We start from the raw sequence: 72,089 nt of genomic DNA, 5'->3' as shown, positions 1-72,089 counted from the left end.
GATATTTAGCGGATTCATCACCTGTATTTCAAAATTTTTTTACGACCTTTTATATTCACCCAAATGTATTGTAAATACGTGTTTTAGATGTAAAATAATGTGAACTTAACGATAAAAATATAAAAAGTATGATTAGTTCAATACAAATGACTTTAAACGATATTTAGCGGAATTATCACCATTTTTTACCAAATTTTTTTTCTATTTTTTGTATTCACCCAAATGTATTGTAAAGACGTGTTTTAGATGTAAAATAATGTGAACTTAACGTTAAAAATATAAAAAGTATGATTAGTTTAATAGAAATGACTTAAGACGATATTTAGCGGATTCATCACCTGTATTTCAAAATTTTTTTACGACCTTTTATATTCATCCAAATGTATTGTAAAGACGTGTTTTAGATGTAAAATTATGTGAACGTAACGATAAAAATATAAAAAGTATGATTAGTTCAATACAAATGACTTTAAACGATATTTAGCGGAATTATCACCATTTTTTACCAAATTTTTTTTTTATTTTTTGTATTCAGACAAATGTATTGTAAAGACGTGTTTTAGATGTAAAATTATGTGAACTTAACGATAAAAATATAAAAAGTATGATTAGTTCAATACAAATGACTTTAAACGATATTTAGCGGAATTATCACCATTTTTTACCAAATTTTTTCCCAAATTTTTTATCTATTTTTTGTATTCACCCAAATGTATTGTAAATACGTGTTTTAGATGTAAAATAATGTGAACTTAACGATAAAAATATAAAAAGTATGATTAGTTCAATACAAATGACTTTAAACGATATTTAGCGGAATTATCACCATTTTTTACACAATTTTTTCCCAAATTTTTTTTCTATTTTTTGTATTCACCCAAATGTATTGTAAACACGTGTTTTAGATGTAAAATAATGTGAACTTAACGTTAAAAATATAAAAAGTATGATTAGTTTAATAGAAATGACTTAAGACGATATTTAGCGGATTCATCACCTGTATTTCAAAATTTTTTTACGACCTTTTATATTCATCCAAATGTATTGTAAAGACGTGTTTTAGATGTTAAATAATGTGAACTTAACGATAAAAATATAAAAAGTATGATTAGTTCAATACAAATGACTTTAAACGATATTTAGCGGAATTATCACAATTTTTTACCCAATTTTTTCCCAAATTTTTTTTCTATTTTTTGTATTCACCCAAATGTATTGTAAACACGTGTTTTAGATGTAAAATAATGTGAACTTAACGTTAAAAATATAAAAAGTATGATTAGTTTAATAGAAATGACTTAAGACGATATTTAGCGGATTCATCACCTGTATTTCAAAATTTTTTTACGACCTTTTATATTCACCCAAATGTATTGTAAAGACGTGTTTTAGATGTAAAATTATGTGAACGTAACGATAAAAATATAAAAAGTATGATTAGTTCAATACAAATGACTTTAAACGATATTTAGCAGAATTATCACCATTTTTTACCAAATTTTTTTTTTATTTTTTGTATTCAGACAAATGTATTGTAAAGACGTGTTTTAGATGTAAAATTATGTGAACTTAACGATAAAAATATAAAAAGTATGATTAGTTCAATACAAATGACTTTAAACGATATTTAGCGGAATTATCACCATTTTTTACCCAATTTTTTCCCAAATTTTTTTTCTATTTTTTGTATTCACCCAAATGTATTGTAAATACGTGTTTTAGATGTAAAATAATGTGAACTTAACGTTAAAAATATAAAAAGTATGATTAGTTTAATAGAAATGACTTAAGACGATATTTAGCGGATTCATCACCTGTATTTCAAAATTTTTTTACGACCTTTTATATTCACCCAAATGTATTGTAAAGACGTGTTTTAGATGTAAAATAATGTGAACTTAACGATAAAAATATAAAAAGTATGATTAGTTCAATACAAATGACTTTAAACGATATTTAGCGGAATTATCACCATTTTTTACCAAATTTTTTCCCAAATTTTTTATCTATTTTTTGTATTCACCCAAATGTATTGTAAATACGTGTTTTAGATGTAAAATAATGTGAACTTAACGATAAAAATATAAAAAGTATGATTAGTTCAATACAAATGACTTTAAACGATATTTAGCGGAATTATCACCATTTTTTACACAATTTTTTCCCAAATTTTTTTTCTATTTTTTGTATTCACCCAAATGTATTGTAAACACGTGTTTTAGATGTAAAATAATGTGAACTTAACGTTAAAAATATAAAAAGTATGATTAGTTTAATAGAAATGACTTAAGACGATATTTAGCGGATTCATCACCTGTATTTCAAAATTTTTTTACGACCTTTTATATTCACCCAAATGTATTGTAAAGACGTGTTTTAGATGTAAAATTATGTGAACGTAACGATAAAAATATAAAAAGTATGATTAGTTCAATACAAATGACTTTAAACGATATTTAGCGGAATTATCACCATTTTTTACCAATTTTTTTTTTTATTTTTTGTATTCAGACAAATGTATTGTAAAGACGTGTTTTAGATGTAAAATTATGTGAACTTAACGATAAAAATATAAAAAGTATGATTAGTTCAATACAAATGACTTTAAACGATATTTAACGAATTATCACCATTTTTTACCAAATTTTTTCCCAAATTTTTTATCTATTTTTTGTATTCACCCAAATGTATTGTAAATACGTGTTTTAGATGTAAAATAATGTGAACTTAACGTTAAAAATATAAAAAGTATGATTAGTTTAATAGAAATGACTTAAGACGATATTTAGCGGATTCATCACCTGTATTTCAAAATTTTTTTACGACCTTTTATATTCACCCAAATGTATTGTAAAGACGTGTTTTAGATGTAAAATAATGTGAACTTAACGATAAAAATATAAAAAGTATGATTAGTTCAATACAAATGACTTTAAACGATATTTAGCGGAATTATCACCATTTTTTACCAAATTTTTTATTAGTTCAATACAAATGACTTTAAACGATATTTAGCGGAATTATCACCATTTTTTACACAATTTTTTCCCAAATTTTTTTTCTATTTTTTGTATTCACCCAAATGTATTGTAAACACGTGTTTTAGATGTAAAATAATGTGAACTTAACGTTAAAAATATAAAAAGTATGATTAGTTTAATAGAAATGACTTAAGACGATATTTAGCGGATTCATCACCTGAATTTCAAAATTTTTTTACGACCTTTTATATTCACCCAAATGTATTGTAAAGACGTGTTTTAGATGTAAAATAATGTGAACTTAACGATAAAAATATAAAAAGTATGATTAGTTCAATACAAATGACTTTAAACGATATTTAGCGGAATTATCACCATTTTTTACCCAATTTTTTCCCAAATTTTTTTTCTATTTTTTGTATTCACCCAAATGTATTGTAAACACGTGTTTTAGATGTAAAATATTGTGAACTTAACGTTAAAAATATAAAAAGTATGATTAGTTTAATAGAAATGACTTAAGACGATATTTAGCGGATTCATCACCTGTATTTCAAAATTTTTTTACGACCATTTATATTCACCCAAATGTATTGTAAAGACGTGTTTTAGATGTTAAATAATGTGAACTTAACGATAAAAATATAAAAAGTATGATTAGTTCAATACAAATGACTTTAAACGATATTTAGCGGAATTATCACCATTTTTTACCAAATTTTTTTTCTATTTTTTGTATTCACCCAAATGTATTGTAAATACGTGTTTTAGATGTAAAATTATGTGAACTTAACGATAAAAATATAAAAAGTATGATTAGTTCAATACAAATGACTTTAAACGATATTTAGCGGAATTATCACCATTTTTTACCCAATTTTTTCCCAAATTTTTTTTCTATTTTTTGTATTCACCCAAATGTATTGTAAATACGTGTTTTAGATGTAAAATAATGTGAACTTAACGTTAAAAATATAAAAAGTATGATTAGTTTAATAGAAATGACTTAAGACGATATTTAGCGGATTCTTCACCTGTATTTCAAAATTTTTTTACGACCTTTTATATTCACCCAAATGTATTGTAAAGACGTGTTTTAGATGTTAAATAATGTGAACTTAACGATAAAAATATAAAAAGTATGATTAGTTCAATACAAATGACTTTAAACGATATTTAGCGGAATTATCACCATTTTTTACCAAATTTTTTCCCAAATTTTTTATCTATTTTTTGTATTCACCCAAATGTATTGTAAATACGTGTTTTAGATGTAAAATAATGTGAACTTAACGATAAAAATATAAAAAGTATGATTAGTTCAATACAAATGACTTTAAACGATATTTAGCGGAATTATCACCATTTTTTACACAATTTTTTCCCAAATTTTTCCCAAATTTTTTTTCTATTTTTTGTATTCACCCAAATGTATTGTAAACACGTGTTTTAGATGTAAAATAATGTGAACTTAACGTTAAAAATATAAAAAGTATGATTAGTTTAATAGAAATGACTTAAGACGATATTTAGCGGATTCATCACCTGTATTTCAAAATTTTTTTACGACCTTTTATATTCACCCAAATTTATTGTAAAGACGTGTTTTAGATGTAAAATTATGTGAACGTAACGATAAAAATATAAAAAGTATGATTAGTTCAATACAAATGACTTTAAACGATATTTAGCGGAATTATCACCATTTTTTACCCAATTTTTTCCCAAATTTTTTTTCTATTTTTTGTATTCACCCAAATGTATTGTAAATACGTGTTTTAGATGTAAAATAATGTGAACTTAACGTTAAAAATATAAAAAGTATGATTAGTTTAATAGAAATGACTTAAGACGATATTTAGCGGATTCATCACCTGTATATCAAAATTTTTTTACGACCTTTTATATTCACCCAAATGTATTGTAAAGACGTGTTTTAGATGTAAAATAATGTGAACTTAACGATAAAAATATAAAAAGTATGATTAGTTCAATACAAATGACTTTAAACGATATTTAGCGGAATTATCACCATTTTTTACCAAATTTTTTATTAGTTCAATACAAATGACTTTAAACGATATTTAGCGGAATTATCACCATTTTTTAACAAATTTTTTCCCAAATTTTTTTTCTATTTTTTGTATTCACCCAAATGTATTGTAAATACGTGTTTTAGATGTAAAATAATGTGAACTTAACGATAAAAATATAAAAAGTATGATTAGTTCAATACAAATGACTTTAAACGATATTTAGCGGAATTATCACCATTTTTTACCAAATTTTTTTTCTATTTTTTGTATTCACCCAAATGTATTGTAAAGACGTGTTTTAGATGTAAAATAATGTGAACTTAACGTTAAAAATATAAAAAGTATGATTAGTTTAATAGAAATGACTTAAGACGATATTTAGCGGATTCATCACCTGTATTTCAAAATTTTTTTACGACCATTTATATTCACCCAAATGTATTGTAAAGACGTGTTTTAGATGTTAAATAATGTGAACTTAACGATAAAAATATAAAAAGTATGATTAGTTCAATACAAATGACTTTAAACGATATTTAGCGGAATTATCACCATTTTTTACCAAATTTTTTTTCTATTTTTTGTATTCACCCAAATGTATTGTAAAGACGTGTTTTAGATGTAAAATTATGTGAACTTAACGATAAAAATATAAAAAGTATGATTAGTTCAATACAAATGACTTTAAACGATATTTAGCGGAATTATCACCATTTTTTACCCAATTTTTTCCCAAATTTTTTTTCTATTTTTTGTATTCACCCAAATGTATTGTAAATACGTGTTTTAGATGTAAAATAATGTGAACTTAACGTTAAAAATATAAAAAGTATGATTAGTTTAATAGAAATGACTTAAGACGATATTTAGCGGATTCATCACCTGTATTTCAAAATTTTTTTACGACCTTTTATATTCACCCAAATGTATTGTAAAGACGTGTTTTAGATGTAAAATAATGTGAACTTAACGATAAAAATATAAAAAGTATGATTAGTTCAATACAAATGAATTTAAACGATATTTAGCGGAATTATCACCATTTTTTACACAATTTTTTCCCAAATTTTTCCCAAATTTTTTTTCTATTTTTTGTATTCACCCAAATGTATTGTAAACACGTGTTTTAGATGTAAAATAATGTGAACTTAACGTTAAAAATATAAAAAGTATGATTAGTTTAATAGAAATGACTTAAGACGATATTTAGCGGATTCATCACCTGTATTTCAAAATTTTTTTACGACCTTTTATATTCACCCAAATTTATTGTAAAGACGTGTTTTAGATGTAAAATTATGTGAACGTAACGATAAAAATATAAAAAGTATGATTAGTTCAATACAAATGACTTTAAACGATATTTAGCGGAATTATCACCATTTTTTACCCAATTTTTTCCCAAATTTTTTTTCTATTTTTTGTATTCACCCAAATGTATTGTAAATACGTGTTTTAGATGTAAAATAATGTGAACTTAACGTTAAAAATATAAAAAGTATGATTAGTTTAATAGAAATGACTTAAGACGATATTTAGCGGATTCATCACCTGTATATCAAAATTTTTTTACGACCTTTTATATTCACCCAAATGTATTGTAAAGACGTGTTTTAGATGTAAAATAATGTGAACTTAACGATAAAAATATAAAAAGTATGATTAGTTCAATACAAATGACTTTAAACGATATTTAGCGGAATTATCACCATTTTTTACCAAATTTTTTATTAGTTCAATACAAATGACTTTAAACGATATTTAGCGGAATTATCACCATTTTTTAACAAATTTTTTCCCAAATTTTTTTTCTATTTTTTGTATTCACCCAAATGTATTGTAAATACGTGTTTTAGATGTAAAATAATGTGAACTTAACGATAAAAATATAAAAAGTATGATTAGTTCAATACAAATGACTTTAAACGATATTTAGCGGAATTATCACCATTTTTTACCAAATTTTTTTTCTATTTTTTGTATTCACCCAAATGTATTGTAAAGACGTGTTTTAGATGTAAAATAATGTGAACTTAACGTTAAAAATATAAAAAGTATGATTAGTTTAATAGAAATGACTTAAGACGATATTTAGCGGATTCATCACCTGTATTTCAAAATTTTTTTACGACCATTTATATTCACCCAAATGTATTGTAAAGACGTGTTTTAGATGTTAAATAATGTGAACTTAACGATAAAAATATAAAAAGTATGATTAGTTCAATACAAATGACTTTAAACGATATTTAGCGGAATTATCACCATTTTTTACCAAATTTTTTTTCTATTTTTTGTATTCACCCAAATGTATTGTAAAGACGTGTTTTAGATGTAAAATTATGTGAACTTAACGATAAAAATATAAAAAGTATGATTGGTTCAATACAAATGACTTTAAACGATATTTAGCGGAATTATCACCATTTTTTACCCAATTTTTTCCCAAATTTTTTTTCTATTTTTTGTATTCACCCAAATGTATTGTAAATACGTGTTTTAGATGTAAAATAATGTGAACTTAACGTTAAAAATATAAAAAGTATGATTAGTTTAATAGAAATGACTTAAGACGATATTTAGCGGATTCATCACCTGTATTTCAAAATTTTTTTACGACCTTTTATATTCACCCAAATGTATTGTAAAGACGTGTTTTAGATGTTAAATAATGTGAACTTAACGATAAAAATATAAAAAGTATGATTAGTTCAATACAAATGACTTTAAACGATATTTAGCGGAATTATCACCATTTTTTACCAAATTTTTTCCCAAATTTTTTATCTATTTTTTGTATTCACCCAAATGTATTGTAAATACGTGTTTTAGATGTAAAATAATGTGAACTTAACGATAAAAATATAAAAAGTATGATTAGTTCAATACAAATGACTTTAAACGATATTTAGCGGAATTATCACCATTTTTTACACAATTTTTTCCCAAATTTTTTTTCTATTTTTTGTATTCACCCAAATGTATTGTAAACACGTGTTTTAGATGTAAAATAATGTGAACTTAACGTTAAAAATATAAAAAGTATGATTAGTTTAATAGAAATGACTTAAGACGATATTTAGCGGATTCATCACCTGTATTTCAAAATTTTTTTACGACCTTTTATATTCACCCAAATTTATTGTAAAGACGTGTTTTAGATGTAAAATTATGTGAACGTAACGATAAAAATATAAAAAGTATGATTAGTTCAATACAAATGACTTTAAACGATATTTAGCGGAATTATCACCATTTTTTACCAAATTTTTTTTTTATTTTTTGTATTCAGACAAATGTATTGTAAAGACGTGTTTTAGATGTAAAAATATGTGAACTTAACGATAAAAATATAAAAAGTATGATTAGTTCAATACAAATGACTTTAAACGATATTTAGCGGAATTATCACCATTTTTTACCCAATTTTTTCCCAAATTTTTTTTCTATTTTTTGTATTCACCCAAATGTATTGTAAATACGTGTTTTAGATGTAAAATAATGTGAACTTAACGTTAAAAATATAAAAAGTATGATTAGTTTAATAGAAATGACTTAAGACGATATTTAGCGGATTCATCACCTGTATTTCAAAATTTTTTTACGACCTTTTATATTCACCCAAATGTATTGTAAAGACGTGTTTTAGATGTTAAATAATGTGAACTTAACGATAAAAATATAAAAAGTATGATTAGTTCAATACAAATGACTTTAAACGATATTTAGCGGAATTATCACCATTTTTTACCAAATTTTTTCCCAAATTTTTTATCTATTTTTTGTATTCACCCAAATGTATTGTAAATACGTGTTTTAGATGTAAAATAATGTGAACTTAACGATAAAAATATAAAAAGTATGATTAGTTCAATACAAATGACTTTAAACGATATTTAGCGGAATTATCACCATTTTTTACACAATTTTTTCCCAAATTTTTCCCAAATTTTTTTTCTATTTTTTGTATTCACCCAAATGTATTGTAAACACGTGTTTTAGATGTAAAATAATGTGAACTTAACGTTAAAAATATAAAAAGTATGATTAGTTTAATAGAAATGACTTAAGACGATATTTAGCGGATTCATCACCTGTATTTCAAAATTTTTTTACGACCTTTTATATTCACCCAAATTTATTGTAAAGACGTGTTTTAGATGTAAAATTATGTGAACGTAACGATAAAAATATAAAAAGTATGATTAGTTCAATACAAATGACTTTAAACGATATTTAGCGGAATTATCACCATTTTTTACCCAATTTTTTCCCAAATTTTTTTTCTATTTTTTGTATTCACCCAAATGTATTGTAAATACGTGTTTTAGATGTAAAATAATGTGAACTTAACGTTAAAAATATAAAAAGTATGATTAGTTTAATAGAAATGACTTAAGACGATATTTAGCGGATTCATCACCTGTATATCAAAATTTTTTTACGACCTTTTATATTCACCCAAATGTATTGTAAAGACGTGTTTTAGATGTAAAATAATGTGAACTTAACGATAAAAATATAAAAAGTATGATTAGTTCAATACAAATGACTTTAAACGATATTTAGCGGAATTATCACCATTTTTTACCAAATTTTTTATTAGTTCAATACAAATGACTTTAAACGATATTTAGCGGAATTATCACCATTTTTTAACAAATTTTTTCCCAAATTTTTTTTCTATTTTTTGTATTCACCCAAATGTATTGTAAATACGTGTTTTAGATGTAAAATAATGTGAACTTAACGATAAAAATATAAAAAGTATGATTAGTTCAATACAAATGACTTTAAACGATATTTAGCGGAATTATCACCATTTTTTACCAAATTTTTTTTCTATTTTTTGTATTCACCCAAATGTATTGTAAAGACGTGTTTTAGATGTAAAATAATGTGAACTTAACGTTAAAAATATAAAAAGTATGATTAGTTTAATAGAAATGACTTAAGACGATATTTAGCGGATTCATCACCTGTATTTCAAAATTTTTTTACGACCATTTATATTCACCCAAATGTATTGTAAAGACGTGTTTTAGATGTTAAATAATGTGAACTTAACGATAAAAATATAAAAAGTATGATTAGTTCAATACAAATGACTTTAAACGATATTTAGCGGAATTATCACCATTTTTTACCAAATTTTTTTTCTATTTTTTGTATTCACCCAAATGTATTGTAAAGACGTGTTTTAGATGTAAAATTATGTGAACTTAACGATAAAAATATAAAAAGTATGATTAGTTCAATACAAATGACTTTAAACGATATTTAGCGGAATTATCACCATTTTTTACCCAATTTTTTCCCAAATTTTTTTTCTATTTTTTGTATTCACCCAAATGTATTGTAAATACGTGTTTTAGATGTAAAATAATGTGAACTTAACGTTAAAAATATAAAAAGTATGATTAGTTTAATAGAAATGACTTAAGACGATATTTAGCGGATTCATCACCTGTATTTCAAAATTTTTTTACGACCTTTTATATTCACCCAAATGTATTGTAAAGACGTGTTTTAGATGTTAAATAATGTGAACTTAACGATAAAAATATAAAAAGTATGATTAGTTCAATACAAATGACTTTAAACGATATTTAGCGGAATTATCACCATTTTTTACCAAATTTTTTCCCAAATTTTTTATCTATTTTTTGTATTCACCCAAATGTATTGTAAATACGTGTTTTAGATGTAAAATAATGTGAACTTAACGATAAAAATATAAAAAGTATGATTAGTTCAATACAAATGACTTTAAACGATATTTAGCGGAATTATCACCATTTTTTACACAATTTTTTCCCAAATTTTTTTTCTATTTTTTGTATTCACCCAAATGTATTGTAAACACGTGTTTTAGATGTAAAATAATGTGAACTTAACGTTAAAAATATAAAAAGTATGATTAGTTTAATAGAAATGACTTAAGACGATATTTAGCGGATTCATCACCTGTATTTCAAAATTTTTTTACGACCTTTTATATTCACCCAAATTTATTGTAAAGACGTGTTTTAGATGTAAAATTATGTGAACGTAACGATAAAAATATAAAAAGTATGATTAGTTCAATACAAATGACTTTAAACGATATTTAGCGGAATTATCACCATTTTTTACCAAATTTTTTTTTTATTTTTTGTATTCAGACAAATGTATTGTAAAGACGTGTTTTAGATGTAAAAATATGTGAACTTAACGATAAAAATATAAAAAGTATGATTAGTTCAATACAAATGACTTTAAACGATATTTAGCGGAATTATCACCATTTTTTACCCAATTTTTTCCCAAATTTTTTTTCTATTTTTTGTATTCACCCAAATGTATTGTAAATACGTGTTTTAGATGTAAAATAATGTGAACTTAACGTTAAAAATATAAAAAGTATGATTAGTTTAATAGAAATGACTTAAGACGATATTTAGCGGATTCATCACCTGTATATCAAAATTTTTTTACGACCTTTTATATTCACCCAAATGTATTGTAAAGACGTGTTTTAGATGTAAAATAATGTGAACTTAACGATAAAAATATAAAAAGTATGATTAGTTCAATACAAATGACTTTAAACGATATTTAGCGGAATTATCACCATTTTTTACCAAATTTTTTATTAGTTCAATACAAATGACTTTAAACGATATTTAGCGGAATTATCACCATTTTTTAACAAATTTTTTCCCAAATTTTTTTTCTATTTTTTGTATTCACCCAAATGTATTGTAAATACGTGTTTTAGATGTAAAATAATGTGAACTTAACGATAAAAATATAAAAAGTATGATTAGTTCAATACAAATGACTTTAAACGATATTTAGCGGAATTATCACCATTTTTTACCAAATTTTTTTTCTATTTTTTGTATTCATCCAAATGTATTGTAAAGACGTGTTTTAGATGTAAAATAATGTGAACTTAACGTTAAAAATATAAAAAGTATGATTAGTTTAATAGAAATGACTTAAGACGATATTTAGCGGATTCATCACCTGTATTTCAAAATTTTTTTACGACCTTTTATATTCACCCAAATGTATTGTAAAGACGTGTTTTAGATGTAAAATTATGTGAACGTAACGATAAAAATATAAAAAGTATGATTAGTTCAATACAAATGACTTTAAACGATATTTAGCGGAATTATCACCATTTTTTACCAAATTTTTTTTTTATTTTTTGTATTCAGACAAATGTATTGTAAAGACGTGTTTTAGATGTAAAATTATGTGAACTTAACGATAAAATTATAAAAAGTATGATTAGTTCAATACAAATGACTTTAAACGATATTTAGCGGAATTATCACCATTTTTTACCAAATTTTTTCCCAAATTTTTTATCTATTTTTTGTATTCACCCAAATGTATTGTAAATACGTGTTTTAGATGTAAAATAATGTGAACTTAACGATAAAAATATAAAAAGTATGATTAGTTCAATACAAATGACTTTAAACGATATTTAGCGGAATTATCACCATTTTTTACACAATTTTTTCCCAAATTTTTTTTCTATTTTTTGTATTCACCCAAATGTATTGTAAACACGTGTTTTAGATGTAAAATAATGTGAACTTAACGTTAAAAATATAAAAAGTATGATTAGTTTAATAGAAATGACTTAAGACGATATTTAGCGGATTCATCACCTGTATTTCAAAATTTTTTTACGACCTTTTATATTCATCCAAATGTATTGTAAAGACGTGTTTTAGATGTTAAATAATGTGAACTTAACGATAAAAATATAAAAAGTATGATTAGTTCAATACAAATGACTTTAAACGATATTTAGCGGAATTATCACCATTTTCTACCAAATTTTTTTTCTATTTTTTGTATTCACCCAAATGTATTGTAAACACGTGTTTTAGATGTAAAATAATGTGAACTTAACGTTAAAAATATAAAAAGTATGATTAGTTTAATAGAAATGACTTAAGACGATATTTAGCGGATTCATCACCTGTATTTCAAAATTTTTTTACGACCTTTTATATTCACCCAAATGTATTGTAAAGACGTGTTTTAGATGTAAAATTATGTGAACGTAACGATAAAAATATAAAAAGTATGATTAGTTCAATACAAATGACTTTAAACGATATTTAGCGGAATTATCACCATTTTTTACCAAATTTTTTTTCTATTTTTTGTATTCACCCAAATGTATTGTAAAGACGTGTTTTAGATGTAAAATTATGTGAACTTAACGATAAAAATATAAAAAGTATGATTAGTTCAATACAAATGACTTTAAACGATATTTAGCGGAATTATCACCATTTTTTACCCAATTTTTTCCCAAATTTTTTTTCTATTTTTTGTATTCACCCAAATGTATTGTAAATACGTGTTTTAGATGTAAAATAATGTGAACTTAACGTTAAAAATATAAAAAGTATGATTAGTTTAATAGAAATGACTTAAGACGATATTTAGCGGATTCATCACCTGTATTTCAAAATTTTTTTACGACCTTTTATATTCACCCAAATGTATTGTAAAGACGTGTTTTAGATGTTAAATAATGTGAACTTAACGATAAAAATATAAAAAGTATGATTAGTTCAATACAAATGACTTTAAACGATATTTAGCGGAATTATCACCATTTTTTACCAAATTTTTTCCCAAATTTTTTATCTATTTTTTGTATTCACCCAAATGTATTGTAAATACGTGTTTTAGATGTAAAATAATGTGAACTTAACGATAAAAATATAAAAAGTATGATTAGTTCAATACAAATGACTTTAAACGATATTTAGCGGAATTATCACCATTTTTTACACAATTTTTTCCCAAATTTTTTTTCTATTTTTTGTATTCACCCAAATGTATTGTAAACACGTGTTTTAGATGTAAAATAATGTGAACTTAACGTTAAAAATATAAAAAGTATGATTAGTTTAATAGAAATGACTTAAGACGATATTTAGCGGATTCATCACCTGTATTTCAAAATTTTTTTACGACCTTTTATATTCACCCAAATTTATTGTAAAGACGTGTTTTAGATGTAAAATTATGTGAACGTAACGATAAAAATATAAAAAGTATGATTAGTTCAATACAAATGACTTTAAACGATATTTAGCGGAATTATCACCATTTTTTACCAAATTTTTTTTTTATTTTTTGTATTCAGACAAATGTATTGTAAAGACGTGTTTTAGATGTAAAAATATGTGAACTTAACGATAAAAATATAAAAAGTATGATTAGTTCAATACAAATGACTTTAAACGATATTTAGCGGAATTATCACCATTTTTTACCCAATTTTTTCCCAAATTTTTTTTCTATTTTTTGTATTCACCCAAATGTATTGTAAATACGTGTTTTAGATGTAAAATAATGTGAACTTAACGTTAAAAATATAAAAAGTATGATTAGTTTAATAGAAATGACTTAAGACGATATTTAGCGGATTCATCACCTGTATATCAAAATTTTTTTACGACCTTTTATATTCACCCAAATGTATTGTAAAGACGTGTTTTAGATGTAAAATAATGTGAACTTAACGATAAAAATATAAAAAGTATGATTAGTTCAATACAAATGACTTTAAACGATATTTAGCGGAATTATCACCATTTTTTACCAAATTTTTTATTAGTTCAATACAAATGACTTTAAACGATATTTAGCGGAATTATCACCATTTTTTAACAAATTTTTTCCCAAATTTTTTTTCTATTTTTTGTATTCACCCAAATGTATTGTAAATACGTGTTTTAGATGTAAAATAATGTGAACTTAACGATAAAAATATAAAAAGTATGATTAGTTCAATACAAATGACTTTAAACGATATTTAGCGGAATTATCACCATTTTTTACCAAATTTTTTTTCTATATTTTGTATTCACCCAAATGTATTGTAAAGACGTGTTTTAGATGTAAAATAATGTGAACTTAACGTTAAAAATATAAAAAGTATGATTAGTTTAATAGAAATGACTTAAGACGATATTTAGCGGATTCATCACCTGTATTTCAAAATTTTTTTACGACCTTTTATATTCACCCAAATGTATTGTAAAGACGTGTTTTAGATGTAAAATTATGTGAACGTAACGATAAAAATATAAAAAGTATGATTAGTTCAATACAAATGACTTTAAACGATATTTAGCGGAATTATCACCATTTTTTACCAAATTTTTTTTTTATTTTTTGTATTCAGACAAATGTATTGTAAAGACGTGTTTTAGATGTAAAATTATGTGAACTTAACGATAAAAATATAAAAAGTATGATTAGTTCAATACAAATGACTTTAAACGATATTTAGCGGAATTATCACCATTTTTTACCAAATTTTTTCCCAAATTTTTTATCTATTTTTTGTATTCACCCAAATGTATTGTAAATACGTGTTTTAGATGTAAAATAATGTGAACTTAACGATAAAAATATAAAAAGTATGATTAGTTCAATACAAATGACTTTAAACGATATTTAGCGGAATTATCACCATTTTTTACACAATTTTTTCCCAAATTTTTTTTCTATTTTTTGTATTCACCCAAATGTATTGTAAACACGTGTTTTAGATGTAAAATAATGTGAACTTAACGTTAAAAATATAAAAAGTATGATTAGTTTAATAGAAATGACTTAAGACGATATTTAGCGGATTCATCACCTGTATTTCAAAATTTTTTTACGACCTTTTATATTCATCCAAATGTATTGTAAAGACGTGTTTTAGATGTTAAATAATGTGAACTTAACGATAAAAATATAAAAAGTATGATTAGTTCAATACAAATGACTTTAAACGATATTTAGCGGAATTATCACCATTTTTTACCAAATTTTTTTTCTATTTTTTGTATTCACCCAAATGTATTGTAAACACGTGTTTTAGATGTAAAATAATGTGAACTTAACGTTAAAAATATAAAAAGTATGATTAGTTTAATAGAAATGACTTAAGACGATATTTAGCGGATTCATCACCTGTATTTCAAAATTTTTTTACGACCTTTTATATTCACCCAAATGTATTGTAAAGACGTGTTTTAGATGTAAAATTATGTGAACGTAACGATAAAAATATAAAAAGTATGATTAGTTCAATACAAATGACTTTAAACGATATTTAGCGGAATTATCACCATTTTTTACCAAATTTTTTTTTTATTTTTTGTATTCAGACAAATGTATTGTAAAGACGTGTTTTAGATGTAAAATAATGTGAACTTAACGATAAAAATATAAAAAGTATGATTAGTTCAATACAAATGACTTTAAACGATATTTAGCGGAATTATCACCATTTTTTACCAAATTTTTTTTCTATTTTTTGTATTCACCCAAATGTATTGTAAATACGTGTTTTAGATGTAAAATAATGTGAACTTAACGATAAAAATATAAAAAGTATGATTAGTTCAATACAAATGACTTTAAACGATATTTAGCGGAATTATCACCATTTTTTACCAAATTTTTTTTCTATTTTTTGTATTCACCCAAATGTATTGTAAACACGTGTTTTAGATGTAAAATAATGTGAACTTAACGTTAAAAATATAAAAAGTATGATTAGTTTAATAGAAATGACTTAAGACGATATTTAGCGAATTCATCACCCGTATTTCAAAATTTTTTTACGACCTATTATATTCACCCAAATGTATTGTAAAGACGTGTTTTAGATGTAAAATTATGTGAACGTAACGATAAAAATATAAAAAGTATGATTAGTTCAATACAAATGACTTTAAACGATATTTAGCGGAATTATCACCATTTTTTACCAAATTTTTTTTCTATTTTTTGTATTCACCCAAATGTATTGTAAACACGTGTTTTAGATGTAAAATAATGTGAACTTAACGTTAAAAATATAAAAAGTATGATTAGTTTAATAGAAATGACTTAAGACGATATTTAGCGGATTCATCACCTGTATTTCAAAATTTTTTTACGACCTTTTATATTCACCAAAATGTATTGTAAAGACGTGTTTTAGATGTAAAATTATGTGAACGTAACGATAAAAATATAAAAAGTATGATTAGTTCAATACAAATGACTTTAAACGATATTTAGCGGAATTATCACCATTTTTTACCAAATTTTTTTTTTATTTTTTGTATTCAGACAAATGTATTGTAAAGACGTGTTTTAGATGTAAAATTATGTGAACTTAACGATAAAAATATAAAAAGTATGATTAGTTCAATACAAATGACTTTAAACGATATTTAGCGGAATTATCACCATTTTTTACCCAATTTTTTCCCAAATTTTTTTTCTATTTTTTGTATTCACCCAAATGTATTGTAAATACGTGTTTTAGATGTAAAATAATGTGAACTTAACGTTAAAAATATAAAAAGTATGATTAGTTTAATAGAAATGACTTAAGACGATATTTAGCGGATTCATCACCTGTATTTCAAAATTTTTTTACGACCTTTTATATTCACCCAAATGTATTGTAAAGACGTGTTTTAGATGTAAAATAATGTGAACTTAACGATAAAAATATAAAAAGTATGATTAGTTCAATACAAATGACTTTAAACGATATTTAGCGGAATTATCACCATTTTTTACCAAATTTTTTCCCAAATTTTTTATCTATTTTTTGTATTCACCCAAATGTATTGTAAATACGTGTTTTAGATGTAAAATAATGTGAACTTAACGATAAAAATATAAAAAGTATGATTAGTTCAATACAAATGACTTTAAACGATATTTAGCGGAATTATCACCATTTTTTACACAATTTTTTCCCAAATTTTTTTTCTATTTTTTGTATTCACCCAAATGTATTGTAAACACGTGTTTTAGATGTAAAATAATGTGAACTTAACGTTAAAAATATAAAAAGTATGATTAGTTTAATAGAAATGACTTAAGACGATATTTAGCGGATTCATCACCTGAATTTCAAAATTTTTTTACGACATTTTATATTCACCCAAATGTATTGTAAAGACGTGTTTTAGATGTAAAATTATGTGAACGTAACGATAAAAATATAAAAAGTATGATTAGTTCAATACAAATGACTTTAAACGATATTTAGCGGAATTTTCACCATTTTTTACCAAATTTTTTCCCAAATTTTTTATCTATTTTTTGTATTCACCCAAATGTATTGTAAATACGTGTTTTAGATGTAAAATAATGTGAACTTAACGTTAAAAATATAAAAAGTATGATTAGTTTAATAGAAATGACTTAAGACGATATTTAGCGGATTCATCACCTGTATTTCAAAATTTTTTTACGACCATTTATATTCACCCAAATGTATTGTAAAGACGTGTTTTAGATGTAAAATAATGTGAACTTAACGATAAAAATATAAAAAGTATGATTAGTTCAATACAAATGACTTTAAACGATATTTAGCGGAATTATCACCATTTTTTACCAAATTTTTTCCAAAATTTTTTATCTATTTTTTGTATTCACCCAAATGTATTGTAAATACGTGTTTTAGATGTAAAATAAAGTGAACTTAACGTTAAAAATATAAAACGTATGATTAGTTTAATAGAAATGACTTAAGACGATATTTAGCGGATTCATCACCTGTATTTCAAAATTTTTTTACGACCATTTATATTCACCCAAATGTATTGTAAAGACGTGTTTTAGATGTAAAATAATGTGAACTTAACGATAAAAATATAAAAAGTATGATTAGTTCAATACAAATGACTTTAAACGATATTTAGCGGAATTATCACCATTTTTTACCAAATTTTTTTTCTATTTTTTGTATTCACCCAAATGTATTGTAAACACGTGTTTTAGATGTAAAATAATGTGAACTTAACGTTAAAAATATAAAAAGTATGATTAGTTTAATAGAAATGACTTAAGACGATATTTAGCGAATTCATCACCCGTATTTCAAAATTTTTTTACGACCTTTTATATTCACCCAAATGTATTGTAAAGACGTGTTTTAGATGTAAAATTATGTGAACGTAACGATAAAAATATAAAAAGTATGATTAGTTCAATACAAATGACTTTAAACGATATTTAGCGGAATTATCACCATTTTTTACCAAATTTTTTTTCTATTTTTTGTATTCACCCAAATGTATTGTAAACACGTGTTTTAGATGTAAAATAATGTGAACTTAACGTTAAAAATATAAAAAGTATGATTAGTTTAATAGAAATGACTTAAGACGATATTTAGCGGATTCATCACCTGTATTTCAAAATTTTTTTACGACCTTTTATATTCACCCAAATGTATTGTAAGACGTGTTTTAGATGTAAAATAATGTGAACTTAACGATAAAAATATAAAAAGTATGATTAATTCAATACAAATGACTTTAAACGATATTTAACGGAATTATCACCATTTTTTAACAAATTTTTTCCCAAATTTTTTTTCTATTTTTTGTATTCACCCAAATGTATTGTAAACACGTGTTTTAGATGTAAAATAATGTGAACTTAACGATAAAAATATAAAAAGTATGATTAGTTCAATACAAATGACTTTAAACGATATTTAGCGGAATTATCACCATTTTTTACCAAATTTTTTTTCTATTTTTTGTATTCACCCAAATGTATTGTAAAGACGTGTTTTAGATGTAAAATAATGTGAACTGAACGTTAAAAATATAAAAAGTATGATTAGTTTAATAGAAATGACTTAAGACGATATTTAGCGGATTCATCACCTGTATTTCAAAATTTTTTTACGACCTTTTATATTCACCCAAATGTATTGTAAGACGTGTTTTAGATGTAAAATAATGTGAACTTAACGATAAAAATATAAAAAGTATGATTAGTTCAATACAAATGACTTTAAACGATATTTAGCGGAATTATCACCATTTTTTAACAAATTTTTTCCCAAATTTTTTTCTATTTTTTGTATTCACCCAAATGTATTGTAAATACGTGTTTTAGATGTAAAATAATGTGAACTTAACGATAAAAATATAAAAAGTATGATTAGTTCAATACAAATGACTTTAAACGATATTTAGCGGAATTATCACCATTTTTTACCAAATTTTTTTTCTATTTTTTGTATTCACCCAAATGTATTGTAAAGACGTGTTTTAGATGTAAAATAATGTGAACTGAACGTTAAAAATATAAAAAGTATGATTAGTTTAATAGAAATGACTTAAGACGATATTTAGCGGATTCATCACCTGTATTTCAAAATTTTTTTACGACCTTTTATATTCACCCAAATGTATTGTAAAGACGTGTTTTAGATGTAAAATTATGTGAACGTAACGATAAAAATATAAAAAGTATGATTAGTTCAATACAAATGACTTTAAACGATATTTAGCGGAATTATCACCATTTTTTACCAAATTTTTTTTTTATTTTTTGTATTCAGACAAATGTATTGTAAAGACGTGTTTTAGATGTAAAATTATGTGAACTTAACAATAAAAATATAAAAAGTATGATTAGTTCAATACAAATGACTTTAAACGATATTTAGCGGAATTATCACCATTTTTTACCCAATTTTTTCCCAAATTTTTTTTCTATTTTTTGTATTCACCCAAATGTATTGTAAATACGTGTTTTAGATGTAAAATAATGTGAACTTAACGTTAAAAATATAAAAAGTATGATTAGTTTAATAGAAATGACTTAAGACGATATTTAGCGGATTCATCACCTGAATTTCAAAATTTTTTTACGACATTTTATATTCACCTAAATGTATTGTAAAGACGTGTTTTAGATGTAAAATTATGTGAACGTAACGATAAAAATATAAAAAGTATGATTAGTTCAATACAAATGACTTTAAACGATATTTAGCGGAATTATCACCATTTTTTACCAAATTTTTTCCCAAATTTTTTATCTATTTTTTGTATTCACCCAAATGTATTGTAAATACGTGTTTTAGATGTAAAATAATGTGAACTTAACGTTAAAAATATAAAAAGTATGATTAGTTTAATAGAAATGACTTAAGACGATATTTAGCGGATTCATCACCTGTATTTCAAAATTTTTTTACGACCATTTATATTCACCCAAATGTATTGTAAAGACGTGTTTTAGATGTTAAATAATGTGAACTTAACGATAAAAATATAAAAAGTATGATTAGTTCAATACAAATGACTTTAAACGATATTTAGCGGAATTATCACCATTTTTTACCCAATTTTTTCCCAAATTTTTTTTCTATTTTTTGTATTCACCCAAATGTATTGTAAATACGTGTTTTAGATGTAAAATAATGTGAACTTAACGTTAAAAATATAAAAAGTATGATTAGTTTAATAGAAATGACTTAAGACGATATTTAGCGGATTCATCACCTGTATTTCAAAATTTTTTTACGACCTTTTATATTCACCCAAATGTATTGTAAAGACGTGTTTTAGATGTAAAATAATGTGAACTTAACGATAAAAATATAAAAAGTATGATTAGTTCAATACAAATGACTTTAAACGATATTTAGCGGAATTATCACCATTTTTTACCAAATTTTTTCCCAAATTTTTTATCTATTTTTTGTATTCACCCAAATGTATTGTAAATACGTGTTTTAGATGTAAAATAATGTGAACTTAACGATAAAAATATAAAAAGTATGATTAGTTCAATACAAATGACTTTAAACGATATTTAGCGGAATTATCACCATTTTTTACACAATTTTTTCCCAAATTTTTTTTCTATTTTTTGTATTCACCCAAATGTATTGTAAACACGTGTTTTAGATGTAAAATAATGTGAACTTAACGTTAAAAATATAAAAAGTATGATTAGTTTAATAGAAATGACTTAAGACGATATTTAGCGGATTCATCACCTGAATTTCAAAATTTTTTTACAACATTTTATATTCACCCAAATGTATTGTAAAGACGTGTTTTAGATGTAAAATTATGTGAACGTAACGATAAAAATATAAAAAGTATGATTAGTTCAATACAAATGACTTTAAACGATATTTAGCGGAATTATCACCATTTTTTACCAAATTTTTTCCCAAATTTTTTATCTATTTTTTGTATTCACCCAAATGTATTGTAACTACGTGTTTTAGATGTAAAATAATGTGAACTTAACGTTAAAAATATAAAAAGTATGATTAGTTTAATAGAAATGACTTAAGACGATATTTAACGGATTCATCACCTGTATTTCAAAATTTTTTTACGACCATTTATATTCACCCAAATGTATTGTAAAGACGTGTTTTAGATGTTAAATAATGTGAACTTAACGATAAAAATATAAAAAGTATGATTAGTTCAATACAAATGACTTTAAACGATATTTAGCGGAATTATCACCATTTTTTACCAAATTTTTTTTCTATTTTTTGTATTCACCCAAATGTATTGTAAAGACGTGTTTTAGATGTAAAATTATGTGAACTTAACAATAAAAATATAAAAAGTATGATTAGTTCAATACAAATGACTTTAAACGATATTTAGCGGAATTATCACCATTTTTTACCCAATTTTTTCCCAAATTTTTTTTCTATTTTTTGTATTCACCCAAATGTATTGTAAATACGTGTTTTAGATGTAAAATAATGTGAACTTAACGTTAAAAATATAAAAAGTATGATTAGTTTAATAGAAATGACTTAAGACGATATTTAGCGGATTCATCACCTGAATTTCAAAATTTTTTTACGACATTTTATATTCACCCAAATGTATTGTAAAGACGTGTTTTAGATGTAAAATTATGTGAACGTAACGATAAAAATATAAAAAGTATGATTAGTTCAATACAAATGACTTTAAACGATATTTAGCGGAATTATCACCATTTTTTACCAAATTTTTTCCCAAATTTTTTATCTATTTTTTGTATTCACCCAAATGTATTGTAAATACGTGTTTTAGATGTAAAATAATGTGAACTTAATGTTAAAAATATAAAAAGTATGATTAGTTTAATAGAAATGACTTAAGACGATATTTAGCGGATTCATCACCTGTATTTCAAAATTTTTTTACGACCATTTATATTCACCCAAATGTATTGTAAAGACGTGTTTTAGATGTTAAATAATGTGAACTTAACGATAAAAATATAAAAAGTATGATTAGTTCAATACAAATGACTTTAAACGATATTTAGCGGAATTATCACCATTTTTTACCCAATTTTTTCCCAAATTTTTTTTCTATTTTTTGTATTCACCCAAATGTATTGTAAATACGTGTTTTAGATGTAAAATAATGTGAACTTAACGTTAAAAATATAAAAAGTATGATTAGTTTAATAGAAATGACTTAAGACGATATTTAGCGGATTCATCACCTGTATTTCAAAATTTTTTTACGACCTTTTATATTCACCCAAATGTATTGTAAAGACGTGTTTTAGATGTAAAATAATGTGAACTTAACGATAAAAATATAAAAAGTATGATTAGTTCAATACAAATGACTTTAAACGATATTTAGCGGAATTATCACCATTTTTTACCAAATTTTTTCCCAAATTTTTTATCTATTTTTTGTATTCACCCAAATGTATTGTAAATACGTGTTTTAGATGTAAAATAATGTGAACTTAACGATAAAAATATAAAAAGTATGATTAGTTCAATACAAATGACTTTAAACGATATTTAGCGGAATTATCACCATTTTTTACACAATTTTTTCCCAAATTTTTTTTCTATTTTTTGTATTCACCCAAATGTATTGTAAACACGTGTTTTAGATGTAAAATAATGTGAACTTAACGTTAAAAATATAAAAAGTATGATTAGTTTAATAGAAATGACTTAAGACGATATTTAGCGGATTCATCACCTGAATTTCAAAATTTTTTTACAACATTTTATATTCACCCAAATGTATTGTAAAGACGTGTTTTAGATGTAAAATTATGTGAACGTAACGATAAAAATATAAAAAGTATGATTAGTTCAATACAAATGACTTTAAACGATATTTAGCGGAATTATCACCATTTTTTACCAAATTTTTTCCCAAATTTTTTATCTATTTTTTGTATTCACCCAAATGTATTGTAAATACGTGTTTTAGATGTAAAATAATGTGAACTTAACGTTAAAAATATAAAAAGTATGATTAGTTTAATAGAAATGACTTAAGACGATATTTAGCGGATTCATCACCTGTATTTCAAAATTTTTTTACGACCATTTATATTCACCCAAATGTATTGTAAAGACGTGTTTTAGATGTTAAATAATGTGAACTTAACGATAAAAATATAAAAAGTATGATTAGTTCAATACAAATGACTTTAAACGATATTTAGCGGAATTATCACCATTTTTTACCCAATTTTTTCCCAAATTTTTTTTCTATTTTTTGTATTCACCCAAATGTATTGTAAATACGTGTTTTAGATGTAAAATAATGTGAACTCAACGTTAAAAATATAAAAAGTATGATTAGTTTAATAGAAATGACTTAAGACGATATTTAGCGGATTCATCACCTGTATTTCAAAATTTTTTTACGACCTTTTATATTCACCCAAATGTATTGTAAAGACGTGTTTTAGATGTAAAATTATGTGAACGTAACGATAAAAATATAAAAAGTATGATTAGTTCAATACAAATGACTTTAAACGATATTTAGCGGAATTATCACCATTTTTTACCAAATTTTTTTTCTATTTTTTGTATTCACCCAAATGTATTGTAAACACGTGTTTTAGATGTAAAATAATGTGAACTTAACGTTAAAAATATAAAAAGTATGATTAGTTTAATAGAAATGACTTAAGACGATATTTAGCGGATTCATCACCTGTATTTCAAAATTTTTTTACGACCTTTTATATTCACCCAAATGTATTGTAAGACGTGTTTTAGATGTAAAATAATGTGAACTTAACGATAAAAATATAAAAAGTATGATTAGTTCAATACAAATGACTTTAAACGATATTTAGCGGAATTATCACCATTTTTTACCAAATTTTTTTTCTATTTTTTGTCTATTTTTTGTATTCACCCAAATGTATTGTAAACACGTGTTTTAGATGTAAAATAATGTGAACTTAACGTTAAAAATATAAAAAGTATGATTAGTTTAATAGAAATGACTTAAGACGATATTTAACGGATTCATCACCTGTATTTCAAAATTTTTTTACGACCATTTATATTCACCCAAATGTATTGTAAAGACGTGTTTTAGATGTTAAATAATGTGAACTTAACGATAAAAATATAAAAAGTATGATTAGTTCAATACAAATGACTTTAAACGATATTTAGCGGAATTATCACCATTTTTTACCAAATTTTTTTTCTATTTTTTGTATTCACCCAAATGTATTGTAAACACGTGTTTTAGATGTAAAATAATGTGAACTTAACGTTAAAAATATAAAAAGTATGATTAGTTTAATAGAAATGACTTAAGACGATATTTAGCGAATTCATCACCCGTATTTCAAAATTTTTTTACGACCTTTTATATTCACCCAAATGTATTGTAAAGACGTGTTTTAGATGTAAAATTATGTGAACGTAACGATAAAAATATAAAAAGTATGATTAGTTCAATACAAATGACTTTAAACGATATTTAGCGGAATTATCACCATTTTTTACCAAATTTTTTTTCTATTTTTTGTATTCACCCAAATGTATTGTAAACACGTGTTTTAGATGTAAAATAATGTGAACTTAACGTTAAAAATATAAAAAGTATGATTAGTTTAATAGAAATGACTTAAGACGATATTTAGCGGATTCATCACCTGTATTTCAAAATTTTTTTACGACCTTTTATATTCACCCAAATGTATTGTAAGACGTGTTTTAGATGTAAAATAATGTGAACTTAACGATAAAAATATAAAAAGTATGATTAGTTCAATACAAATGACTTTAAACGATATTTAGCGGAATTATCACCATTTTTTAACAAATTTTTTCCCAAATTTTTTTTCTATTTTTTGTATTCACCCAAATGTATTGTAAATACGTGTTTTAGATGTAAAATAATGTGAACTTAACGATAAAAATATAAAAAGTATGATTAGTTTAATAGAAATGACTTAAGACGATATTTAGCGGATTCATCACCTGTATTTCAAAATTTTTTTACGACCTTTTATATTCACCCAAATGTATTGTAAAGACGTGTTTTAGATGTAAAATTATGTGAACGTAACGATAAAAATATAAAAAGTATGATTAGTTCAATACAAATGACTTTAAACGATATTTAGCGGAATTATCACCATTTTTTACCAAATTTTTTTTTTATTTTTTGTATTCAGACAAATGTATTGTAAAGACGTGTTTTAGATGTAAAATTATGTGAACTTAACGATAAAAATATAAAAAGTATGATTAGTTCAATACAAATGACTTTAAACGATATTTAGCGGAATTATCACCATTTTTTACCCAATTTTTTATCTATTTTTTGTATTCACCCAAATGTATTGTAAATACGTGTTTTAGATGTAAAATAATGTGAACTTAACGATAAAAATATAAAAAGTATGATTAGTTCAATACAAATGACTTTAAACGTTATTTAGCGGAATTATCACCATTTTTTACACAATTTTTTCCCAAATTTTTTTTCTACTTTTTGTATTCACCCAAATGTATTGTAAACACGTGTTTTAGATGTAAAATAATGTGAACTTAACGTTAAAAATATAAAAAGTATGATTAGTTTAATAGAAATGACTTAAGACGATATTTAGCGGATTCATCACCTGTATTTCAAAATTTTTTTACGACCTTTTATATTCATCCAAATGTATTGTAAAGACGTGTTTTAGATGTTAAATAATGTGAACTTAACCATAAAAATATAAAAAGTATGATTAGTTCAATACAAATGACTTTAAACGATAATTAGCGGAATTATCACCATTTTTTACCAAATTTTTTTTCTATTTTTTGTATTCACCCAAATGTATTGTAAACACGTGTTTTAGATGTAAAATAATGTGAACTTAACGTTAAAAATATAAAAAGTATGATTAGTTTAATAGAAATGACTTAAGACGATATTTAGCGGATTCATCACCTGTATTTCAAAATTTTTTTACGACCTTTTATATTCACCCAAATGTATTGTAAAGACGTGTTTTAGATGTAAAATTATGTGAACGTAACGATAAAAATATAAAAAGTATGATTAGTTCAATACAAATGACTTTAAACGATATTTAGCGGAATTATCACCATTTTTTACCAAATTTTTTTTTTATTTTTTGTATTCAGACAAATGTATTGTAAAGACGTGTTTTAGATGTAAAATTATGTGAACTTAACGATAAAAATATAAAAAGTATGATTAGTTCAATACAAATGACTTTAAACGATATTTAGCGGAATTATCACCATTTTTTACCCAATTTTTTCCCAAATTTTTTTTCTATTTTTTGTATTCACCCAAGTGTATTGTAAATACGTGTTTTAGATGTAAAATAATGTGAACTTAACGTTAAAAATATAAAAAGTATGACTAGTTTAATAGAAATGACTTAAGACGATATTTAGCGGATTCATCACCTGTATTTCAAAATTTTTTTACGACCTTTTATATTCACCCAAATGTATTGTAAAGACGTGTTTTAGATGTAAAATAATGTGAACTTAACGATAAAAATATAAAAAGTATGATTAGTTCAATACAAATGACTTTAAACGATATTTAGCGGAATTATCACCATTTTTTACCAAATTTTTTATTAGTTCAATACAAATGACTTTAAACGATATTTAGCGGAATTATCACCATTTTTTACCAAATTTTTTATTAGTTCAATACAAATGACTTTAAACGATATTTAGCGGAATTATCACCATTATTTACACAATTTTTTCCCAAATTTTTATTCTATTTTTTGTATTCACCCAAATGTATTGTAAACACGTGTTTTAGATGTAAAATAATGTGAACTTAACGTTAAAAATATAAAAAGTATGATTAGTTTAATAGAAATGACTTAAGACGATATTTAGCGGATTCATCACCTGAATTTCAAAATTTTTTTACGACCTTTTATATTCACCCAAATGTATTGTAAAGACGTGTTTTAGATGTAAAATAATGTGAACTTAACGATAAAAATATAAAAAGTATGATTAGTTCAATACAAATGACTTTAAACGATATTTAGCGGAATTATCACCATTTTTTACCCAATTTTTTCCCAAATTTTTTTTCTATTTTTTGTATTCACCCAAATGTATTGTAAACACGTGTTTTAGATGTAAAATATTGTGAACTTAACGTTAAAAATATAAAAAGTATGATTAGTTTAATAGAAATGACTTAAGACGATATTTAGCGGATTCATCACCTGTATTTCAAAATTTTTTTACGACCATTTATATTCACCCAAATGTATTGTAAAGACGTGTTTTAGATGTTAAATAATGTGAACTTAACGATAAAAATATAAAAAGTATGATTAGTTCAATACAAATGACTTTAAACGATATTTAGCGGAATTATCACCATTTTTTACCAAATTTTTTTTCTATTTTTTGTATTCACCCAAATGTATTGTAAATACGTGTTTTAGATGTAAAATAATGTGAACTTAACGATAAAAATATAAAAAGTATGATTAGTTCAATACAAATGACTTTAAACGATATTTAGCGGAATTATCACCATTTTTTACCAAATTTTTTTTCTATTTTTTGTATTCACCCAAATGTATTGTAAACACGTGTTTTAGATGTAAAATAATGTGAACTTAACGTTAAAAATATAAAAAGTATGATTAGTTTAATAGAAATGACTTAAGACGATATTTAGCGAATTCATCACCCGTATTTCAAAATTTTTTTACGACCTTTTATATTCACCCAAATGTATTGTAAAGACGTGTTTTAGATGTAAAATTATGTGAACGTAACGATAAAAATATAAAAAGTATGATTAGTTCAATACAAATGACTTTAAACGATATTTAGCGGAATTATCACCATTTTTTACCAAATTTTTTTTCTATTTTTTGTATTCACCCAAATGTATTGTAAACACGTGTTTTAGATGTAAAATAATGTGAACTTAACGTTAAAAATATAAAAAGTATGATTAGTTTAATAGAAATGACTTAAGACGATATTTAGCGGATTCATCACCTGTATTTCAAAATTTTTTTACGACCTTTTATATTCACCCAAATGTATTGTAAGACGTGTTTTAGATGTAAAATAATGTGAACTTAACGATAAAAATATAAAAAGTATGATTAGTTCAATACAAATGACTTTAAACGATATTTAGCGGAATTATCACCATTTTTTACCAAATTTTTTTTCTATTTTTTGTATTCACCCAAATGTATTGTAAACACGTGTTTTAGATGTAAAATAATGTGAACTTAACGTTAAAAATATAAAAAGTATGATTAGTTTAATAGAAATGACTTAAGACGATATTTAGCGGATTCATCACCTGTATTTCAAAATTTTTTTACGACCTTTTATATTCACCCAAATGTATTGTAAGACGTGTTTTAGATGTAAAATAATGTGAACTTAACGATAAAAATATAAAAAGTATGATTAGTTCAATACAAATGACTTTAAACGATATTTAGCGGAATTATCACCATTTTTTAACAAATTTTTTCCCAAATTTTTTTTCTATTTTTTGTATTCACACAAATGTATTGTAAATACGTGTTTTAGATGTAAAATAATGTGAACTTAACGATAAAAATATAAAAAGTATGATTAGTTTAATAGAAATGACTTAAGACGATATTTAGCGGATTCATCACCTGTATTTCAAAATTTTTTTACGACCTTTTATATTCACCCAAATGTATTGTAAAGACGTGTTTTAGATGTAAAATTATGTGAACGTAACGATAAAAATATAAAAAGTATGATTAGTTCAATACAAATGACTTTAAACGATATTTAGCGGAATTATCACCATTTTTTACCAAATTTTTTTTTTATTTTTTGTATTCAGACAAATGTATTGTAAAGACGTGTTTTAGATGTAAAATTATGTGAACTTAACGATAAAAATATAAAAAGTATGATTAGTTCAATACAAATGACTTTAAACGATATTTAGCGGAATTATCACCATTTTTTACCCAATTTTTTCCCAAATTTTTTTTCTATTTTTTGTATTCACCCAAATGTATTGTAAATACGTGTTTTAGATGTAAAATAATGTGAACTTAACGTTAAAAATATAAAAAGTATGATTAGTTTAATAGAAATGACTTAAGACGATATTTAGCGGATTCATCACCTGTATTTCAAAATTTTTTTACGACCTTTTATATTCACCCAAATGTATTGTAAAGACGTGTTTTAGATGTAAAATAATGTGAACTTAACGATAAAAATATAAAAAGTATGATTAGTTCAATACAAATGACTTTAAACGATATTTAGCTGAATTATCACCATTTTTTACCCAATTTTTTATCTATTTTTTGTATTCACCCAAATGTATTGTAAATACGTGTTTTAGATGTAAAATAATGTGAACTTAACGATAAAAATATAAAAAGTATGATTAGTTCAATACAAATGACTTTAAACGATATTTAGCGGAATTATCACCATTTTTTACACAATTTTTTCCCAAATTTTTTTTCTACTTTTTGTATTCACCCAAATGTATTGTAAACACGTGTTTTAGATGTAAAATAATGTGAACTTAACGTTAAAAATATAAAAAGTATGACTAGTTTAATAGAAATGACTTAAGACGATATTTAGCGGATTCATCACCTGTATTTCAAAATTTTTTTACGACCTTTTATATTCACCCAAATGTATTGTAAAGACGTGTTTTAGATGTAAAATAATGTGAACTTAACGATAAAAATATAAAAAGTATGATTAGTTCAATACAAATGACTTTAAACGATATTTAGCGGAATTATCACCATTTTTTACCAAATTTTTTATTAGTTCAATACAAATGACTTTAAACGATATTTAGCGGAATTATCACCATTTTTTACCAAATTTTTTATTAGTTCAATACAAATGACTTTAAACGATATTTAGCGGAATTATCACCATTTTTTACACAATTTTTTCCCAAATTTTTATTCTATTTTTTGTATTCACCCAAATGTATTGTAAACACGTGTTTTAGATGTAAAATAATGTGAACTTAACGTTAAAAATATAAAAAGTATGATTAGTTTAATAGAAATGACTTAAGACGATATTTAGCGGATTCATCACCTGAATTTCAAAATTTTTTTACGACCTTTTATATTCACCCAAATGTATTGTAAAGACGTGTTTTAGATGTAAAATAATGTGAACTTAACGATAAAAATATAAAAAGTATGATTAGTTCAATACAAATGACTTTAAACGATATTTAGCGGAATTATCACCATTTTTTACCCAATTTTTTCCCAAATTTTTTTTCTATTTTTTGTATTCACCCAAATGTATTGTAAACACGTGTTTTAGATGTAAAATATTGTGAACTTAACGTTAAAAATATAAAAAGTATGATTAGTTTAATAGAAATGACTTAAGACGATATTTAGCGGATTCATCACCTGTATTTCAAAATTTTTTTACGACCATTTATATTCACCCAAATGTATTGTAAAGACGTGTTTTAGATGTTAAATAATGTGAACTTAACGATAAAAATATAAAAAGTATGATTAGTTCAATACAAATGACTTTAAACGATATTTAGCGGAATTATCACCATTTTTTACCAAATTTTTTTTCTATTTTTTGTATTCACCCAAATGTATTGTAAATACGTGTTTTAGATGTAAAATAATGTGAACTTAACGATAAAAATATAAAAAGTATGATAAGTTCAATACAAATGACTTTAAACGATATTTAGCGGAATTATCACCATTTTTTACCAAATTTTTTTTCTATTTTTTGTATTCACCCAAATGTATTGTAAACACGTGTTTTAGATGTAAAATAATGTGAACTTAACGTTAAAAATATAAAAAGTATGATTAGTTTAATAGAAATGACTTAAGACGATATTTAGCGAATTCATCACCCGTATTTCAAAATTTTTTTACGACCTTTTATATTCACCCAAATGTATTGTAAAGACGTGTTTTAGATGTAAAATTATGTGAACGTAACGATAAAAATATAAAAAGTATGATTAGTTCAATACAAATGACTTTAAACGATATTTAGCGGAATTATCACCATTTTTTACCAAATTTTTTTTCTATTTTTTGTATTCACCCAAATGTATTGTAAACACGTGTTTTAGATGTAAAATAATGTGAACTTAACGTTAAAAATATAAAAAGTATGATTAGTTTAATAGAAATGACTTAAGACGATATTTAGCGGATTCATCACCTGTATTTCAAAATTTTTTTACGACCTTTTATATTCACCCAAATGTATTGTAAGACGTGTTTTAGATGTAAAATAATGTGAACTTAACGATGAAAATATAAAAAGTATGATTAGTTCAATACAAATGACTTTAAACGATATTTAGCGGAATTATCACCATTTTTTACCAAATTTTTTTTCTATTTTTTGTATTCACCCAAATGTATTGTAAACACGTGTTTTAGATGTAAAATAATGTGAACTTAACGTTAAAAATATAAAAAGTATGATTAGTTTAATAGAAATGACTTAAGACGATATTTAGCGGATTCATCACCTGTATTTCAAAATTTTTTTACGACCTTTTATATTCACCCAAATGTATTGTAAGACGTGTTTTAGATGTAAAATAATGTGAACTTAACGATAAAAATATAAAAAGTATGATTAGTTCAATACAAATGACTTTAAACGATATTTAGCGGAATTATCACCATTTTTTACACAATTTTTTCCCAAATTTTTTTTCTACTTTTTGTATTCACCCAAATGTATTGTAAACACGTGTTTTAGATGTAAAATAATGTGAACTTAACGTTAAAAATATAAAAAGTATGATTAGTTTAATAGAAATGACTTAAGACGATATTTAGCGGATTCATCACCTGTATTTCAAAATTTTTTTACGACCTTTTATATTCATCCAAATGTATTGTAAAGACGTGTTTTAGATGTTAAATAATGTGAACTTAACGTTAAAAATATAAAAAGTATGATTAGTTTAATAGAAATGACTTAAGACGATATTTAGCGGATTCATCACCTGTATTTCAAAATTTTTTTACGACCTTTTATATTCACCCAAATGTATTGTAAAGACGTGTTTTAGATGTAAAATTATGTGAACGTAACGATAAAAATATAAAAAGTATGATTAGTTCAATACAAATGACTTTAAACGATAATTAGCGGAATTATCACCATTTTTTACCAAATTTTTTTTCTATTTTTTGTATTCACCCAAATGTATTGTAAACACGTGTTTTAGATGTAAAATAATGTGAACTTAACGTTAAAAATATAAAAAGTATGATTAGTTTAATAGAAATGACTTAAGACGATATTTAGCGGATTCATCACCTGTATTTCAAAATTTTTTTACGACCTTTTATATTCACCCAAATGTATTGTAAAGACGTGTTTTAGATGTAAAATTATGTGAACGTAACGATAAAAATATAAAAAGTATGATTAGTTCAATACAAATGACTTTAAACGATATTTAGCGGAATTATCACCATTTTTTACCCAATTTTTTCCCAAATTTTTTTTCTATTTTTTGTATTCACCCAAATGTATTGTAAATACGTGTTTTAGATGTAAAATTATGTGAACGTAACGATAAAAATATAAAAAGTATGATTAGTTCAATACAAATGACTTTAAACGATATTTAGCGGAATTATCACCATTTTTTACCAAATTTTTTTTCTATTTTTTGTATTCACCCAAATGTATTGTAAACACGTGTTTTAGATGTAAAATAATGTGAACTTAACGTTAAAAATATAAAAAGTATGATTAGTTTAATAGAAATGACTTAAGACGATATTTAGCGGATTCATCACCTGTATTTCAAAATTTTTTTACGACCTTTTATATTCACCCAAATGTATTGTAAGACGTGTTTTAGATGTAAAATAATGTGAACTTAACGATAAAAATATAAAAAGTATGATTAGTTCAATACAAATGACTTTAAACGATATTTAGCGGAATTATCACCATTTTTTACCAAATTTTTTTTCTATTTTTTGTATTCACCCAAATGTATTGTAAACACGTGTTTTAGATGTAAAATAATGTGAACTTAACGTTAAAAATATAAAAAGTATGATTAGTTTAATAGAAATGACTTAAGACGATATTTAGCGGATTCATCACCTGTATTTCAAAATTTTTTTACGACCTTTTATATTCACCCAAATGTATTGTAAGACGTGTTTTAGATGTAAAATAATGTGAACTTAACGATAAAAATATAAAAAGTATGATTAGTTCAATACAAATGACTTTAAACGATATTTAGCGGAATTATCACCATTTTTTAACAAATTTTTTCCCAAATTTTTTTTCTATTTTTTGTATTCACACAAATGTATTGTAAATACGTGTTTTAGATGTAAAATAATGTGAACTTAACGATAAAAATATAAAAAGTATGATTAGTTTAATAGAAATGACTTAAGACGATATTTAGCGGATTCATCACCTGTATTTCAAAATTTTTTTACGACCTTTTATATTCACCCAAATGTATTGTAAAGACGTGTTTTAGATGTAAAATTATGTGAACGTAACGATAAAAATATAAAAAGTATGATTAGTTCAATACAAATGACTTTAAACGATATTTAGCGGAATTATCACCATTTTTTACCAAATTTTTTTTTTATTTTTTGTATTCAGACAAATGTATTGTAAAGACGTGTTTTAGATGTAAAATTATGTGAACTTAACGATAAAAATATAAAAAGTATGATTAGTTCAATACAAATGACTTTAAACGATATTTAGCGGAATTATCACCATTTTTTACCCAATTTTTTCCCAAATTTTTTTTCTATTTTTTGTATTCACCCAAATGTATTGTAAATACGTGTTTTAGATGTAAAATAATGTGAACTTAACGTTAAAAATATAAAAAGTATGATTAGTTTAATAGAAATGACTTAAGACGATATTTAGCGGATTCATCACCTGTATTTCAAAATTTTTTTACGACCTTTTATATTCACCCAAATGTATTGTAAAGACGTGTTTTAGATGTAAAATAATGTGAACTTAACGATAAAAATATAAAAAGTATGATTAGTTCAATACAAATGACTTTAAACGATATTTAGCTGAATTATCACCATTTTTTACCCAATTTTTTATCTATTTTTTGTATTCACCCAAATGTATTGTAAATACGTGTTTTAGATGTAAAATAATGTGAACTTAACGATAAAAATATAAAAAGTATGATTAGTTCAATACAAATGACTTTAAACGATATTTAGCGGAATTATCACCATTTTTTACACAATTTTTTCCCAAATTTTTTTTCTACTTTTTGTATTCACCCAAATGTATTGTAAACACGTGTTTTAGATGTAAAATAATGTGAACTTAACGTTAAAAATATAAAAAGTATGACTAGTTTAATAGAAATGACTTAAGACGATATTTAGCGGATTCATCACCTGTATTTCAAAATTTTTTTACGACCTTTTATATTCACCCAAATGTATTGTAAAGACGTGTTTTAGATGTAAAATAATGTGAACTTAACGATAAAAATATAAAAAGTATGATTAGTTCAATACAAATGACTTTAAACGATATTTAGCGGAATTATCACCATTTTTTACCAAATTTTTTATTAGTTCAATACAAATGACTTTAAACGATATTTAGCGGAATTATCACCATTTTTTACCAAATTTTTTATTAGTTCAATACAAATGACTTTAAACGATATTTAGCGGAATTATCACCATTTTTTACACAATTTTTTCCCAAATTTTTATTCTATTTTTTGTATTCACCCAAATGTATTGTAAACACGTGTTTTAGATGTAAAATAATGTGAACTTAACGTTAAAAATATAAAAAGTATGATTAGTTTAATAGAAATGACTTAAGACGATATTTAGCGGATTCATCACCTGAATTTCAAAATTTTTTTACGACCTTTTATATTCACCCAAATGTATTGTAAAGACGTGTTTTAGATGTAAAATAATGTGAACTTAACGATAAAAATATAAAAAGTATGATTAGTTCAATACAAATGACTTTAAACGATATTTAGCGGAATTATCACCATTTTTTACCCAATTTTTTCCCAAATTTTTTTTCTATTTTTTGTATTCACCCAAATGTATTGTAAACACGTGTTTTAGATGTAAAATATTGTGAACTTAACGTTAAAAATATAAAAAGTATGATTAGTTTAATAGAAATGACTTAAGACGATATTTAGCGGATTCATCACCTGTATTTCAAAATTTTTTTACGACCATTTATATTCACCCAAATGTATTGTAAAGACGTGTTTTAGATGTTAAATAATGTGAACTTAACGATAAAAATATAAAAAGTATGATTAGTTCAATACAAATGACTTTAAACGATATTTAGCGGAATTATCACCATTTTTTACCAAATTTTTTTTCTATTTTTTGTATTCACCCAAATGTATTGTAAATACGTGTTTTAGATGTAAAATAATGTGAACTTAACGATAAAAATATAAAAAGTATGATAAGTTCAATACAAATGACTTTAAACGATATTTAGCGGAATTATCACCATTTTTTACCAAATTTTTTTTCTATTTTTTGTATTCACCCAAATGTATTGTAAACACGTGTTTTAGATGTAAAATAATGTGAACTTAACGTTAAAAATATAAAAAGTATGATTAGTTTAATAGAAATGACTTAAGACGATATTTAGCGAATTCATCACCCGTATTTCAAAATTTTTTTACGACCTTTTATATTCACCCAAATGTATTGTAAAGACGTGTTTTAGATGTAAAATTATGTGAACGTAACGATAAAAATATAAAAAGTATGATTAGTTCAATACAAATGACTTTAAACGATATTTAGCGGAATTATCACCATTTTTTACCAAATTTTTTTTCTATTTTTTGTATTCACCCAAATGTATTGTAAACACGTGTTTTAGATGTAAAATAATGTGAACTTAACGTTAAAAATATAAAAAGTATGATTAGTTTAATAGAAATGACTTAAGACGATATTTAGCGGATTCATCACCTGTATTTCAAAATTTTTTTACGACCTTTTATATTCACCCAAATGTATTGTAAGACGTGTTTTAGATGTAAAATAATGTGAACTTAACGATGAAAATATAAAAAGTATGATTAGTTCAATACAAATGACTTTAAACGATATTTAGCGGAATTATCACCATTTTTTACCAAATTTTTTTTCTATTTTTTGTATTCACCCAAATGTATTGTAAACACGTGTTTTAGATGTAAAATAATGTGAACTTAACGTTAAAAATATAAAAAGTATGATTAGTTTAATAGAAATGACTTAAGACGATATTTAGCGGATTCATCACCTGTATTTCAAAATTTTTTTACGACCTTTTATATTCACCCAAATGTATTGTAAGACGTGTTTTAGATGTAAAATAATGTGAACTTAACGATAAAAATATAAAAAGTATGATTAGTTCAATACAAATGACTTTAAACGATATTTAGCGGAATTATCACCATTTTTTACACAATTTTTTCCCAAATTTTTTTTCTACTTTTTGTATTCACCCAAATGTATTGTAAACACGTGTTTTAGATGTAAAATAATGTGAACTTAACGTTAAAAATATAAAAAGTATGATTAGTTTAATAGAAATGACTTAAGACGATATTTAGCGGATTCATCACCTGTATTTCAAAATTTTTTTACGACCTTTTATATTCATCCAAATGTATTGTAAAGACGTGTTTTAGATGTTAAATAATGTGAACTTAACGTTAAAAATATAAAAAGTATGATTAGTTTAATAGAAATGACTTAAGACGATATTTAGCGGATTCATCACCTGTATTTCAAAATTTTTTTACGACCTTTTATATTCACCCAAATGTATTGTAAAGACGTGTTTTAGATGTAAAATTATGTGAACGTAACGATAAAAATATAAAAAGTATGATTAGTTCAATACAAATGACTTTAAACGATAATTAGCGGAATTATCACCATTTTTTACCAAATTTTTTTTCTATTTTTTGTATTCACCCAAATGTATTGTAAACACGTGTTTTAGATGTAAAATAATGTGAACTTAACGTTAAAAATATAAAAAGTATGATTAGTTTAATAGAAATGACTTAAGACGATATTTAGCGGATTCATCACCTGTATTTCAAAATTTTTTTACGACCTTTTATATTCACCCAAATGTATTGTAAAGACGTGTTTTAGATGTAAAATTATGTGAACGTAACGATAAAAATATAAAAAGTATGATTAGTTCAATACAAATGACTTTAAACGATATTTAGCGGAATTATCACCATTTTTTACCCAATTTTTTCCCAAATTTTTTTTCTATTTTTTGTATTCACCCAAATGTATTGTAAATACGTGTTTTAGATGTAAAATAATGTGAACTTAACGCTAAAAATATAAAAAGTATGACTAGTTTAATAGAAATGACTTAAGACGATATTTAGCGGATTCATCACCTGTATTTCAAAATTTTTTTACGACCTTTTATATTCACCCAAATGTATTGTAAAGACGTGTTTTAGATGTAAAATAATGTGAACTTAACGATAAAAATATAAAAAGTATGATTAGTTCAATACAAATGACTTTAAACGATATTTAGCGGAATTATCACCATTTTTTACCAAATTTTTTATTAGTTCAATACAAATGACTTTAAACGATATTTAGCGGAATTATCACCATTTTTTACCAAATTTTTTTTTTATTTTTTGTACTCAGACAAATGTATTGTAAAGACGTGTTTTAGATGTAAAATTATGTGAACTTAACGATAAAAATATAAAAAGTATGATTAGTTCAATACAAATGACTTTAAACGATATTTAGCGGAATTATCACCATTTTTTACCAAATTTTTTATTAGTTCAATACAAATGACTTTAAACGATATTTAGCGGAATTATCACCATTTTTTACACAATTTTTTCCCAAATTTTTATTCTATTTTTTGTATTCACCCAAATGTATTGTAAACACGTGTTTTAGATGTAAAATAATGTGAACTTAACGTTAAAAATATAAAAAGTATGATTAGTTTAATAGAAATGACTTAAGACGATATTTAGCGGATTCATCACCTGAATTTCAAAATTTTTTTACGACCTTTTATATTCACCCAAATGTATTGTAAAGACGTGTTTTAGATGTAAAATAATGTGAACTTAACGATAAAAATATAAAAAGTATGATTAGTTCAATACAAATGACTTTAAACGATATTTAGCGGAATTATCACCATTTTTTACCCAATTTTTTCCCAAATTTTTTTTCTATTTTTTGTATTCACCCAAATGTATTGTAAACACGTGTTTTAGATGTAAAATATTGTGAACTTAATGTTAAAAATATAAAAAGTATGATTAGTTTAATAGAAATGACTTAAGACGATATTTAGCGGATTCATCACCTGTATTTCAAAATTTTTTTACGACCATTTATATTCACCCAAATGTATTGTAAAGACGTGTTTTAGATGTTAAATAATGTGAACTTAACGATAAAAATATAAAAAGTATGATTAGTTCAATACAAATGACTTTAAACGATATTTAGCGGAATTATCACCATTTTTTACCAAATTTTTTTTCTATTTTTTGTATTCACCCAAATGTATTATAAACACGTGTTTTAGATGTAAAATAATGTGAACTTAACGTTAAAAATATAAAAAGTATGATTAGTTTAATAGAAATGACTTAAGACGATATTTAGCGAATTCATCACCCGTATTTCAAAATTTTTTTACGACCTTTTATATTCACCCAAATGTATTGTAAAGACGTGTTTTAGATGTAAAATTATGTGAACGTAACGATAAAAATATAAAAAGTATGATTAGTTCAATACAAATGACTTTAAACGATATTTAGCGGAATTATCACCATTTTTTACCAAATTTTTTTTCTATTTTTTGTATTCACCCAAATGTATTGTAAACACGTGTTTTAGATGTAAAATAATGTGAACTTAACGTTAAAAATATAAAAAGTATGATTAGTTTAATAGAAATGACTTAAGACGATATTTAGCGGATTCATCACCTGTATTTCAAAATTTTTTTACGACCTTTTATATTCACCCAAATGTATTGTAAGACGTGTTTTAGATGTAAAATAATGTGAACTTAACGATGAAAATATAAAAAGTATGATTAGTTCAATACAAATGACTTTAAACGATATTTAGCGGAATTATCACCATTTTTTACCAAATTTTTTTTCTATTTTTTGTATTCACCCAAATGTATTGTAAACACGTGTTTTAGATGTAAAATAATGTGAACTTAACGTTAAAAATATAAAAAGTATGATTAGTTTAATAGAAATGACTTAAGACGATATTTAGCGGATTCATCACCTGTATTTCAAAATTTTTTTACGACCTTTTATATTCACCCAAATGTATTGTAAGACGTGTTTTAGATGTAAAATAATGTGAACTTAACGATAAAAATATAAAAAGTATGATTAGTTCAATACAAATGACTTTAAACGATATTTAGCGGAATTATCACCATTTTTTACACAATTTTTTCCCAAATTTTTTTTCTACTTTTTGTATTCACCCAAATGTATTGTAAACACGTGTTTTAGATGTAAAATAATGTGAACTTAACGTTAAAAATATAAAAAGTATGATTAGTTTAATAGAAATGACTTAAGACGATATTTAGCGGATTCATCACCTGTATTTCAAAATTTTTTTACGACCTTTTATATTCATCCAAATGTATTGTAAAGACGTGTTTTAGATGTTAAATAATGTGAACTTAACGTTAAAAATATAAAAAGTATGATTAGTTTAATAGAAATGACTTAAGACGATATTTAGCGGATTCATCACCTGTATTTCAAAATTTTTTTACGACCTTTTATATTCACCCAAATGTATTGTAAAGACGTGTTTTAGATGTAAAATTATGTGAACGTAACGATAAAAATATAAAAAGTATGATTAGTTCAATACAAATGACTTTAAACGATAATTAGCGGAATTATCACCATTTTTTACCAAATTTTTTTTCTATTTTTTGTATTCACCCAAATGTATTGTAAACACGTGTTTTAGATGTAAAATAATGTGAACTTAACGTTAAAAATATAAAAAGTATGATTAGTTTAATAGAAATGACTTAAGACGATATTTAGCGGATTCATCACCTGTATTTCAAAATTTTTTTACGACCTTTTATATTCACCCAAATGTATTGTAAAGACGTGTTTTAGATGTAAAATTATGTGAACGTAACGATAAAAATATAAAAAGTATGATTAGTTCAATACAAATGACTTTAAACGATATTTAGCGGAATTATCACCATTTTTTACCCAATTTTTTCCCAAATTTTTTTTCTATTTTTTGTATTCACCCAAATGTATTGTAAATACGTGTTTTAGATGTAAAATAATGTGAACTTAACGCTAAAAATATAAAAAGTATGACTAGTTTAATAGAAATGACTTAAGACGATATTTAGCGGATTCATCACCTGTATTTCAAAATTTTTTTACGACCTTTTATATTCACCCAAATGTATTGTAAAGACGTGTTTTAGATGTAAAATAATGTGAACTTAACGATAAAAATATAAAAAGTATGATTAGTTCAATACAAATGACTTTAAACGATATTTAGCGGAATTATCACCATTTTTTACCAAATTTTTTATTAGTTCAATACAAATGACTTTAAACGATATTTAGCGGAATTATCACCATTTTTTACCAAATTTTTTTTTTATTTTTTGTACTCAGACAAATGTATTGTAAAGACGTGTTTTAGATGTAAAATTATGTGAACTTAACGATAAAAATATAAAAAGTATGATTAGTTCAATACAAATGACTTTAAACGATATTTAGCGGAATTATCACCATTTTTTACCAAATTTTTTATTAGTTCAATACAAATGACTTTAAACGATATTTAGCGGAATTATCACCATTTTTTACACAATTTTTTCCCAAATTTTTATTCTATTTTTTGTATTCACCCAAATGTATTGTAAACACGTGTTTTAGATGTAAAATAATGTGAACTTAACGTTAAAAATATAAAAAGTATGATTAGTTTAATAGAAATGACTTAAGACGATATTTAGCGGATTCATCACCTGAATTTCAAAATTTTTTTACGACCTTTTATATTCACCCAAATGTATTGTAAAGACGTGTTTTAGATGTAAAATAATGTGAACTTAACGATAAAAATATAAAAAGTATGATTAGTTCAATACAAATGACTTTAAACGATATTTAGCGGAATTATCACCATTTTTTACCCAATTTTTTCCCAAATTTTTTTTCTATTTTTTGTATTCACCCAAATGTATTGTAAACACGTGTTTTAGATGTAAAATATTGTGAACTTAACGTTAAAAATATAAAAAGTATGATTAGTTTAATAGAAATGACTTAAGACGATATTTAGCGGATTCATCACCTGTATTTCAAAATTTTTTTACGACCATTTATATTCACCCAAATGTATTGTAAAGACGTGTTTTAGATGTTAAATAATGTGAACTTAACGATAAAAATATAAAAAGTATGATTAGTTCAATACAAATGACTTTAAACGATATTTAGCGGAATTATCACCATTTTTTACCAAATTTTTTTTCTATTTTTTGTATTCACCCAAATGTATTATAAACACGTGTTTTAGATGTAAAATAATGTGAACTTAACGTTAAAAATATAAAAAGTATGATTAGTTTAATAGAAATGACTTAAGACGATATTTAGCGAATTCATCACCCGTATTTCAAAATTTTTTTACGACCTTTTATATTCACCCAAATGTATTGTAAAGACGTGTTTTAGATGTAAAATTATGTGAACGTAACGATAAAAATATAAAAAGTATGATTAGTTCAATACAAATGACTTTAAACGATATTTAGCGGAATTATCACCATTTTTTACCAAATTTTTTTTCTATTTTTTGTATTCACCCAAATGTATTGTAAACACGTGTTTTAGATGTAAAATAATGTGAACTTAACGTTAAAAATATAAAAAGTATGATTAGTTTAATAGAAATGACTTAAGACGATATTTAGCGGATTCATCACCTGTATTTCAAAATTTTTTTACGACCTTTTATATTCACCCAAATGTATTGTAAGACGTGTTTTAGATGTAAAATAATGTGAACTTAACGATAAAAATATAAAAAGTATGATTTGTTCAATACAAATGACTTTAAACGATATTTAGCGGAATTATCACCATTTTTTACCAAATTTTTTTTCTATTTTTTGTATTCACCCAAATGTATTGTAAAGACGTGTTTTAGATGTAAAATAATGTGAACTTAACGTTAAAAATATAAAAAGTATGATTAGTTTAATAGAAATGACTTAAGACGATATTTAGCGGATTCATCACCTGTATTTCAAAATTTTTTTACGACCTTTTATATTCACCCAAATGTATTGTAAAGACGTGTTTTAGATGTAAAATTATGTGAACGTAACGATAAAAATATAAAAAGTATGATTAGTTCAATACAAATGACTTTAAACGATATTTAGCGGAATTATCACCATTTTTTACCAAATTTTTTTTTTATTTTTTGTATTCAGACAAATGTATTGTAAAGACGTGTTTTAGATGTAAAATAATGTGAACTTAACGTTAAAAATATAAAAAGTATGATTAGTTTAATAGAAATGACTTAAGACGATATTTAGCAGATTCATCACCTGTATTTCAAAATTTTTTTACGACCTTTTATATTCACCCAAATGTATTGTAAGACGTGTTTTAGATGTAAAATAATGTGAACTTAACGATAAAAATATAAAAAGTATGATTAGTTCAATACAAATGACTTTAAACGATATTTAGCGGAATTATCACCATTTTTTAACAAATTTTTTCCCAAATTTTTTTTCTATTTTTTGTATTCACCCAAATGTATTGTAAATACGTGTTTTAGATGTAAAATAATGTGAACTTAACGATAAAAATTTAAAAAGTATGATTAGTTCAATACAAATGACTTTAAACGATATTTAGCGGAATTATCACCATTTTTTACCAAATTTTTTTTCTATTTTTTGTATTCACCCAAATGTATTGTAAAGACGTGTTTTAGATGTAAAATAATGTGAACTTAACGTTAAAAATATAAAAAGTATGATTAGTTTAATAGAAATGACTTAAGACGATATTAAGCGGATTCATCACCTGTATTTCAAAATTTTTTTACGACCTTTTATATTCACCCAAATGTATTGTAAAGACGTGTTTTAGATGTAAAATTATGTGAACGTAACGATAAAAATATAAAAAGTATGATTAGTTCAATACAAATGACTTTAAACGATATTTAGCGGAATTATCACCATTTTTTACCAAATTTTTTTTTTATTTTTTGTATTCAGACAAATGTATTGTAAAGACGTGTTTTAGATGTAAAATAATGTGAACTTAACGTTAAAAATATAAAAAGTATGATTAGTTTAATAGAAATGACTTAAGACGATATTTAGCGGATTCATCACCTGAATTTCAAAATTTTTTTACGACCTTTTATATTCACCCAAATGTATTGTAAAGACGTGTTTTAGATGTAAAATAATGTGAACTTAACGATAAAAATATAAAAAGTATGATTAGTTCAATACAAATGACTTTAATCGATATTTAGCGGAATTATCACCATTTTTTACCCAATTTTTTCCCAAATTTTTTTTCTATTTTTTGTATTCACCCAAATGTATTGTAAAGACGTGTTTTAGATGTAAAATAATGTGAACTTAACGATAAAAATATAAAAAGTATGATTAGTTCAATACAAATGACTTTAAACGATATTTAGCGGAATTATCACCATTTTTTACCAAATTTTTTCCCAAATTTTTTATCTATTTTTTGTATTCACCCAAATGTATTGTAAATACGTGTTTTAGATGTAAAATAATGTGAACTTAACGATAAAAATATAAAAAGTATGATTAGTTCAATACAAATGACTTTAAACGATATTTAGCGGAATTATCACCATTTTTTACACAATTTTTTCCCAAATTTTTTTTCTATTTTTTGTATTCACCCAAATGTATTGTAAACACGTGTTTTAGATGTAAAATAATGTGAACTTAACGTTAAAAATATAAAAAGTATGATTAGTTTAATAGAAATGACTTAAGACGATATTTAGCGGATTCATCACCTGTATTTCAAAATTTTTTTACGACCTTTTATGTTCACCCAAATGTATTGTAAAGACGTGTTTTAGATGTAAAATTATGTGAACGTAACGATAAAAATATAAAAAGTATGATTAGTTCAATACAAATGACTTTAAACGATATTTAGCGGAATTATCACCATTTTTTACCCAATTTTTTCCCAAATTTTTTTTCTATTTTTTGTATTCACCCAAATGTATTGTAAATACGTGTTTTAGATGTAAAATAATGTGAACTTAACGTTAAAAATATAAAAAGTATGATTAGTTTAATAGAAATGACTTAAGACGATATTAAGCGGATTCATCACCTGTATTTCAAAATTTTTTTACGACCTTTTATATTCACCCAAATGTATTGTAAAGACGTGTTTTAGATGTAAAATAATGTGAACTTAACGATAAAAATATAAAAAGTATGATTAGTTCAATACAAATGACTTTAAACGATATTTAGCGGAATTATCACCATTTTTTACCAAATTTTTTCCCAAATTTTTTATCTATTTTTTGTATTCACCCAAATGTATTGTAAATACGTGTTTTAGATGTAAAATAATGTGAACTTAACGATAAAAATATAAAAAGTATGATTAGTTCAATACAAATGACTTTAAACGATATTTAGCGGAATTATCACCATTTTTTACACAATTTTTTCCCAAATTTTTTTTCTATTTTTTGTATTCACCCAAATGTATTGTAAACACGTGTTTTAGATGTAAAATAATGTGAACTTAACGTTAAAAATATAAAAAGTATGATTAGTTTAATAGAAATGACTTAAGACGATATTTAGCGGATTCATCACCTGTATTTCAAAATTTTTTTACGACCATTTATATTCACCCAAATGTATTGTAAAGACGTGTTTTAGATGTTAAATAATGTGAACTTAACGATAAAAATATAAAAAGTATGATTAGTTCAATACAAATGACTTTAAACGATATTTAGCGGAATTATCACCATTTTTTACCAAATTTTTTTTCTATTTTTTGTATTCACCCAAATGTATTGTAAATACGTGTTTTAGATGTAAAATAATGTGAACTTAACGATAAAAATATAAAAAGTATGATTAGTTCAATACAAATGACTTTAAACGATATTTAGCGGAATTATCACCATTTTTTACCAAATTTTTTTTCTATTTTTTGTATTCACCCAAATGTATTGTAAACACGTGTTTTAGATGTAAAATAATGTGAACTTAACGTTAAAAATATAAAAAGTATGATTAGTTTAATAGAAATGACTTAAGACGATATTTAGCGGATTCATCACCTGTATTTCAAAATTTTTTTACGACCTTTTATATTCACCCAAATGTATTGTAAGACGTGTTTTAGATGTAAAATAATGTGAACTTAACGATAAAAATATAAAAAGTATGATTAGTTCAATACAAATGACTTTAAACGATATTTAGCGGAATTATCACCATTTTTTAACAAATTTTTTCCCAAATTTTTTTTCTATTTTTTGTATTCACCCAAATGTATTGTAAATACGTGTTTTAGATGTAAAATAATGTGAACTTAACGATAAAAATATAAAAAGTATGATTAGTTCAATACAAATGACTTTAAACGATATTTAGCGGAATTATCACCATTTTTTACCAAATTTTTTTTCTATTTTTTGTATTCACCCAAATGTATTGTAAAGACGTGTTTTAGATGTAAAATAATGTGAACTTAACGTTAAAAATATAAAAAGTATGATTAGTTTAATAGAAATGACTTAAGACGATATTTAGCGGATTCATCACCTGTATTTCAAAATTTTTTTACGACCTTTTATATTCACCCAAATGTATTGTAAGACGTGTTTTAGATGTAAAATAATGTGAACTTAACGATAAAAATATAAAAAGTATGATTAGTTCAATACAAATGACTTTAAACGATATTTAGCGGAATTATCACCATTTTTTAACAAATTTTTTCCCAAATTTTTTTTCTATTTTTTGTATTCACCCAAATGTATTGTAAATACGTGTTTTAGATGTAAAATAATGTGAACTTAACGATAAAAATATAAAAAGTATGATTAGTTCAATACAAATGACTTTAAACGATATTTAGCGGAATTATCACCATTTTTTACCAAATTTTTTTTCTATTTTTTGTATTCACCCAAATGTATTGTAAAGACGTGTTTTAGATGTAAAATAATGTGAACTTAACGTTAAAAATATAAAAAGTATGATTAGTTTAATAGAAATGACTTAAGACGATATTTAGCGGATTCATCACCTGTATTTCAAAATTTTTTTACGACCTTTTATATTCACCCAAATGTATTGTAAAGACGTGTTTTAGATGTAAAATTATGTGAACGTAACGATAAAAATATAAAAAGTATGATTAGTTCAATACAAATGACTTTAAACGATATTTAGCGGAATTATCACCATTTTTTACCAAATTTTTTTTTTATTTTTTGTATTCAGACAAATGTATTGTAAAGACGTGTTTTAGATGTAAAATAATGTGAACTTAACGATAAAAATATAAAAAGTATGATTAGTTCAATACAAATGACTTTAAACGATATTTAGCGGAATTATCACCATTTTTTACCAAATTTTTTTTCTATTTTTTGTATTCACCCAAATGTATTGTAAACACGTGTTTTAGATGTAAAATAATGTGAACTTAACGTTAAAAATATAAAAAGTATGATTAGTTTAATAGAAATGACTTAAGACGATATTTAGCGGATTCATCACCTGTATTTCAAAATTTTTTTACGACCTTTTATATTCACCCAAATGTATTGTAAAGACGTGTTTTAGATGTAAAATTATGTGAACGTAACGATAAAAATATAAAAAGTATGATTAGTTCAATACAAATGACTTTAAACGATATTTAGCGGAATTATCACCATTTTTTACCCAATTTTTTCCCAAATTTTTTTTCTATTTTTTGTATTCACCCAAATGTATTGTAAATACGTGTTTTAGATGTAAAATAATGTGAACTTAACGTTAAAAATATAAAAAGTATGATTAGTTTAATAGAAATGACTTATGACGATATTTAGCGGATTCATCACCTGTATTTCAAAATTTTTTTACGACCTTTTATATTCACCCAAATGTATTGTAAAGACGTGTTTTAGATGTAAAATAATGTGAACTTAACGATAAAAATATAAAAAGTATGATTAGTTCAATACAAATGACTTTAAACGATATTTAGCGGAATTATCACCATTTTTTACCAAATTTTTTCCCAAATTTTTTATCTATTTTTTGTATTCACCCAAATGTATTGTAAATACGTGTTTTAGATGTAAAATAATGTGAACTTAACGATAAAAATATAAAAAGTATGATTAGTTCAATACAAATGACTTTAAACGATATTTAGCGGAATTATCACCATTTTTTACACAATTTATTCCCAAATTTTTTTTCTATTTTTTGTATTCACCCAAATGTATTGTAAACACGTGTTTTAGATGTAAAATAATGTGAACTTAACGTTAAAAATATAAAAAGTATGATTAGTTTAATAGAAATGACTTAAGACGATATTTAGCGGATTCATCACCTGTATTTCAAAATTTTTTTACGACCTTTTATATTCATCCAAATGTATTGTAAAGACGTGTTTTAGATGTTAAATAATGTGAACTTAACGATAAAAATATAAAAAGTATGATTAGTTCAATACAAATGACTTTAAACGATATTTAGCGGAATTATCACCATTTTTTACCAAATTTTTTTTCTATTTTTTGTATTCACCCAAATGTATTGTAAATACGTGTTTTAGATGTAAAATAATGTGAACTTAACGTTAAAAATATAAAAAGTATGATTAGTTTAATAGAAATGACTTAAGACGATATTTAGCGGATTCATCACCTGTATTTCAAAATTTTTTTACGACCTTTTATATTCACCCAAATGTATTGTAAAGACGTGTTTTAGATGTAAAATAATGTGAACTTAACGATAAAAATATAAAAAGTATGATTAGTTCAATACAAATGACTTTAAACGATATTTAGCGGAATTATCACCATTTTTTACCAAATTTTTTCCCAAATTTTTTATCTATTTTTTGTATTCACCCAAATGTATTGTAAATACGTGTTCTAGATGTAAAATAATGTGAACTTAACGATAAAAATATAAAAAGTATGATTAGTTCAATACAAATGACTTTAAACGATATTTAGCGGAATTATCACCATTTTTTACACAATTTTTTCCCAAATTTTTTTTCTATTTTTTGTATTCACCCAAATGTATTGTAAACACGTGTTTTAGATGTAAAATAATGTGAACTTAACGTTAAAAATATAAAAAGTATGATTAGTTTAATAGAAATGACTTAAGACGATATTTAGCGGATTCATCACCTGAATTTCAAAATTTTTTTACGACCTTTTATTTTCACCCAAATGTATTGTAAAGACGTGTTTTAGATGTAAAATAATGTGAACTTAACGATAAAAATATAAAAAGTATGATTAGTTCAATACAAATGACTTTAAACGATATTTAGCGGAATTATCACCATTTTTTACCCAATTTTTTCCCAAATTTTTTGTATTCACCCAAATGTATTGTAAAGACGTGTTTTAGATGTAAAATAATGTGAACTTAACGTTAAAAATATAAAAAGTATGATTAGTTTAATAGAAATGACTTAAGACGATATTTAGCGGATTCATCACCTGTATTTCAAAATTTTTTTACGACCTTTTATATTCACCCAAATGTATTGTAAAGACGTGTTTTAGATGTAAAATAATGTGAACTTAACGATAAAAACATAAAAAATATGATTAGTTCAATATAAATGACTTTAAACGATATTTAGCGGAATTATCACCATTTTTTACGAAATTTTTTCCCAAATTTTTTATCTATTTTTTGTATTCACCCAAATGTATTGTAAATACGTGTTTTAGATGTAAAATAATGTGAACTTAACGATAAAAATATAAAAAGTATGATTAGTTCAATACAAATGACTTTAAACGATATTTAGCGGAATTATCACCATTTTTTACACAATTTTTTCCCAAATTTTTTTTCTATTTTTTGTATTCACCCAAATGTATTGTAAACACGTGTTTTAGATGTAAAATAATGTGAACGTAACGATAAAAATATAAAAAGTATGATTAGTTCAATACAAATGACTTTAAACGATATTTAGCGGAATTATCACCATTTTTTACCCAATTTTTTCCCAAATTTTTTTTCTATTTTTTGTATTCACCCAAATGTATTGTAAATACGTGTTTTAGATGTAAAATAATGTGAACTTAACGTTAAAAATATAAAAAGTATGATTAGTTTAATAGAAATGACTTAAGACGATATTTAGCGGTTTCATCACCTGTATTTCAAAATTTTTTTACGACCTTTTATATTCACCCAAATGTATTGTAAAGACGTGTTTTAGATGTAAAATAATGTGAACTTAACGATAAAAATATAAAAAGTATGATTAGTTCAATACAAATGACTTTAAACGATATTTAGCGGAATTATCACCATTTTTTACCAAATTTTTTCCCAAATTTTTTATCTATTTTTTGTATTCACCCAAATGTATTGTAAATACGTGTTTTAGATGTAAAATAATGTGAACTTAACGATAAAAATATAAAAAGTATGATTAGTTCAATACAAATGACTTTAAACGATATTTAGCGGAATTATCACCATTTTTTACACAATTTTTTCCCAAATTTTTTTTCTATTTTTTGTATTCACCCAAATGTATTGTAAACACGTGTTTTAGATGTAAAATAATGTGAACTTAACGTTAAAAATATAAAAAGTATGATTAGTTTAATAGAAATGACTTAAGACGATATTTAGCGGATTCATCACCTGTATTTCAAAATTTTTTTACGACCTTTTATATTCATCCAAATGTATTGTAAAGACGTGTTTTAGATGTTAAATAATGTGATCTTAACGATAAAAATATAAAAAGTATGATTAGTTCAATACAAATGAATTTAAACGATATTTAGCGGAATTATCACCATTTTTTACCAAATTTTTTTTCTATTTTTTGTATTTACCCAAATGTATTGTAAATACGTGTTTTAGATGTAAAATAATGTGAACTTAACGTTAAAAATATAAAAAGTATGATTAGTTTAATAGAAATGACTTAAGACGATATTTAGCGGATTCATCACCTGTATTTCAAAATTTTTTTACGACCTTTTATATTCACCCAAATGTATTGTAAAGACGTGTTTTAGATGTAAAATAATGTGAACTTAACGATAAAAATATAAAAAGTATGATTAGTTCAATACAAATGACTTTAAACGATATTTAGCGGAATTATCACCATTTTTTACCAAATTTTTTCCCAAATTTTTTATCTATTTTTTGTATTCACCCAAATGTATTGTAAATATCTGTTTTAGATGTAAAATAATGTGAACTTAACGATAAAAATATAAAAAGTATGATTAGTTCAATACAAATGACTTTAAACGATATTTAGCGGAATTATCACCATTTTTTAACAAATTTTTTCCCAAATTTTTTTTCTATTTTTTGTATTCACCCAAATGTATTGTAAATACGTGTTTTAGATGTAAAATTATGTGAACGTAACGATAAAAATATAAAAAGTATGATTAGTTCAATACAAATGACTTTAAACGATATTTAGCGGAATTATCACCATTTTTTACCAAATTTTTTTTTTATTTTTTGTATTCAGACAAATGTATTGTAAAGACCTGTTTTAGATGTAAAATTATGTGAACTTAACGATAAAAATATAAAAAGTATGATTAGTTCAATACAAATGACTTTAAACGATATTTAGCGGAATTATCACCATTTTTTACCAAATTTTTTTTCTATTTTTTGTATTCACCCAAATGTATTGTAAACACGTGTTTTAGATGTAAAATAATGTGAACTTAACGTTAAAAATATAAAAAGTATGATTAGTTTAATAGAAATGACTTAAGACGATATTTAGCGGATTCATCACCTGAATTTCAAAATTTTTTTACGACCTTTTATATTCACCCAAATGTATTGTAAAGACGTGTTTTAGATGTAAAATAATGTGAACTTAACGATAAAAATATAAAAAGTATGATTAGTTCAATACAAATGACTTTAAACGATATTTAGCGGAATTATCACCATTTTTTAACAAATTTTTTCCCAAATTTTTTTTCTATTTTTTGTATTCACCCAAATGTATTGTAAATACGTGTTTTAGATGTAAAATAATGTGAACTTAACGATAAAAATATAAAAAGTATGATTAGTTCAATACAAATGACTTTAAACGATATTTAGCGGAATTATCACCATTTTTTACACAATTTTTTTTCTATTTTTTGTATTCACCCAAATGTATTGTAAACACGTGTTTTAGATGTAAAATAATGTGAACTTAACGTTAAAAATATAAAAAGTATGATTAGTTTAATAGAAATGACTTAAGACGATATTTAGCGGATTCATCACCTGAATTTCAAAATTTTTTTACGACCTTTTATATTCACCCAAATGTATTGTAAAGACGTGTTTTAGATGTAAAATAATGTGAACTTAACGATAAAAATATAAAAAGTATGATTAGTTCAATACAAATGACTTTAAACGATATTTAGCGGAATTATCACCATTTTTTAACAAATTTTTTCCCAAATTTTTTTTCTATTTTTTGTATTCACCCAAATGTATTGTAAATACGTGTTTTAGATGTAAAATAATGTGAACTTAACGATAAAAATATAAAAAGTATGATTAGTTCAATACAAATGACTTTAAACGAGATTTAGCGGAATTATCACCATTTTTTACACAATTTTTTTTCTATTTTTTGTATTCACCCAAATGTATTGTAAACACGTGTTTTAGATGTAAAATAATGTGAACTTAACGTTAAAAATATAAAAAGTATGATTAGTTTAATAGAAATGACTTAAGACGATATTTAGCGGATTCATCACCTGAATTTCAAAATTTTTTTACGACCTTTTATATTCACCCAAATGTATTGTAAAGACGTGTTTTAGATGTAAAATAATGTGAACTTAACGATAAAAATATAAAAAGTATGATTAGTTCAATACAAATGACTTTAAACGATATTTAGCGGAATTATCACCATTTTTTACACAATTTTTTCCCAAATTTTTTTTCTATTTTTTGTATTCACCCAAATGTATTGTAAACACGTGTTTTAGATGTAAAATAATGTGAACGTAACGATAAAAATATAAAAAGTATGATTAGTTCAATACAAATGACTTTAAACGATATTTAGCGGAATTATCACCATTTTTTACCCAATTTTTTCCCAAATTTTTTTTCTATTTTTTGTATTCACCCAAATGTATTGTAAATACGTGTTTTAGATGTAAAATAATGTGAACTTAACGTTAAAAATATAAAAAGTATGATTAGTTTAATAGAAATGACTTAAGACGATATTTAGCGGTTTCATCACCTGTATTTCAAAATTTTTTTACGACCTTTTATATTCACCCAAATGTATTGTAAAGACGTGTTTTAGATGTAAAATAATGTGAACTTAACGATAAAAATATAAAAAGTATGATTAGTTCAATACAAATGACTTTAAACGATATTTAGCGGAATTATCACCATTTTTTACCAAATTTTTTCCCAAATTTTTTATCTATTTTTTGTATTCACCCAAATGTATTGTAAATACGTGTTTTAGATGTAAAATAATGTGAACTTAACGATAAAAATATAAAAAGTATGATTAGTTCAATACAAATGACTTTAAACGATATTTAGCGGAATTATCACCATTTTTTACACAATTTTTTCCCAAATTTTTTTTCTATTTTTTGTATTCACCCAAATGTATTGTAAACACGTGTTTTAGATGTAAAATAATGTGAACTTAACGTTAAAAATATAAAAAGTATGATTAGTTTAATAGAAATGACTTAAGACGATATTTAGCGGATTCATCACCTGTATTTCAAAATTTTTTTACGACCTTTTATATTCATCCAAATGTATTGTAAAGACGTGTTTTAGATGTTAAATAATGTGATCTTAACGATAAAAATATAAAAAGTATGATTAGTTCAATACAAATGAATTTAAACGATATTTAGCGGAATTATCACCATTTTTTACCAAATTTTTTTTCTATTTTTTGTATTTACCCAAATGTATTGTAAATACGTGTTTTAGATGTAAAATAATGTGAACTTAACGTTAAAAATATAAAAAGTATGATTAGTTTAATAGAAATGACTTAAGACGATATTTAGCGGATTCATCACCTGTATTTCAAAATTTTTTTACGACCTTTTATATTCACCCAAATGTATTGTAAAGACGTGTTTTAGATGTAAAATAATGTGAACTTAACGATAAAAATATAAAAAGTATGATTAGTTCAATACAAATGACTTTAAACGATATTTAGCGGAATTATCACCATTTTTTACCAAATTTTTTCCCAAATTTTTTATCTATTTTTTGTATTCACCCAAATGTATTGTAAATATCTGTTTTAGATGTAAAATAATGTGAACTTAACGATAAAAATATAAAAAGTATGATTAGTTCAATACAAATGACTTTAAACGATATTTAGCGGAATTATCACCATTTTTTAACAAATTTTTTCCCAAATTTTTTTTCTATTTTTTGTATTCACCCAAATGTATTGTAAATACGTGTTTTAGATGTAAAATTATGTGAACGTAACGATAAAAATATAAAAAGTATGATTAGTTCAATACAAATGACTTTAAACGATATTTAGCGGAATTATCACCATTTTTTACCAAATTTTTTTTTTATTTTTTGTATTCAGACAAATGTATTGTAAAGACCTGTTTTAGATGTAAAATTATGTGAACTTAACGATAAAAATATAAAAAGTATGATTAGTTCAATACAAATGACTTTAAACGATATTTAGCGGAATTATCACCATTTTTTACCAAATTTTTTTTCTATTTTTTGTATTCACCCAAATGTATTGTAAACACGTGTTTTAGATGTAAAATAATGTGAACTTAACGTTAAAAATATAAAAAGTATGATTAGTTTAATAGAAATGACTTAAGACGATATTTAGCGGATTCATCACCTGAATTTCAAAATTTTTTTACGACCTTTTATATTCACCCAAATGTATTGTAAAGACGTGTTTTAGATGTAAAATAATGTGAACTTAACGATAAAAATATAAAAAGTATGATTAGTTCAATACAAATGACTTTAAACGATATTTAGCGGAATTATCACCATTTTTTAACAAATTTTTTCCCAAATTTTTTTTCTATTTTTTGTATTCACCCAAATGTATTGTAAATACGTGTTTTAGATGTAAAATAATGTGAACTTAACGATAAAAATATAAAAAGTATGATTAGTTCAATACAAATGACTTTAAACGATATTTAGCGGAATTATCACCATTTTTTACACAATTTTTTTTCTATTTTTTGTATTCACCCAAATGTATTGTAAACACGTGTTTTAGATGTAAAATAATGTGAACTTAACGTTAAAAATATAAAAAGTATGATTAGTTTAATAGAAATGACTTAAGACGATATTTAGCGGATTCATCACCTGTATTTCAAAATTTTTTTACGACCTTTTATATTCACCCAAATGTATTGTAAAGACGTGTTTTAGATGTAAAATAATGTGAACTTAACGATAAAAACATAAAAAATATGATTAGTTCAATATAAATGACTTTAAACGATATTTAGCGGAATTATCACCATTTTTTACACAATTTTTTCCCAAATTTTTTTTCTATTTTTTGTATTCACCCAAATGTATTGTAAACACGTGTTTTAGATGTAAAATAATGTGAACGTAACGATAAAAATATAAAAAGTATGATTAGTTCAATACAAATGACTTTAAACGATATTTAGCGGAATTATCACCATTTTTTACCCAATTTTTTCCCAAATTTTTTTTCTATTTTTTGTATTCACCCAAATGTATTGTAAATACGTGTTTTAGATGTAAAATAATGTGAACTTAACGTTAAAAATATAAAAAGTATGATTAGTTTAATAGAAATGACTTAAGACGATATTTAGCGGTTTCATCACCTGTATTTCAAAATTTTTTTACGACCTTTTATATTCACCCAAATGTATTGTAAAGACGTGTTTTAGATGTAAAATAATGTGAACTTAACGATAAAAATATAAAAAGTATGATTAGTTCAATACAAATGACTTTAAACGATATTTAGCGGAATTATCACCATTTTTTACCAAATTTTTTCCCAAATTTTTTATCTATTTTTTGTATTCACCCAAATGTATTGTAAATACGTGTTTTAGATGTAAAATAATGTGAACTTAACGATAAAAATATAAAAAGTATGATTAGTTCAATACAAATGACTTTAAACGATATTTAGCGGAATTATCACCATTTTTTACACAATTTTTTCCCAAATTTTTTTTCTATTTTTTGTATTCACCCAAATGTATTGTAAACACGTGTTTTAGATGTAAAATAATGTGAACTTAACGTTAAAAATATAAAAAGTATGATTAGTTTAATAGAAATGACTTAAGACGATATTTAGCGGATTCATCACCTGTATTTCAAAATTTTTTTACGACCTTTTATATTCATCCAAATGTATTGTAAAGACGTGTTTTAGATGTTAAATAATGTGATCTTAACGATAAAAATATAAAAAGTATGATTAGTTCAATACAAATGAATTTAAACGATATTTAGCGGAATTATCACCATTTTTTACCAAATTTTTTTTCTATTTTTTGTATTTACCCAAATGTATTGTAAATACGTGTTTTAGATGTAAAATAATGTGAACTTAACGTTAAAAATATAAAAAGTATGATTAGTTTAATAGAAATGACTTAAGACGATATTTAGCGGATTCATCACCTGTATTTCAAAATTTTTTTACGACCTTTTATATTCACCCAAATGTATTGTAAAGACGTGTTTTAGATGTAAAATAATGTGAACTTAACGATAAAAATATAAAAAGTATGATTAGTTCAATACAAATGACTTTAAACGATATTTAGCGGAATTATCACCATTTTTTACCAAATTTTTTCCCAAATTTTTTATCTATTTTTTGTATTCACCCAAATGTATTGTAAATATCTGTTTTAGATGTAAAATAATGTGAACTTAACGATAAAAATATAAAAAGTATGATTAGTTCAATACAAATGACTTTAAACGATATTTAGCGGAATTATCACCATTTTTTAACAAATTTTTTCCCAAATTTTTTTTCTATTTTTTGTATTCACCCAAATGTATTGTAAATACGTGTTTTAGATGTAAAATTATGTGAACGTAACGATAAAAATATAAAAAGTATGATTAGTTCAATACAAATGACTTTAAACGATATTTAGCGGAATTATCACCATTTTTTACCAAATTTTTTTTTTATTTTTTGTATTCAGACAAATGTATTGTAAAGACCTGTTTTAGATGTAAAATTATGTGAACTTAACGATAAAAATATAAAAAGTATGATTAGTTCAATACAAATGACTTTAAACGATATTTAGCGGAATTATCACCATTTTTTACCAAATTTTTTTTCTATTTTTTGTATTCACCCAAATGTATTGTAAACACGTGTTTTAGATGTAAAATAATGTGAACTTAACGTTAAAAATATAAAAAGTATGATTAGTTTAATAGAAATGACTTAAGACGATATTTAGCGGATTCATCACCTGAATTTCAAAATTTTTTTACGACCTTTTATATTCACCCAAATGTATTGTAAAGACGTGTTTTAGATGTAAAATAATGTGAACTTAACGATAAAAATATAAAAAGTATGATTAGTTCAATACAAATGACTTTAAACGATATTTAGCGGAATTATCACCATTTTTTAACAAATTTTTTCCCAAATTTTTTTTCTATTTTTTGTATTCACCCAAATGTATTGTAAATACGTGTTTTAGATGTAAAATAATGTGAACTTAACGATAAAAATATAAAAAGTATGATTAGTTCAATACAAATGACTTTAAACGATATTTAGCGGAATTATCACCATTTTTTACACAATTTTTTTTCTATTTTTTGTATTCACCCAAATGTATTGTAAACACGTGTTTTAGATGTAAAATAATGTGAACTTAACGTTAAAAATATAAAAAGTATGATTAGTTTAATAGAAATGACTTAAGACGATATTTAGCGGATTCATCACCTGAATTTCAAAATTTTTTTACGACCTTTTATATTCACCCAAATGTATTGTAAAGACGTGTTTTAGATGTAAAATAATGTGAACTTAACGATAAAAATATAAAAAGTATGATTAGTTCAATACAAATGACTTTAAACGATATTTAGCGGAATTATCACCATTTTTTAACAAATTTTTTCCCAAATTTTTTTTCTATTTTTTGTATTCACCCAAATGTATTGTAAATACGTGTTTTAGATGTAAAATAATGTGAACTTAACGATAAAAATATAAAAAGTATGATTAGTTCAATACAAATGACTTTAAACGAGATTTAGCGGAATTATCACCATTTTTTACACAATTTTTTTTCTATTTTTTGTATTCACCCAAATGTATTGTAAACACGTGTTTTAGATGTAAAATAATGTGAACTTAACGTTAAAAATATAAAAAGTATGATTAGTTTAATAGAAATGACTTAAGACGATATTTAGCGGATTCATCACCTGAATTTCAAAATTTTTTTACGACCTTTTATATTCACCCAAATGTATTGTAAAGACGTGTTTTAGATGTAAAATAATGTGAACTTAACGATAAAAATATAAAAAGTATGATTAGTTCAATACAAATGACTTTAAACGATATTTAGCGGAATTATCACCATTTTTTACACAATTTTTTCCCAAATTTTTTTTCTATTTTTTGTATTCACCCAAATGTATTGTAAATACGTGTTTTAGATGTAAAATAATGTGAACTTAACGATAAAAATATAAAAAGTATGATTAGTTCAATACAAATGACTTTAAACGATATTTAGCGGAATTATCACCATTTTTTACACAATTTTTTTTCTATTTTTTGTATTCACCCAAATGTATTGTAAACACGTGTTTTAGATGTAAAATAATGTGAACTTAACGTTAAAAATATAAAAAGTATGATTAGTTTAATAGAAATGACTTAAGACGATATTTAGCGGATTCATCACCTGAATTTCAAAATTTTTTTACGACCTTTTATATTCACCCAAATGTATTGTAAAGACGTGTTTTAGATGTAAAATAATGTGAACTTAACGATAAAAATATAAAAAGTATGATTAGTTCAATACAAATGACTTTAAACGATATTTAGCGGAATTATCACCATTTTTTACACAATTTTTTCCCAAATTTTTTTTCTATTTTTTGTATTCACCCAAATGTATTGTAAACACGTGTTTTAGATGTAAAATAATGTGAACTTAACGTTAAAAATATAAAAAGTATGATTAGTTTAATAGAAATGACTTAAGACGATATTTAGCGGATTCATCACCTGTATTTCAAAATTTTTTTACGACCTTTTATATTCACCCAAATGTATTGTAAAGACGTGTTTTAGATGTTAAATAATGTGAACTTAACGATAAAAATATAAAAAGTATGATTAGTTCAATACAAATGACTTTAAACGATATTTAGCGGAATTATCACCATTTTTTACCAAATTTTATCCCAAATTTTTTTTCTATTTTTTGTATTCACCCAAATGTATTGTAAATACGTGTTTTAGATGTAAAATAATGTGAACTTAACGATAAAAATATAAAAAGTATGATTAGTTCAATACAAATGACTTTAAACGATATTTAGCGGAATTATCACCATTTTTTACCAAATTTTTTTTCTATTTTTTGTATTCACCCAAATGTATTGTAAACACGTGTTTTAGATGTAAAATAATGTGAACTTAACGTTAAAAATATAAAAAGTATGATTAGTTTAATAGAAATGACTTAAGACGATATTTAGCGAATTCATCACCCGTATTTCAAAATTTTTTTACGACCTTTTATATTCACCCAAATGTATTGTAAAGACGTGTTTTAGATGTAAAATTATGTGAACGTAACGATAAAAATATAAAAAGTATGATTAGTTCAATACAAATGACTTTAAACGATATTTAGCGGAGTTATCACCATTTTTTACCAAATTTTTTTTCTATTTTTTGTATTCACCCAAATGTATTGTAAACACGTGTTTTAGATGTAAAATAATGTGAACTTAACGTTAAAAATATAAAAAGTATGATTAGTTTAATAGAAATGACTTAAGACGATATATAGCGGATTCATCACCTGTATTTCAAAATTTTTTTACGACCTTTTATATTCACCCAAATGTATTGTAAAGACGTGTTTTAGATGTAAAATAATGTGAACTTAACGATAAAAATATAAAAAGTATGATTAGTTCAATACAAATGACTTTAAACGATATTTAGCGGAATTATCACCATTTTTTAACAAATTTTTTCCCAAATTTTTTTTCTATTTTTTGTATTCACCCAAATGTATTGTAAATACGTGTTTTAGATGTAAAATAATGTGAACTTAACGATAAAAATATAAAAAGTATGATTAGTTCAATACAAATGACTTTAAACGATATTTAGCGGAATTATCACCATTTTTTACACAATTTTTTCCCAAATTTTTTTTCTATTTTTTGTATTCACCCAAATGTATTGTAAACACGTGTTTTAGATGTAAAATAATGTGAACTTAACGTTAAAAATATAAAAAGTATGATTAGTTTAATAGAAATGACTTAAGACGATATTTAGCGGATTCATCACCTGAATTTCAAAATTTTTTTACGACGTTTTATATTCACCGAAATGTATTGTAAAGACGTGTTTTAGATGTAAAATAATGTGAACTTAACGATAAAAATATAAAAAGTATGATTAGTTCAATACAAATGACTTTAAACGATATTTAGCGGAATAATCACCATTTTTTACCCAATTTTTTCCCAAATTTTTTTTTTATTTTTTGTATTCACCCAATTGTATTGTAAATACGTGTTTTAGATGTAAAATAATGTGAACTTAACGATAAAAATATAAAAAGTATGATTAGTTCAATACAAATGACTTTAAACGATATTTAGCGGAATTATCACCATTTTTTACACAATTTTTTCCCAAATTTTTTTTCTATTTTTTGTATTCACCCAAATGTATTGTAAACACGTGTTTTAGATGTAAAATAATGTGAACTTAACGTTAAAAATATAAAAAGTATGATTAGTTTAATAGAAATGACTTAAGACGATATTTAGCGGATTCATCACCTGAATTTCAAAATTTTTTTACGACCTTTTATATTCACCCAAATGTATTGTAAAGACGTGTTTTAGATGTAAAATAATGTGAACTTAACGATAAAAATATAAAAAGTATGATTAGTTCAATACAAATGACTTTAAACGATATTTAGCGGAATTATCACCATTTTTTACACAATTTTTTCCCAAATTTTTTTTCTATTTTTTGTATTCACCCAAATGTATTGTAAACACGTGTTTTAGATGTAAAATAATGTGAACTTAACGTTAAAAATATAAAAAGTATGATTAGTTTAATAGAAATGACTTAAGACGATATTTAGCGGATTCATCACCTGTATTTCAAAATTTTTTTACGACCTTTTATATTCACCCAAATGTATTGTAAAGACGTGTTTTAGATGTTAAATAATGTGAACTTAACGATAAAAATATAAAAAGTATGATTAGTTCAATACAAATGACTTTAAACGATATTTAGCGGAATTATCACCATTTTTTACCAAATTTTTTCCCAAATTTTTTTTCTATTTTTTGTATTCACCCAAATGTATTGTAAATACGTGTTTTAGATGTAAAATAATGTGAACTTAACGATAAAAATATAAAAAGTATGATTAGTTCAATACAAATGACTTTAAACGATATTTAGCGGAATTATCACCATTTTTTACCAAATTTTTTATCTATTTTTTGTATTCACCCAAATGTATTGTAAATACGTGTTTTAGATGTAAAATAATGTGAACTTAACGATAAAAATATAAAAAGTATGATTAGTTCAATACAAATGACTTTAAACGATATTTAGCGGAATTATCACCATTTTTTACACAATTTTTTCCCAAATTTTTTTTCTATTTTTTGTATTCACCCAAATGTATTGTAAACACGTGTTTTAGATGTAAAATAATGTGAACTTAACGTTAAAAATATAAAAAGTATGATTAGTTTAATAGAAATGACTTAAGACGATATTTAGCGGATTCATCACCTGAATTTCAAAATTTTTTTACGACGTTTTATATTCACCGAAATGTATTGTAAAGACGTGTTTTAGATGTAAAATAATGTGAACTTAACGATAAAAATATAAAAAGTATGATTAGTTCAATACAAATGACTTTAAACGATATTTAGCGGAATAATCACCATTTTTTACCCAATTTTTTCCCAAATTTTTTTTCTATTTTTTGTATTCACCCAAATGTATTGTAAATACGTGTTTTAGATGTAAAATAATGTGAACTTAACGATAAAAATATAAAAAGTATGATTAGTTCAATACAAATGACTTTAAACGATATTTAGCGGAATTATCACCATTTTTTACACAATTTTTTCCCAAATTTTTTTTCTATTTTTTGTATTCACCCAAATGTATTGTAAACACGTGTTTTAGATGTAAAATAATGTGAACTTAACGTTAAAAATATAAAAAGTATGATTAGTTTAATAGAAATGACTTAAGACGATATTTAGCGGATTCATCACCTGAATTTCAAAATTTTTTTACGACCTTTTATATTCACCCAAATGTATTGTAAAGACGTGTTTTAGATGTAAAATAATGTGAACTTAACGATAAAAATATAAAAAGTATGATTAGTTCAATACAAATGACTTTAAACGATATTTAGCGGAATTATCACCATTTTTTACACAATTTTTTCCCAAATTTTTTTTCTATTTTTTGTATTCACCCAAATGTATTGTAAACACGTGTTTTAGATGTAAAATAATGTGAACTTAACGTTAAAAATATAAAAAGTATGATTAGTTTAATAGAAATGACTTAAGACGATATTTAGCGGATTCATCACCTGTATTTCAAAATTTTTTTACGACCTTTTATATTCACCCAAATGTATTGTAAAGACGTGTTTTAGATGTTAAATAATGTGAACTTAACGATAAAAATATAAAAAGTATGATTAGTTCAATACAAATGACTTTAAACGATATTTAGCGGAATTATCACCATTTTTTACCAAATTTTTTCCCAAATTTTTTTTCTATTTTTTGTATTCACCCAAATGTATTGTAAAGACGTGTTTTAGATGTAAAATTATGTGAACGTAACGATAAAAATATAAAAAGTATGATTAGTTCAATACAAATGACTTTAAACGATATTTAGCGGAATTATCACCATTTTTTACCAAATTTTTTTTCTATTTTTTGTATTCACCCAAATGTATTGTAAACACGTGTTTTAGATGTAAAATAATGTGAACTTAACGATAAAAATATAAAAAGTATGATTAGTTCAATACAAATGACTTTAAACGATATTTAGCGGAATTATCACCATTTTTTACCAAATTTTTTTTCTATTTTTTGTATTCACCCAAATGTATTGTAAACACGTGTTTTAGATGTAAAATAATGTGAACTTAACGTTAAAAATATAAAAAGTATGATTAGTTTAATAGAAATGACTTAAGACGATATTTAGCGAATTCATCACCCGTATTTCAAAATTTTTTTACGACCTTTTATATTCACCCAAATGTATTGTAAAGACGTGTTTTAGATGTAAAATTATGTGAACGTAACGATAAAAATATAAAAAGTATGATTAGTTCAATACAAATGACTTTAAACGATATTTAGCGGAATTATCACCATTTTTTACCAAATTTTTTTTCTATTTTTTGTATTCACCCAAATGTATTGTAAACACGTGTTTTAGATGTAAAATAATGTGAACTTAACGTTAAAAATATAAAAAGTATGATTAGTTTAATAGAAATGACTTAAGACGATATATAGCGGATTCATCACCTGTATTTCAAAATTTTTTTACGACCTTTTATATTCACCCAAATGTATTGTAAAGACGTGTTTTAGATGTAAAATAATGTGAACTTAACGATAAAAATATAAAAAGTATGATTAGTTCAATACAAATGACTTTAAACGATATTTAGCGGAATAATCACCATTTTTTACCCAATTTTTTCCCAAATTTTTTTTCTATTTTTTGTATTCACCCAAATGTATTGTAAATACGTGTTTTAGATGTAAAATAATGTGAACTTAACGATAAAAATATAAAAAGTATGATTAGTTCAATACAAATGACTTTAAACGATATTTAGTGGAATTATCACCATTTTTTACACAATTTTTTCCCAAATTTTTTTTCTATTTTTTGTATTCACCCAAATGTATTGTAAACACGTGTTTTAGATGTAAAATAATGTGAACTTAACGTTAAAAATATAAAAAGTATGATTAGTTTAATAGAAATGACTTAAGACGATATTTAGCGGATTCATCACCTGAATTTCAAAATTTTTTTACGACCTTTTATATTCACCCAAATGTATTGTAAAGACGTGTTTTAGATGTAAAATAATGTGAACTTAACGATAAAAATATAAAAAGTATGATTAGTTCAATACAAATGACTTTAAACGATATTTAGCGGAATTATCACCATTTTTTACCAAATTTTTTCCCAAATTTTTTTTCTATTTTTTGTATTCACCCAAATGTATTGTAAATACGTGTTTTAGATGTAAAATAATGTGAACTTAACGATAAAAATATAAAAAGTATGATTAGTTCAATACAAATGACTTTAAACGATATTTAGCGGAATTATCACCATTTTTTACCAAATTTTTTTTCTATTTTTTGTATTCACCCAAATGTATTGTAAACACGTGTTTTAGATGTAAAATAATGTGAACTTAACGTTAAAAATATAAAAAGTATGATTAGTTTAATAGAAATGACTTAAGACGATATTTAGCAAATTCATCACCCGTATTTCAAAATTTTTTTACGACCTTTTATATTCACCCAAATGTATTGTAAAGACGTGTTTTAGATGTAAAATTATGTGAACGTAACGATAAAAATATAAAAAGTATGATTAGTTCAATACAAATGACTTTAAACGATATTTAGCGGAATTATCACCATTTTTTACCAAATTTTTTTTCTATTTTTTGTATTCACCCAAATGTATTGTAAACACGTGTTTTAGATGTAAAATAATGTGAACTTAACGTTAAAAATATAAAAAGTATGATTAGTTTAATAGAAATGACTTAAGACGATATATAGCTGATTCATCACCTGTATTTCAAAATTTTTTTACGACCTTTTATATTCACCCAAATGTATTGTAAAGACGTGTTTTAGATGTAAAATAATGTGAACTTAACGATAAAAATATAAAAAGTATGATTAGTTCAATACAAATGACTTTAAACGATATTTAGCGGAATTATCACCATTTTTTAACAAATTTTTTCCCAAATTTTTTTTCTATTTTTTGTATTCACCCAAATGTATTGTAAATACGTGTTTTAGATGTAAAATAATGTGAACTTAACGATAAAAATATAAAAAGTATGATTAGTTCAATACAAATGACTTTAAACGATATTTAGCGGAATTATCACCATTTTATACCAAATTTTTTATCTATTTTTTATATTCACCCAAATGTATTGTAAATACGTGTTTTAGATGTAAAATAATGTGAACTTAACGATAAAAATATAAAAAGTATGATTAGTTCAATACAAATGACTTTAAACGATATTTAGCGGAATTATCACCATTTTTTACACAATTTTTTCCCAAATTTTTTTTCTATTTTTTGTATTCACCCAAATGTATTGTAAACACGTGTTTTAGATGTAAAATAATGTGAACTTAACGTTAAAAATATAAAAAGTATGATTAGTTTAATAGAAATGACTTAAGACGATATTTAGCGGATTCATCACCTGAATTTCAAAATTTTTTTACGACGTTTTATATTCACCCAAATGTATTGTAAAGACGTGTTTTAGATGTAAAATAATGTGAACTTAACGATAAAAATATAAAAAGTATGATTAGTTCAATACAAATGACTTTAAACGATATTTAGCGGAATAATCACCATTTTTTACCCAATTTTTTCCCAAATTTTTTTTCTATTTTTTGTATTCACCCAAATGTATTGTAAATACGTGTTTTAGATGTAAAATAATGTGAACTTAACGATAAAAATATAAAAAGTATGATTAGTTCAATACAAATGACTTTAAACGATATTTAGCGGAATTATCACCATTTTTTACACAATTTTTTCCCAAATTTTTTTTCTATTTTTTGTATTCACCCAAATGTATTGTAAACACGTGTTTTAGATGTAAAATAATGTGAACTTAACGTTAAAAATATAAAAAGTATGATTAGTTTAATAGAAATGACTTAAGACGATATTTAGCGGATTCATCACCTGAATTTCAAAATTTTTTTACGACCTTTTATATTCACCCAAATGTATTGTAAAGACGTGTTTTAGATGTAAAATAATGTGAACTTAACGATAAAAATATAAAAAGTATGATTAGTTCAATACAAATGACTTTAAACGATATTTAGCGGAATTATCACCATTTTTTACCAAATTTTTTCCCAAATTTTTTTTCTATTTTTTGTATTCACCCAAATGTATTGTAAATACGTGTTTTAGATGTAAAATAATGTGAACTTAACGATAAAAATATAAAAAGTATGATTAGTTCAATACAAATGACTTTAAACGATATTTAGCGGAATTATCACCATTTTTTAACAAATTTTTTTTCTATTTTTTGTATTCACCCAAATGTATTGTAAACACGTGTTTTAGATGTAAAATAATGTGAACTTAACGTTAAAAATATAAAAAGTATGATTAGTTTAATAGAAATGACTTAAGACGATATTTAGCGAATTCATCACCCGTATTTCAAAATTTTTTTACGACCTTTTATATTCACCCAAATGTATTGCAAAGACGTGTTTTAGATGTAAAATTATGTGAACGTAACGATAAAAATATAAAAAGTATGATTAGTTCAATACAAATGACTTTAAACGATATTTAGCGGAATTATCACCATTTTTTACCAAATTTTTTTTCTATTTTTTGTATTCACCCAAATGTATTGTAAATACGTGTTTTAGATGTAAAATAATGTGAACTTAACGATAAAAATATAAAAAGTATGATTAGTTCAATACAAATGACTTTAAACGATATTTAGCGGAATTATCACCATTTTTTACCAAATTTTTTTTCTATTTTTTGTATTCACCCAAATGTATTGTAAACACGTGTTTTAGATGTAAAATAATGTGAACTTAACGTTAAAAATATAAAAAGTATGATTAGTTTAATAGAAATGACTTAAGACGATATTTAGCAAATTCATCACCCGTATTTCAAAATTTTTTTACGACCTTTTATATTCACCCAAATGTATTGTAAAGACGTGTTTTAGATGTAAAATTATGTGAACGTAACGATAAAAATATAAAAAGTATGATTAGTTCAATACAAATGACTTTAAACGATATTTAGCGGAATTATCACCATTTTTTACCAAATTTTTTTTCTATTTTTTGTATTCACCCAAATGTATTGTAAACACGTGTTTTAGATGTAAAATAATGTGAACTTAACGTTAAAAATATAAAAAGTATGATTAGTTTAATAGAAATGACTTAAGACGATATATAGCGGATTCATCACCTGTATTTCAAAATTTTTTTACGACCTTTTATATTCACCCAAATGTATTGTAAAGACGTGTTTTAGATGTAAAATAATGTGAACTTAACGATAAAAATATAAAAAGTATGATTAGTTCAATACAAATGACTTTAAACGATATTTAGCGGAATTATCACCATTTTTTAACAAATTTTTTCCCAAATTTTTTTTCTATTTTTTGTATTCACCCAAATGTATTGTAAATACGTGTTTTAGATGTAAAATAATGTGAACTTAACGATAAAAATATAAAAAGTATGATTAGTTCAATACAAATGACTTTAAACGATATTTAGCGGAATTATCACCATTTTTTACCAAATTTTTTATCTATTTTTTATATTCACCCAAATGTATTGTAAATACGTGTTTTAGATGTAAAATAATGTGAACTTAACGATAAAAATATAAAAAGTATGATTAGTTCAATACAAATGACTTTAAACGATATTTAGCGGAATTATCACCATTTTTTACACAATTTTTTCCCAAATTTTTTTTCTATTTTTTGTATTCACCCAAATGTATTGTAAACACGTGTTTTAGATGTAAAATAATGTGAACTTAACGTTAAAAATATAAAAAGTATGATTAGTTTAATAGAAATGACTTAAGACGATATTTAGCGGATTCATCACCTGAATTTCAAAATTTTTTTACGACGTTTTATATTCACCCAAATGTATTGTAAAGACGTGTTTTAGATGTAAAATAATGTGAACTTAACGATAAAAATATAAAAAGTATGATTAGTTCAATACAAATGACTTTAAACGATATTTAGCGGAATAATCACCATTTTTTACCCAATTTTTTCCCAAATTTTTTTTCTATTTTTTGTATTCACCCAAATGTATTGTAAATACGTGTTTTAGATGTAAAATAATGTGAACTTAACGATAAAAATATAAAAAGTATGATTAGTTCAATACAAATGACTTTAAACGATATTTAGCGGAATTATCACCATTTTTTACACAATTTTTTCCCAAATTTTTTTTCTATTTTTTGTATTCACCCAAATGTATTGTAAACACGTGTTTTAGATGTAAAATAATGTGAACTTAACGTTAAAAATATAAAAAGTATGATTAGTTTAATAGAAATGACTTAAGACGATATTTAGCGGATTCATCACCTGAATTTCAAAATTTTTTTACGACCTTTTATATTCACCCAAATGTATTGTAAAGACGTGTTTTAGATGTAAAATAATGTGAACTTAACGATAAAAATATAAAAAGTATGATTAGTTCAATACAAATGACTTTAAACGATATTTAGCGGAATTATCACCATTTTTTACCAAATTTTTTCCCAAATTTTTTTTCTATTTTTTGTATTCACCCAAATGTATTGTAAATACGTGTTTTAGATGTAAAATAATGTGAACTTAACGATAAAAATATAAAAAGTATGATTAGTTCAATACAAATGACTTTAAACGATATTTAGCGGAATTATCACCATTTTTTACCAAATTTTTTTTCTATTTTTTGTATTCACCCAAATGTATTGTAAACACGTGTTTTAGATGTAAAATAATGTGAACTTAACGTTAAAAATATAAAAAGTATGATTAGTTTAATAGAAATGACTTAAGACGATATTTAGCGAATTCATCACCCGTATTTCAAAATTTTTTTACGACCTTTTATATTCACCCAAATGTATTGTAAAGACGTGTTTTAGATGTAAAATTATGTGAACGTAACGATAAAAATATAAAAAGTATGATTAGTTCAATACAAATGACTTTAAACGATATTTAGCGGAATTATCACCATTTTTTACCAAATTTTTTTTCTATTTTTTGTATTCACCCAAATGTATTGTAAACACGTGTTTTAGATGTAAAATAATGTGAACTTAACGTTAAAAATATAAAAAGTATGATTAGTTTAATAGAAATGACTTAAGACGATATTTAGCGGATTCATCACCTGTATTTCAAAATTTTTTTACGACCTTTTATATTCACCCAAATGTATTGTAAAGACGTGTTTTAGATGTTAAATAATGTGAACTTAACGATAAAAATATAAAAAGTATGATTAGTTCAATACAAATGACTTTAAACGATATTTAGCGGAATTATCACCATTTTTTACCAAATTTTTTCCCAAATTTTTTTTCTATTTTTTGTATTCACCCAAATGTATTGTAAATACGTGTTTTAGATGTAAAATAATGTGAACTTAACGATAAAAATATAAAAAGTATGATTAGTTCAATACAAATGACTTTAAACGATATTTAGCGGAATTATCACCATTTTTTACCAAATTTTTTTTCTATTTTTTGTATTCACCCAAATGTATTGTAAACACGTGTTTTAGATGTAAAATAATGTGAACTTAACGTTAAAAATATAAAAAGTATGATTAGTTTAATAGAAATGACTTAAGACGATATTTAGCGAATTCATCACCCGTATTTCAAAATTTTTTTACGACCTTTTATATTCACCCAAATGTATTGTAAAGACGTGTTTTAGATGTAAAATTATGTGAACGTAACGATAAAAATATAAAAAGTATGATTAGCTCAATACAAATGACTTTAAACGATATTTAGCGGAATTATCACCATTTTTTACCAAATTTTTTTTCTATTTTTTGTATTCACCCAAATGTATTGTAAACACGTGTTTTAGATGTAAAATAATGTGAACTTAACGTTAAAAATATAAAAAGTATGATTAGTTTAATAGAAATGACTTAAGACGATATTTAGCGGATTCATCACCTGTATTTCAAAATTTTTTTACGACCTTTTATATTCACCCAAATGTATTGTAAAGACGTGTTTTAGATGTAAAATAATGTGGACTTAACGATAAAAATATAAAAAGTATGATTAGTTCAATACAAATGACTTTAAACGATATTTAGCGGAATTATCACCATTTTTTACCAAATTTTTTCCCAAATTTTTTTTCTATTTTTTGTATTCACCCAAATGTATTGTAAATACGTGTTTTAGATGTAAAATAATGTGAACTTAACGATAAAAATATAAAAAGTATGATTAGTTCAATACAAATGACTTTAAACGATATTTAGCGGAATTATCACCATTTTTTACCAAATTTTTTTTCTATTTTTTGTATTCACCCAAATGTATTGTAAACACGTGTTTTAGATGTAAAATAATGTGAACTTAACGTTAAAAATATAAAAAGTATGATTAGTTTAATAGAAATGACTTAAGACGATATTTAGCGAATTCATCACCCGTATTTCAAAATTTTTTTACGACCTTTTATATTCACCCAAATGTATTGTAAAGACGTGTTTTAGATGTAAAATTATGTGAACGTAACGATAAAAATATAAAAAGTATGATTAGTTCAATACAAATGACTTTAAACGATATTTAGCGGAATTATCACCATTTTTTACCAAATTTTTTTTCTATTTTTTGTATTCACCCAAATGTATTGTAAACACGTGTTTTAGATGTAAAATAATGTGAACTTAACGTTAAAAATATAAAAAGTATGATTAGTTTAATAGAAATGACTTAAGACGATATTTAGCGGATTCATCACCTGTATTTCAAAATTTTTTTACGACCTTTTATATTCACCCAAATGTATTGTAAAGACGTGTTTTAGATGTTAAATAATGTGAACTTAACGATAAAAATATAAAAAGTATGATTAGTTCAATACAAATGACTTTAAACGATATTTAGCGGAATTATCACCATTTTTTACCAAATTTTTTCCCAAATTTTTTTTCTATTTTTTGTATTCACCCAAATGTATTGTAAATACGTGTTTTAGATGTAAAATAATGTGAACTTAACGATAAAAATATAAAAAGTATGATTAGTTCAAT

This window comes from Diuraphis noxia, unplaced genomic scaffold (genome assembly GCF_037042655.1).
Source record: "Diuraphis noxia isolate RWA-SAM2 unplaced genomic scaffold, SU_Dnox_SAM2 contig0004, whole genome shotgun sequence".
In the NCBI taxonomy this organism is placed as follows: domain Eukaryota; kingdom Metazoa; phylum Arthropoda; class Insecta; order Hemiptera; family Aphididae; genus Diuraphis; species Diuraphis noxia.
This window is presented reverse-complemented; position numbering follows the sequence as displayed.